Here is a 60,948-nt window from a genome sequence, read left to right as displayed (position 1 = left end):
AAATCTTATTAATTGAAGTGTCTCTGAATAGGAGGATGTTACATTTATGGGTAACCTCCTTTCCAAGATAAAAATTACCAAGATAAACACAAAAGATAAAAGGATTACCAGAATAAACACATATGGACTCAATGGTGAGTATCCATATAGCCCCACGGATTTTATAACAAAAACCCTACGGACCGTAGGGTATGGAATTATTTTTTTAGGGCCAGTTGGGCTTGGTGAGGCCCGCCCAAGAAATCAAACAGTGTTGTAAAACCCTGTCAACACATTTCTGAGCTGAAGTCTAAAACCCTACATTATTTGATTTCAATGACGGCTATGATGATGCTTAGAAATCCTAAAACCCATGTTGCTCTCCTCCGCATGTTCTCCTCATCCTCACAATACCCCAACTCTCTAAAACCCTCATCCGAAACGAAACTGATCCTGACAAAATCGCTCAAGTGTTCCTCAAAACATCAGACAACCCACGTTTCTACCGAGACCGATCCGCATTTCATATCTCAGTCCGTAAACTAGCCAAACTACAACGTTTCGATCTTGTTGAGAAAATTCTAGAACAACAAATCGAAACCCCTCTGTTGAAAACTGAAGGTTTCTGGATTAGAATCATGATGCTTTATTCCCATGCTAAAATGCTTGATCAAGTTATAGCCACCTTTGATCGCATTGCAGAGCTTGATTGTAATCAAACTGATAAATCAATGTGTGCCCTTCTGTCTGCTTGTTTGCAGAACCGTCGCTTCGACCTCGTTCACCAGTATTTTGAATCGGTCCCTGCAAAGACTGCTATTAAACCTGGGGTTGTCGCGTATAATCTTCTTATGAGAGCTTACATTGATGAGAAGAAGATTGACTCTGCTCGTTCGTTGCTTGATAAGATGGAGAGTGAGAAAGGTATAAAACCTGATGTTGCCTCTTATAATGTAGTTTTAACTGCTTATTTAAGAAATGGGGAGGAGGAGAAATTTGACAAGCTATTTGATGAACTCTTGAACAAGGGTTTAGAACCAAATTTAGTTACTTATAATCTTAGGATTAAGTGGTTTTGTAAGAAGAAAGACTGTGATAGGGCTAAGGAAATTCTCCAAGAGATGCTTGCCAAGGGGGTTAAACCGAATGTCAACAGTTATAATGCTGTTATTGATGGGTTTTGTAAGATAGCTGATTTTGAATCAGCTAAGAAGGTTTTCGACGCTATGAATGCTGGTGATGAATCCGTGAAACCAAATTCTGATTCGTACATTACTTTAATACAACAATTGGTTCAAGAGAAAGAGTTTATTCAAGCTTTGGATATGTGCAAGGAGAGTCTTCAAAAGAAATGGGTTCCTCCTTTTACTTCCATGGAAGGGTTGGTTAAGGGTTTAGTGGAGATTTCAAAAGCGGATGAGGCAAAGGAGATTGTTGAGACTATGAAGAAGAGGCTTAGAGGGAGTGCTCCCGAATCATGGTCAAAAGTGGAAGGCCTTCTTCCTTTGCAACATATTACTGCTTGACCAGTTTTGGCTCTTATAGGCAGCAGTATCGTTTTATTGGTATGTCATCACGTTGTCAATTGCTATCTGCTAAATTTTGTGCACATTGTTAATTTTATCATCTGCGTGGGTTTTGTATTATGTTCTGTAATATGCTTTCAAGAATATGACAATTATAATTGTTTGAAATGTATAGTTTCAACTTACAACTTAGAAACTTTAATCTCCAACCCTAAGTAATGAGCTCCTAACCCCAAAATTTATAGCCTTGAGAACAATTTGGGGAGCACTTCAAATTTGTTTATGTATATGTATATGTTTATGTTTATGTTTATTTTTTGTTTTGCGTGAGATAGATGTCCAGGCATTTTCACTTTGTGTCTTTGATAAAAAAGTAGAAACCAAAGTGCTTTCCTTATTGGAGTGTGGATTTGTGTAACTTTTGATTGCCATATAGGACCCTTGTACTATAAATTTGCCTTGATTGGATAGTGAGCATGAATTATAAATGAATCATTGTACTTGTTAGGGTGCTGCTAATACGACTAAAGAAAAAGGATTATAAAAATTTATGATTAAACTGCTCTAAGAAAATATGTAGTACGTGAAAGTAGCACCTTGTTGTCTAATATATTTATAACAGTACAAGATAGATGACAGTGAGTTCGTGAAGCAAAACAACTGATCTTACATCAGTTGCCTTCTATTATATAATAAGAGTGTTATGCCCTTATAAGACAAATGCACCATCACAATAAGAAGAATATGGCTCACTTCCAATCAATTTTTGCTCCCTGCTTGAAGCCTACATAATAGATTGGTGTCTGAAAGTCCCTTGCGTATTAAAATTTTGCCCTAATATGATGAGTCTGGCCCTTTTGGAAAAACTTGTATGGAGTTATCAGCTCGGCCTTTTCTGTGTCAACGGAAGATGAATTTTCCTGTTGACAACAACTTTTTCCACCCTTTGGTATGTCTGGTGGGGAAACATTTAGAGTAGATATTGGAGACCAAAGTAAATTATCTCGAAATGTCTGATGGAGTATATACACACAACTATTCTCACATCCAAACACAGATAGCAAATTCTGGAAATCACTCAACTTGGGCCTTGCGCTGTGTAGATGGTTGAAATTTAATTGTGAGGGTTGAAGGGAGATGGGAAAGCAGATTCAGATAGTTCTTTTATGATGAATTGTGGTTTTCATTACAGCTGCAGGTTCAACTGGCTAGGACTCTTACAAATGCAAAACAAAGATACGAGCGGTTAGAGAGGCCATTAGCTGGGAAAAGGCTCCAGAGGTACAAGTGTACAACCTATCAAATTAAATGCAATGCAACCACATTAACTGACGTTTGAACCTCGGTCAAGTTCATTACACTTCCATGGCCATTGTTAAAGCTGGTTACAGTAGTTATAGATAGGTTTATTGGTCTTAGAGTTATCTCCTGTAAAAACTCTTAATGACATGCTCACACAGTGCATTGTGGTGAATACGATAAGTCTTTTGTTTGGGTTAATAGCTGCTGCTGCTGCTGCTTGGTGAGGTCTTTAGCAGACTCAAGGGTTGTGTTGGCTGTATTTTGAACTATGTAATGATATTATCCTTTTCCTACAACTGAAAAAAGCAGTCTAGATGTATGCTTCACTGCCTTCACGCATTGATTTATTTTGGTTTAATCTGGATCATCATTTTGTTTGTCTAGATGCTTATCAGTACTAATCGATTGTCACAACTAATCATAGCCAAACAAGATCACATTCTTGATCATGATTGTATGCCATAGTTTCTCAACTCAACCTGCCGTAAGACATTCAAGATCACATTCTTAAATCATTATTGTATGTCTTTTGTGTGTGTGTGCGTGAGTGTCCATGTGAAAAGATAGCAAATGAGGTGAAGGGAAGATGATGCCTGGTTGTGTGCATAGTTAGATTGGAAGTTATCTACGTGTGTGTGTGTGTGGCCGTGTGGGTTTGCTTTCTTGAAAAAGACATTTTTAACTAGCTTCATAAATTGTCAGAGCTCTTTATGTCATTGCCAGTGCAAAACACTTCGATCTTATTTGTAAAGTAACAAACTCAACTGCATTTACTAATTAAGGAAGTACTTCAATGGTTAGCTTTTGCCCATTTTTGCAGTGGTCTTCTACTCCACATATGTACCAAAGCTGGCCAACCTCTGCCACTGTTATGGAGTCGTTGCCACTTTGTAGCACCCCCAGGTTTGGTTCCATTATACAGTCTTCATATGAGGTTCCATTCACTTGAACCACATTATGCAGTTCTTGTGCATAGCTGAATACTGTTAACAATAGGTAGTCAGAGTTAGCAATTCAGGTTTTTGGTATCTAGTGCCAAGGCAGATGTTTCATTGGGAAAAATGAAACTAAATTCTACGCTGAAGTAAAGTGAAAAAATAGAGTTGACTGGGTGGAGTGGCTTACCAAGAGTGTCTCCAACGTGGAAGCTTTTCCCTTTGGCCCAGTAAGTGAAGTTGGGAAACTGAGTCCATCCTTCATCGTCTCCAACTAAGTGAGTCTCTCCTCTTGTAGTGGACAGAGAAAGGGAAGCTGTAAAAACAATGAAGAAAAAGTAGTAGTAGTTAACCTTAAGCATGCTGAAGTAAGAATTTGGTCTTAATGATGGTTATCAAATGTCATCAAAGGATGGAAGAAGGGATAAAGACAATGAGCTCCTGATAGCATTGTTGCTATGTGTATGGATAGTTGGTTAGGTGGTAGGAGGATCACGTAAATGGGATTGGGAAAATGGGCACAAAAATAATGCCTGTTGCCTTTGGTGCTAATGCCGTACGCCCGTACTATGGAAATTCAAATCAAATACTCTCCTACTTCCTTCATCATAGTACAAAATATCAGGATATAGGTATTTATCAATATTCAATTTATGGATATGTATCGTGGATATATCCCTCTCTTTGGAGATATTTGACATTGTTTCACATGTAAATATCGTGGATATATTCAAAATATCGACAAATATCATAGATAGTATGGATATTTCTTGATATATCATGATACATTATTTATATTAATTTGAAATATAATGATAAATATTAAATAAAATTGTTATATCTTTCCAAATATTATCGAAATATCGCCAATATTTACAGTTGTATATATCTCTGAACATATCATGATATTTATATATCTTTTTTTGAAATCTGGATAGATATTTCCAAATATCGCGATATTTTGTACTATGACGTATTCATTGCACTGGTGATAGTTTCTCTAATAAATTTATAGCGTGTTGGTCAAATCCTATGTGGCATCTAACTCACAATTTAGTCTTGGTTGGTCAAACCAAGGCCCAAAATATTGAATTTGGTGAATATTTCGATATATCCAAAAACCGATATATATATTGGATATATCGGAAATATCGGAGATATCTCTTTTTTTTGTTGACCAGTCAAAATTTTATTATGTATGTTGATATATCAGAAATATCGTCGATTATATCGGTCAAACTCAACAATTTATATCGGATATATCGGTTGATATATATATCATTATATCAGAAATTCCGATATATATCGGAAAAAAGATTCAATATTCGGTGGATATATATCGAATATATCCATATCGGTATACCAAAAAAATGATATATATCGGATATATCGGCGATATTTTGTGCCTTGGGTGAAACCGTCAAACTATTTAAATAAATAAAATAGAGACCGGCTTGGAAACAGGTTTGGAGATCGGGAAGAGGCTCGGGAGAAACAAAAGCTACAGGTACGGGATTTTTGACCGTTATAAATTTTCTCATTTTCAAAACTAGCGGGAAAACAAAAAACTACTTATTTTCTCACTCTACAGACTACAGGTGATTGGTTGATTGAGTTAGTTAGTTAATTAGAGCTTGATTCATTATTTTGGGAGAAATGGGGAGCAGGCAAGTTCCTGCTGGTCGTCAGCAGTACAATAATCTTATCAGGTCTGTCAATAGTTCAACATATATGAGTACTAGTACTACTAGATCTTAACAACCACACTATCCTCGATGCCGCCGCCCATAGACTGGCCGGAGGAGGAGATATTGATGGCTCGCTTAGTGATGTAGACCGTGATGTCATTCCTCCACAAGATGACATGGATGATGATGAAGACGAACAGCCCCACCGTCACCACCACCACTCAAGTACTACTACTACTGCTGCTGCTGCTGCTGTGAGTTTTGTTCAATCACATTATATATTTGTTTATATCATGTCATTTAAGTTGTATTTAACTATTAAGGCAAAAGAAATGCAAGTTAATTACTTGGTTTAAATCCTCACCCCTATTCTGTTATTTAAGCTTTTGTCGTCTTCAAATGACAGCATGTTTTGATTAGATTTGATAGAGGTTCTCTTGCCTACTTAGTGCCTGAAACTACATCTATTTTCGACTAGCAAACATAGTTACTGTTGTTGATAAGGTCTTCAGTCATGGAGGAAAACGTATGAGTATAAGCAAGTTTGTGGGAAAGAAAGTGAGGGCCGGAAATGAAAAAGGACAGGGATGAGAAAGAAACTCTGCATAAAGAGATGTGTCTAGCTCAAATTCGCTATTTGTAGTTATTAGAGGTATAGGACACGAGACACATAGTATTGATAAGTATTGCGATATATACACGAGCAAGTTTGTTGAATTTAGATTTAACTATTAAGCCTCGTGAACTTATCATGGTAGTGTTTGTTTTACGTCAATTGCATTTACTTTATCAGGATTGCCTGCATGACTCCTATAGGAATTTGTTACCGCTTCATGGTGTCGGAGTGGAAGATGACCGCTCTGGTCTTGAAATTAATTGTACTCCAAGTGCCAACTATGATATTCTCAACGTAGATGGTATTTTCCAATCTTCCTGATCTCTTCTCTTTTCGATTTTTTATGCTTTTAACTGTACTGCTACGCCTGTCAGAGAAAAATGGATGTATTGGAACTTTGATCATCTTGTATGAACTCATGTAACTCAAGTAACCTAACCAAAATTTGAAACAGATATCCTTCCAATTGAGACCGCAAGAGACAGATTCTTGCAAATTGTTGTGGATCATTTCATTGATGAGCGCATGATTGAAGTGGCTGATTACGAGGTAGGCTATAGTGGCGAATCTAGCCAAGAGAAATTACACAAGAGAAATTCAAGAGATGTTCAATATGAAGGTGATCCAAGATTTGTGTTACCCTTGATGTATGTGGCTAATTTGTATGAGACACTAGTGAACGACGTTAATGTTAGACTTGCCCCCTTGGATGGGATACGTGAAAAGACCATTGGAGTTGCTCTTGAAGCAGCTGGTGGTTTGTACAGAAGACTGGCAAAAAAGTTTCCAAAGAAAGGTATTGCTAACTTGTCTACCTATGACCTTGTAAATGTAATTTTTGACACCCACCTATTCTCTTTTTCCCCTTTCCAGTATATCCTAATATATGTGATTGTCAGGACCTTGTTCATTTAGAAGAAGGGAACTAGCAACTTCTCTTGAAACAAGGACACGATTTCCAGAACTTGTTGTACAGGACCAGAAACGTGTTCGTTTTGTAGTTGTCAATGGCTTGGTAATCAATGAAAAACCTAATGGCATGCCTCTTGAGGATGCAGATTGGTAAGATTTTGTTTGGATCATTTGTTACTATGGTTTGGTAACAAATGTCTCTTATGAAGTATATATTAGTTAAATGAGCCATATTAATTGTATAATGTATATTGATAAGTTTACTATGAATAGCCCTAGATTATTATGAAGACATAATATACTTTGAGCATACAAAACTCCATATGCAAAGGAGTTTCACAGATCATTGTTGTTTCGAGTAATCAGTGTCAAATAACAACTTGAGGAATTTCAAAGTAGAACAATCTAGACTTAATGTGACGTGGTGCTTGTGCTATTGTTTTTTGACTTCTTGTGTTCATTTATCATATTATTGCCTTCGATAGGTCACTAGTCCCTACTATGAATATTGGAACATATTTCTTGCATTCTTCTTATAATTTGTTGCAAAACTGAATGGAATATCTTGGATCCCTTTTTGTCTATGATTTGTAACTTTTTATTATATTGGTTGCTTTTGGTTGTCTACTCATATACTCATGAACTCCAGGTTCAAACGGCTGACTGGCCGGCATGAAATGGCAGTTTCACCAAGGGACTACAAGTTCTATTCACCTAGGCATAAATTTAGGCGTGTGCCATCACAGTCCATGCCTAACATCCCTGGCTTGTTGGTAAGTATGTTCCTCCCAACATTATTTTTTTTCTTTCATTCTCTTATTCTGTTTTTTTCAATTCTCTTTCACATATTTAATGAAATATGAAGGTAATCATTTTACTCATGTCACTTCTTGTCGTATGAAACATTTTGGTATTTGCTAATTCTCACCATACATCCCAATAGTTTCTTTATTTAACTGCAGCAACAAAATCAACAACAGTCGGCATCCAAGCATCACATGCAACCTATCCAGCATCAGCCTCAGTTTCACTCCCTTCGTCAATCCCCCCAGCAACACATGCATCAGGGTCTACATGCATCCCACTTTTCTCAGACACATCAGTTTGTGCCTTCTGCACACTTGCCTGAGATTTCTCATGCTCTTCAGTCGCCAACTATGTCCCAGCATGTAACTTGCTTGCAACCCCTCACAGGAGCCCAAGTGGGGGGACGTTTGCATATAATGGTGAGCCTTTTCTTTATCTAGAAATTCTACTTTTTTTCTGATAATTGTTAGTTAGACACATTCTTTAGAGTTTGTGATGAACCCCGTGATAGTATTGAGCTCGGAAAATTATATAATTATCAGTTGACTATTTTGTTTCAATTTTGCCACGAGTTCTATCTAATGCAATTTCTCCCAGACGAGCCACAAACTAAAATTAATCAGCTTGATCTGCTATATGAACGAATTATCTTGGTGGAAAAGTACACACAAGAAGGACTAATCTTGGTGGATCAGTTTTTTTGTTTTTTTGTTTGTTTGTTTATTTGTTTTATTTATTTGTTTGTTTTTTGTTGTTGTTGTTGCTGCTGCTGCCGCTGCTTTTTGTATCTAGGAGAAACTGATCAATTTTGTTACAAGATGGTTGAATAATCAACATATCCCAGAGTCACGTAGTTAGAAAGCTTCTGATAATTGCTCATAGCATTTGACTCGTTGGTTGTCACTGAAAGTCTGGAATGGCTTTACGCTACTGGGAATATACTGCTTCCCCACAATATATAATCACTTAATATCCTTTTTCCTGTCTTACTATTGCAGTAAGATGCCCATCGTGCGGGGAACATTAGAATCTCTATTGTGTTATTTCAATTAGCTTCTTTGACCTCTATCATCTTTTATGTTTCAGCCGACAAGTCCTGCAAAATTTTGCGATGGATGTGGAGCTCCTTATTTGAGAGAGACCTCGAAGTTTTGTTCAGAATGTGGTGTGAAGAGATTAGGGACGTAAGATGTTGATCCCTTCTATGTTCTCTTCATTGTAATTTTGAATCATTCACTGTATTGTAATCTTCAATAATTTATATATGAAATGTGTGCTTCATAGTTCTGTAATTTCCTCAATTCTCAAGTTAAATGTCATCAAAGCATGATATTTCTGCTTAGTGTTCTGCATTAGAGAATGTGTCTGAGAAACTCTGGGGATCAATGAAATCACCGAGACTGGTGATATAAAATTCAAGTCAGTTAGTTTAGATCTATATAAACAGCGGAGAAGCCCTTTTGTACGGCTTCTTGCAGTTTACATGAACTTATACACAATGGCAAAAGAATGTTACAACCAAGAACATTACAATATGTTGAGCTTAAGAAAAAATTGGGTTAAACAGATGAATTTGTGAAGACTGGTGCTAAACACGCAGGCCCTTCTGAAACATGCTACCGATGTTATGGGGTCCTAGTGACTAGTTATACATTTACGCTGAGATGCATATACGGAGATGTCTTTAAACTGGACTGACTTTGGCAATCAATGTATTCGGAGACCGACTGGAGTGCTTTTTCGGTTTTTACTCTTTTTGTGTTTTGACGGACTATGCAAACTGGGTTGTGTGTCTGCTGCACTGGAGGAACTGAGGTTCTTCAGCAGACCAGGCTGCTGAAGGGTACTTGTTTTGATTTTTCTCGAATGGTTAGATTCCGAGTCGTCGTATATGGTCTTAGATGCAACACATAACCGATGGCTTTTGGTTGCAGTCGAGCAACTGCCATGGACATTCAACATCAGCATCACCACCTTGTCTTTAGTGTCTTCACGCCAGCAGTTCTGTGAGATTCCATCTATAAACTCTTCTCGAGTGTGAAAGTCCCCTTGATCCACCAAAACTTCAGCAACATTTCCAGGCTCGATTACACCAGTTGCCGGAGTGACCTGGGACAAAAGATTTCATTATACAGTTGCAGTCTTATATTGGAGTTGGCTCCATTTAAGGAGAATCAGAAAGGCAAAAATCAAGTTAGCTCAAAGAAGTAAGAAACATTTTTTTTTGGTAGATAAAGACAGAAGAAGAAAGAAACATGACAGAATGGGAAATATAGAATACTCATCCATTCTATGATGGATGAGTATGAAGAGGTTGACTGCTCCTGAAACGTTGGCTCAAGTTCTTATCAATTTTCACAAGGCAATAGGAAGATGATATGTTTTGCATAATATTTGCACACCGAAGAAGCTAAACAGATTTTATAGGTACCACATTGTCAACATTTGTTATGTGACTCTTCTTGTTCAAATCTTTTATTGTGATTAGAAACTCAAGTGACATTAACGTAGAACACATCATAAGAAAACTGTGATAATAGGGTTGAGGCCAAAGAGGACAAATACAGACATTCTGGAAAGAGGAACTTGCTTCTATTATTTTCCTAGTTTCATGTTTGAGCTCTCTCGGCTTATGTTGGTCATTCTTGATTGTCAGAAATTAGCAGAAGAGACCAAATTGCAAATTTCAAATTATAATCTCTTCATAGCATAGGGAAGATTGTCTCCACCAAACAGAACAAGACAACATGTAGCAGATGTTAGTAGCTCTGGTCAAAATTTCCTATGCTCAGCAGCCACATATGTTTAGCAGATGTCATGAATTGCAATTAAAATGCATCTGTTTCCGAGTCCATTTCATGGTGCCATGTTTAGTATAGCGAGACACAATGTGATAACAGAGCATCTTTATAGGTTATGTTTGTCACAATTGAACTAGAAGGTATGCAATAGGTATCATAAGTCATGACATAGATTTATAAATAGGAGAAGCATGCTGAAATAACGCTAAGGAGAATAATAACGCCCTACAATGCTGAAATGAAGCAGCATTACCTCAAGCCAGCGGGGAAAACCAAAGGAACCTCTCAAATGCTGCTCACTTGCTTCACCATCCTCCTGGATGGTGGACTGGCCGCCACAAATGATTTCAAAAATAGCTTTATCTTTCTCACCTTCATTGCTGATTTGTAAAAGGGACTGGTCCTTATTTTGAACAATTATGTTGTTTGTACTAACAACAGTTTCTGGAACATCATATAAATTTCCATGCAGCTTGATTTTCTCATTTGACCCAATAATCCGACCAAATTCCTGTCTCTTTATGGATTCATCTATACTAGCAATATCTACACTGAATACGCACCGTACAGGCTTGTGGTCACTGTCTGTCACATCCATGCAAGCCTCGTACCTGCAAAAAGGAGACCCATGTTTCACAAAAGAAAAGCAAATAATTCAGTAGAAACAACCCCATGAAGAAGCTTACATCAAAATTGAAGAAACCACAGGGCACTCTAAATTGCACTCAGTCGCTGAAGAAGAACGATTATCACGATATAGTATTCTATCACACCATGCAGGAATCCGCTTTTTCTCGCTGGAATCATATCCTGGAAAAGAAAATCACAGATGTTAAAATTCAAATGGCATTTGGAAATATATCCCAGCGACCACATTTGCTCTTGCATAGCATACCTCCTAAACCTGCTTGGTTCCTTTGAAATTTGTATGTAGGAGGAAATGCAATAAGTCCTTCCCGCATCCCCTGGAAGACTTTGGTGGCTCTCATTTCTGCTCTAAGCTGATCCCTTTCTCTTAACCAATCAAAGCATCTTTGGGAAATCAAGTCCTTTGCTTCTTCATAGGAAGTACTGTGAAGCCGATAATTCAGATCGCCAAGAAATATGACCAAGTCTGCTTCTGATAGCTCAGGCTTCCGACCTTCTGAGGGGATACCAACAGCCTGAATATATAAGAAATTTGTTTCTTAGTTGCAGCACTACTCAGAAAACAAAACACTACCCAAATGTAATGAACATGAAAATATATACTCTCTTTATTAAACGACTAATGAAGCACATACATTTGTAGGTTGAAGCATTTGAGTGGAAGACGAGTTGGCAGCTGCAGGGAAAAGGATGGAAAGCCAGTAATTAAGCACAACCATCCCAGATGAATGTAGACTAGACAAGGAACCGAGATTAACAAAAACAAAAAAAGAAAAGAAAACAACCATACCAGCTGAAGCATTGAGTAGGTTAGGGCGGTTGAAGGTCATAGTTCGATAAATATGATCAAAGTCAGCATTCCGGCGGTTGACTGCTTCTAAATGTGCAGCAAAGTGACAGTTCACAAAGCACATTATACGGTCATAGACTCTTAATCTTAAACCTACAGCTCCCTGCTTGGACAGTAATTACCCATGTTTTCATATGCATCAAAAGAATTAATACCAATAGAGCAAATTATAGTGTAAAGCACAAGGAAAAAGTCTTGTGCTATGTAAAGCTTATGAAGCAAAAAAAGGTGACCAGTACGTGGATTATGAACAATGCAGCCAAACAAATTCAAGTCATCATCTGTACTAAATGTCAATTCCCAAGTTGGTTAGTATAGTGCTTATGTGCATCACGATTACATTAAGTGATGCAAACATAAATTTCCAGACCTTTTACTCACTAACAATTGAAAAACAAGAAGAAGCACAGAATGCTGAAGGCAGTCATGTTATACAGTCATGCTGAATGCATCCAAGTATGAACAAGGAAAGATACTAAATTCATGAATGCCCACAAACATTAATTTGTTTAAGAGACACACCTTATTACCAATTGCATGCCCAAGACCACATGGTACTGCTGCAGCATCAACATCCCCAATATGTGGTATGAGATTCTTCCTTACCCTGGAAGATAACAATATATTCACTAACATCAGATCTAGGGTATTTAGTGGTATAGAAATTTTAAACGGGAACAATGAAACTAACAAGTACACGAGTTTTGAAAGATATATGGAGTTAAAATACTTCAGATATTTAACAAAATAATAAGGGTTCATAACAAGGATTACTGTTTACTCCGACCAGACTATTTTAAGCAGTACACAATTTTTCTCTAGACACATTGCCTGATAAGTCAGTCCCATAGCGATTATGCACATCACCACTACAGTATCTCCCCTATAACAACTTCAGTCAGCATTCACCAGACGATGAAAGGTGTTATCTACTCAAGATGGATTACTACGATTTATTATGTCATCTACTATAGTAGTACAGCACAAAGCTCCAAAGTGTTTAGCCCAAGAAAAGAGAAAATTATCACATACCATAAAGCTATTAGCAGACCAGCAAGCTGCCTAGAGCCCATACGTTCGAAGGTTGCTCCTTCATCCAAATGTTTGCCAATTGTTTCCAGCCACCACTGGCCTGAAGAAGTCCCCTCTATTCCTACCTGCAAACAGGAAAGAAACCGGCCACAAATTAAAGAAAAGACAAGAACTTATGAACAACCAGCATGCGCATCAACAATATCATTTTAGTATGTAAGAGGTTCAATACACCTAGAATATTAATCCCTTTTTTTTTATCGATTGTTCCCATGATACTCCTATATATCTTCCAAAATAAGAATGCAAGTGATAATTTTGTGACTGCTGCTGCACGGTTTGCTCTCTAGTAGCAGGCCACTCTATACAGGCAATTTAAGTACAGTTATTCTTGATTAGCTATATAGAATCTTAGATACTCAATTTATAGTATATCAAGTTTTGACTCTTGATAGAGTGATATGTTGTTCTAGTGATGTGGAGGCGATGCGTGGATTTGACAACCCAAGTTTCGCTTGAGCCACTAATCACACCTTGTTTGTTACCCAAGTGCTAACAGCCTCTATACATAAAGAGGTCTAACAAAAAAAAGAATCCTTGACATTTTTCTTAATTTCTTAACTTTGCTAACACCACACTGCCTGAATCTCATCCTTGAAATCGCCATTTAGTTTCTTTTGTAATCAGTTCCTTCCCGAAAATAGATTTTCATCACACGAGACCAATATTAATTATGTTTGAGCTTAATAAAACAGAGATATCTTACAGTTTCTCTTGCTGCTGACATAGCGAGAAAACCCGCACCCATTTCCACTTCTTGTAACCCAACAACGACAATGCCAGCATCTGACACAGCAGAACCCAGCCACAAGATAAGTGATTCATGAGAGGCTCTTCCTTGTCCAACATTCCAAGTGCCCGTAAATAACTTAATTTTTTCTAGCTTTGTGTAGATTGCTTCTTTGCAGGACACTTCAGACCGCAGTATGTTATCAAGGGGGCTTGGCGATGTAATCATCCATCCACGAATACCACCATGATTTGCAAGTGTAAAAACGTAGCCAGAGCCAACAGCCATTTTTATGACCTGACTATTATGAGCAACCCATTCCCCAAGCAAATTGCCATCAAGGTTCAGCACCTGAATGACGCCAGTCACATACCCAACCCATATCCTCTCCCCAAAAGTGCATAAACATTGAACAACGAATGGATGATAGTTGAAGTCACGTAACCTGTTCCCATTGCCATCCCACTGCACAAGTAAGCCATTTGTACATCCAGTCCAAATCATTCCATCTCCTGCTAACCCCACTGCTTCTGTTCGGAGATTATCATCTCCAAAAGCTCCTTTTACAGCAACTCGTCTAACGGCATCTGCAGCCCCCATCAAAGCATTCCGTGAGCGTTGCAGGAAGCTTAAGGAGCTCCTAGATTTATCCTTCTTCGATGCAAGAAGAGATTTAGTCTTCACCTCATCTTCTACACATGGATCAGGCACAGGTGGTGGAGTGTCAACACGGGTCTCAATCTGTCCATCGATGTTAAATACTTTTAGGAGTTCCCTAGTACGAGCATCCCTGTGGAATAATAGTTAGAGCAAATTACCTTGGCATGATTCAGAAGTAAGTAGTCAAGAAAACAAAAAGGGAGACCAAATGGATGAGTCCACAGAGAATAATGATATCAAGTATTGGAATAGTAGTTCTTTATCAAAAGCTCAGACATGTTTTACTGTTTCCAACAGTTGTACAAAAACAATAGAAGCTCTGATATAATTCTATTATCTCACATTAGAAATTAGATATATTTTAAACAAAGTTGTCATTTACTTGCATATACAACATGGAAATTATAACTTGACGCAGACATTCCTTGGGAAAAGGCCGGTTGCCAAAACGAAGAGTTGTCTCTGTGCTATACTAAGCTAGCAAAACATTGGGGAAAGAGAGGATAGTTGTGTAGTTAGAACAGTACCATAGTGCGAACGATAGGTACCCAGCACTCCAGACCTTTGCTCTAGAATTATCTGATAGCAGATACTTTATATCTGAATGAGGTAAGGGGCAGGCACCATTAATGGTGACTTGAGTCCGAAGATCAATATACGACCTCTCCACTAAAAAAGAAGCCATGTGTTTTTCATCATGCTTTAGAGAAAAAGCTTTTTCTATGGTTTCCCAAGGCCATACTTTAATCATTCCGCCCTCACAACCTGACCATAAGTCGCCTGAAAAATAGGAACACAAAATCAGAAACAGAGGTGATAAGAATCAAATTATAAACATATTATCATTTCCTTTCAGATAATACAGTATACTATATGATTTGGAGTTCTAAACAGATCAAGTAAGTGCAACGTAGCCCATATCCAGTTCCAGCATAATTTGGCATTTTCAATCTCTATACAGTCTTGCCAAAGAGCTTAGATACACTTTTAAAACTTCACCAAAATTGTTTACAACCACAAAACTATTGAATTAATAAGCAAATAAACATTTATGATAGAAGTCCATAATATTGGAATTTGATAGAAAAGAGTGAGTGAATACCATAAGAAGTCATGGTAATGGAAAGAACAGGGCCGCGGTGTGCTCGCCACATCAGACCTTCCTTAAAAGGAGTCCCATCCAAAGACTGGTCCATCTTCCACAACCTGATTTTCCCATCTTTATGTCCACTCCAAACAATCCTACTACTTATATCCATTACCATACACATGACTGACGACGTAGTAACAGACTCGTGAAAAGGTGCTGCATTTTCATCTCCACTAGGCCTCACGGTCTTTCCTGATCCCATGTTGAGATACATATCAGAGAAATTCCAAAAGCGCAGTCCCGACTCGGAACCAGCCCATATTTGAGTATCAGAACAGGTAATGAGTCTGAAGAAGGTTCCTAACTGTGTGTCTCTAAGAGGTCGAGGGCGTAACTCAAGGCTTGGCGGACGGCCAGGAGGAATTGCAGCCCGAATAGGGGGGCTAAAAATGCTCCCATCTTCGTCCCCTCCATCAGAAGCAACAAACTCTGGAAGGGGTCGTTGCGATTGGGAACGTTGAATTGCATTGCTTTTGGTTGGTGAATTATCTGATTCAAGGAATCGAGTGGTAACCTCGTGTCGGTGATTGGAAGAGCTACCTGCACGGGTGAGGATGATGTTATTGTTAGTGATCATGAAATCGTGGTTGTGGTCTAAACTGTTGTGTTTCTTGATGTTGTTGTTGGTGGTGGTGCTGTTGCTGTTGGCGCTGCATGAATGAAGATTTGTACGTGAAGAAGGGGCACTGATGCTGCGCATAGCTGCTATTGCCGCGTTGTTTCTATCAGCGTCTCTATCCCGATCATCCACCATCTCTGTCTCAGTGATTTTGTGGCGTTGCATGGAGGAGGACAAGTACGTTAGTTGAGGAAAGAGAGAAAGTGGAGGTGTGTGTGGGTTCGGGAGAGTAATAAGGCGAAGCTTGTGGACAAACTAATGGACAGAAATAAGGTCTCTTTCTCTCCCAGTCTCCCCTTCAAATTTGGAGGGAAAAATATATATATCTCCTATCAAGGGTTGAAAATTTCTAAAATCTAGTGGATGTTGGGATAAGATCCCATGACATGGCGAGACAAAATTTCAAAACCTCAAGCCATGCAGTGTCATAGGCTACAAGATTCTGACTACTAACTAACCTCAAACCTCATGCATCTTCTAAGTGCTATGATCACCTCTGGTAGTAACATTAAGATCCATCCATCTTCCATACTTGTTTTCCCGAATTCATTTGTCAAGTTTATATTTATTCTTTCAAGTTTGCAGCTAGCCAGCTACACAGGAGGCACTCGAAAATGCATGACGAGGTGCCATCCCATGTTGTGCAAGTGTTAGACGCCACTTTGACACTTGGCTTTGGACTCAACAGACCACATTCCTGGTGTAACTATTTGGAGTTTGTTTATTTATACGCTATCTCATCCAGGTACCAGTTTGGTCTATCCAATTTTCACAAACGAAAGCACACCTGCAATCACTGTTCTAAAAATTGGTATAGGCGGTCTCTTATATTAGAAATTTCGATATATATCGGCGGATGCCAACCGACTCAATGATATAGGCCCGTCGTTTAAAAATTTTTTCAAACGTGAACCAACTAAAATCGGTCTAGGCGGACCGATTAACCGGTCTATAGGCGCCTTTAGGTCCAAAGTTTTTTTTTTTGAATGATTAAATGTCGAAAAATAAAGGCCCGTGTAGGCTTAAGATTTAAATGAGTTTAAAATACTTAAGTCTAATGTAAATTATGTCACTGTAACAAAGAGTATGTTTTTATATAAAGTCAATATTCTTCAACTATTACACATTTTTGTAATAAGTATTTTTGTTTGTGTTTATTTTTTGAATTATGGTAAATGATTTTCTTTATTTCTTGTAGTATATGTGTATATTACTATATATATTAGGAAAAAAAACAAATTTTAAATTGCCTAGATCCGTCTTTTAGAAAAGCTTTAGGCACTGGCAATCTCCCACCGCCCGACTACCGCCTAGTGTTTTTTAGAACACTGCCTACAATCATGAACACCAACAAATGACATGCAATGGGCTTTATGGCCAACACCAATAGCCCAATAAATACCCACGGTCCACAAAGAACTAACTAACGGCCTCAACTAATTCTGTTACAAAATTCCCAATTCCCAACGAAATAAAAAAATAAACGGTTCAGATGCAATTGAAAAGAAACACACACCGTCAGATCTCTCTGTTCGAAAACAAGCGCGCGAAAACCCTTTCGTCAGTTAAACCGTTTCAACTAACTCACTTTCTTCTTCTTCTTCTTCACTTGTTCACTTTGAAGATCGAAAAAGAAGATGGCAGCACAATTGAAGAAGAGAAAGCGAAACCCTAATAGTAAAATGTATGGATTCAAAACATTTGCTGATCCGGGGTGTCCAGTTTTTCTATCTGGGGGAACTTTTAAAGAAAATGTACAAACTTTACTTCGAGAATGCGGCACAATTGAAGAGTTTACTGTGCATGGAATGCCTACTTGGTCTACTTCATTGGTTCATCACAATAATTCCCATAATGTGCTTGTTCCTCTTTACACCATTGAAGAATCTGTTGATCAACACTCTTCAAATCCCTTCTGCGATCACTGTCGTTGCATTGGTAATTTCTTTAAAAGTTGTTTTTTTTTTTTTTTTTTTGAGTGAATTTGATTGATTGATTGATTGATTAATTGATTGTTGTGTTATTTTTAGGTTGGAGTCATCATTTGGTGTCGAAGAGGAGATATCATTTTATTATTCCGGCAGACGATGAGTGGAATAAGACTTTGGATGAGAGTGTTTTGGATGATAATGAAGAGAATCAGGCCACGCATCTTTTGCATGGATTGATTCATTGTAATGGGTATGGCCATCTTCTCTCTATTAATGGTCTTGAAGGAGGGTCCAAGATTTTGTTTGGCAGAGAGATTATGGATCTTTGGGACCGTATTTGCACCGCTCTTCGAGCCTGGTAATTTAACAGAATGAATTTTCTTCATTTTTTTTTTTTTGCCTTTGTGTCATTGCGGTGATGGAATTGGAATTATTATGTCTAGATTGGTATTTCAGTTTTTGAGTGACATTCAGAGAGAATTATTATGTCTAGATTGGTATTTCAGTTGTAGAGTTGATGTTTTTTCCCCCTTTCTGGTGTCAGTTATTGTATCATTTTGATGGCAGATTAGCATCCTTTAGTTGACATTAAAATGCCTGTTTTTAATGTGTTTGCTAAGAATTCTGTCAATTGGAATCCAAGTCTGTTCTAGATATATAGGTTTCTATACAATTTAGTTGTGGAACAAGATTCATTCTGAGGAGGGGACTTGTCTTCTTAACACCATTTTTCTTGCTCTAATTTCTATGTATATACTATTATGAGTGTGAACATACAGATTTTACTTGTTATTATTCATCTTCCAAACAATATAATAGAGCCCATGGATATATTTTGAGGTTAATTACCTGTTGCTGCATACCCTGCTTGGGGATTATGTTATTTGTCCAGCTTGCATGATTTCTTGTGTTATAAACTTATAATTAATCTGCTTTGAAACGTTGCAGGAAAATTACAGTGGAGGATACCTCGATGAAGAGATCTATGAACCTTCGGCTACTACACGGCGTTGCATATGGCCACTCATGGTTTGGGAGATGGGGTTATAAGTTCTGCCATGGGAGCTTTGGAGTGAATGTGCAGAACTACGGAGCAGCGATTGGGGTCCTTAGCTCGCTCAATATTGATGAGGTTATCAATGATTTCGTTCAAGCTAGGAAAAGCGATAGACATATGAAACAGATTGTAGAAGTTTATAGACAAGCAAGCGATACACACTTGATTACACTCAGAGATCTCATCCGATTCATGCTCTCACTCAAAACCAATGCTCCTGCTCAGATCAAAACAATCATGCCAGCTGCTGTGTCGCCTCCTAAACCACCAATTACTAAGCCCAAGAAACGCAAATCCCCTGCAATGGAGGAGGAACCAAAGTATAAGAAATTTTCAACTTTTGCGACTGAAATGGCAAGCAGGTGGCCTGCTAGGAGGCTAGAGTATGCTGCAGAAGTAATTGTTGATGCACTGAAGGAAAAGGGAGGTGGGATGTCTAGACAAGAAGTTCGCGACGCAGGAAGGCTTCACATTGGTGACACTGGTTTGCTAGACTTTGTGATAAAGTCCATCAACAACTATGTTGTCGGAGATTATGTTGTTCTACGCGCGGCTAACCAGTCAACCAAAATTTTACAGTTCACAGTACGTCAGGTTAGTGGGAATACAGCTACTGTGCATGATAGAGAAGCATTTACTGAGCCTGCCGTAGACATCTCTCCAGCAGCAGTAGTAGGTGATCCACCTGGGTTGGATATCTACCGCGACATCAAGTATCTGTATAAGCATGTACTGGAACACTATCCTATGTCAGGGTTGCCCGAGCTTGCAACAAGGGTGATATTGGACAGTAAACACTATGTGAAAGAGTGGCCTTTTAAAGATGAAGATGACGAGCTCTTGAGGTTTATTTGTCGAATTCTGGAAACTTCAGAAGAGTTAGAAACTAGGTTTACACGGATGTCGGAGCCTGGGGAGCTTGTGGCGCTACCACCATATGCGACAATTGGCGAGCTCAAAAGTGCAATAGAGGATGTTTATAGGGATACTTATTGTATGATGGAAAGGTTCGTAGTGGGGGAGGTGGAAGGGCTGAACTTCATGGACGATGATGAGGTCGTATTTGGAAACATGGAGTCAGGTGCACATGTTTTGGTGCGAGGTAGTGGCATTGACTTGGAGAACGAGTTGAAGCACGAAGGCGGGGCTGATAATTGGACAGTTGATTGCAGTTGTGGTGCCAAGGATGACGATGGGGAGAGGATGGTGGCATGTGATATCTGCGAGGTGTGGCAACACACAAGGTGTATTGGCATTGGAGAGAAGGAAACGGTGCCCCAATTGTTCATATGCTCCAGGTGCAGCGCTTCCCTTATGGCTCCTTCAACTGAGTATGCCATGGACATGCAGTATATGTGAATACGAGTGAGCTTTATGAGGTACATTGTGTCAGAGTATCCATTTTCCTTTTTGAGTTTTCTGTCCCTCCTGTGGCGTTGTATATTCAAGAGTAGCAATTTTCGGAGGTACATGATTGTTGTATACACCATACGGTAACAAGGTGAAACCAAAGAATCACGATTTTTCTTTTGTTCTGTTTTCCTTTTTGGATTTTTCTCTGGGAAAGATATTCATTATATTTGTTCATTCATGTTTGACATTCTATAATAAGGTCAAAAGGAAATACAGATCATTTCAGCCTTCCCTCTTTGGACAGAAACGATGTTTTGAGTTGTTGATGCTTAGCATGCTTCGTTGGAGGATATAATAGCATTTATAATTTTACTGTTGAGAAGAAATTATGTAGAGACTTCATTGTTGCAACTGTACAATGCATTTTCTAAAACGTATGAAGCGCCAGAGAAATTGATTGAACATATTCAACTAATACTATATAAATCAGGCGAGTCTGTGAAATCTCTCAAATGGTTGAGAACAATCATTCCAAGTGCAATGACCTGGTAGTTCCAACTTCCAACTGCAAAGATATCCTATCAATCCATCAGATGAGATATGCAGAATGTCCTTCCTGGATAACTAATGATTGTGTGTGATCAGACAGTTCAAAACAATATGAAGAATGTAAAGTTCAGTTACAAAACGTTGAAAGCCCTTGTTGAAGTTGTAGAACGACAGTAGATATGTGCTTCAGACTTTCAGAGATAGCTATAATTAGAACAATAGATGCGCATACATGACCCTCTGAGAGTCTGCTGGGCTGGCTAATTCCATGGGTAATAATGGTCTTTTGGCAGATGTAGGAGTAGAACTGATCCCACAGAATCACACTTGGCATCCCCACCCCGGAATATTCCAATACAAACAATGGATTATACCAGCAGGACTTCAAAGTATCCCATGGAATAAGAGAATATCCATTCACTCATTGATTAATTCATCCCCAGTGTGAGCTAAGTAGTTCACCCATGAGCCTCATTGGCTGGGTTTGCATTTTGTTTGTTGGTGTTTTTTGTCTGCCTGTCCCTATAATTCCTCAACATTATATGCAAGGTGTAAAATCATATTGCTGTAATTAACACAACACTAATCTCAAAGCTCATCGACGCTTATAATCTTAGATTTAACGTACTCCTCTGAAGTAAATATAGTAACTGTTTATCTCATTTCTCAACGAACTTTGATCACATATAATAAGGACCTTGGGTCTCTTTTTAGTGCGACTAATTTTAAAACGTCAAACTATCTATAAAACCTGGGATTACGTTGAAGCACCTCACTCATTGCTTGTAACATATCCATTTTCTTTTTGTTGTTGTTTGCTATCTCTCTCTCTCTCTCTCCTTTGGCTGCCTCACCTGGGTGAGAGAGAGACTGAATTGCTTTTCCTCCTTGCAGAGTTCATTGTGATTGGTTTCTACAACAGAAAATCCAAATCATCCATGGCTTTGTCTCATTGTCTCTTCAGCATTTGCTTCTTTGTCTCATGTTTCGCGTCTTTTACCGTTGCTGAGTTCCAAAAGCTTCACCACCCATCCTCAAAGAACGATAGATCAATTAGTTTTTTGGTTGTCGGCGACTGGGGGAGGCAAGGCAGTCACAACCAATCTGAAGTTGCGTTTCAGGTACAATTCTTGTGTGTGGCAGTATCAAAATCATCATTGCACAATGTACGCTAATTATATCACGTCGGTTTTGCCGATGAAAGAATGTTCATATTAATGTTTATTTGTGTCAGATGGGAAGGATTGGAGATAAGCTTGACATAGATTTTGTAGTTTCAACCGGTGATAATTTCTACGATAATGGATTGACGGGCATAAATGATCCTGCATTTGAGGAGTCATTCACCAAAATCTACACTTCTAACAGCTTACAGAAACAGTGGTACAGTGGTAAGTTACAATCTCTAAAGACAGGAATAACCTAAGAATTCTATCCAGAGCCAAATCTTATATCTGTACAAAAATGGACTTGTTGCAGTTTTAGGCAACCATGACTATAGAGGTGATGTGGAAGCACAATTGGATCCTATGCTCAGGAAGGCTGATAGAAGATGGCTTTGCATGAGATCCTTTATAGTTAATGCTGGTTCGTTTTCCTAATTTCAAAGATTTTGCTTTTGGTTTATCTTGCACAATTGGAACCAAAAACAGTTTTAATGAAGATGATCAATGGGTGTGGTTTGTTTTCAGAAATGGTGGAGTTTTTCTTTGTCGACACAACTCCATTTGTTGATCAGTACTTTGCTAGCCCGAACATACATACTTACGATTGGAGAGGTGTAGTTCCTCGAAAAAGATACATTGCCAATGTATTAAAGGTGAGCCAATTGTCATCCTGCTTTTCATATTTTGTCAAGGTTGAAGACTTGACTTAACATTGTAGACAGTAATTTTTTTGATCCGATGAACGCAGGACTTGGAATCAGCATTAAAGGAATCGAAAGCAAAGTGGAAGATTGTAGTTGGTCACCATGCTATCAGAAGCGTCGGGCATCATGGTGACACTAACGAGCTCAAACAGAAGCTTCTACCAATTCTTGAGGTAATTGAGTTATGCAATTGAAGAGTAGAACTTACTCAAAAACTAAACCTGAAATCCTGCTCCCCAGGTGAATGTGGGATTTGATCCCAAGACCTTGAGGCCCAATTAAATCAGTCAAAAGGATATATATTTGAAGAGAGAAAGTTAAGCTATGCTCAACTTGAAATAGAAAGTTATAGTTCTCATGATTTATTCAACTGACCGCACTATATGCAGGCCAATGACGTCGATTTTTACATCAATGGGCATGATCACTGTCTCGAACACATTAGTAGCAATGACAGGTAAAGTTCATCTCAATTGAACTTAAAAAGTTAGAGAAAATTTGATCAATGTTACTAAAGGAATTAGGTTCTACTGCAGTCCACTGCAATTTCTAACAAGTGGAGGAGGGTCTAAGGCCTGGAGGGGTGATGCTCAAGGAGGGAATGGAGATGGAGTGCACCTGTTCTATGATGGACCAGGCTTCATGTCAGTGCAATTAAATCAAAATCAAGTCAACCTCAAATTCTACAATGTGTTTGGTAGAGTTTTGCACAAATGGCATGTATCGAAGCCACTTCACTCAGCCATGTAAAAACTAGAAAATATAGGAAAAATACACGATTGCATGGTGGAAATAAAATTCCACGACTAGATTGCCTGCTGTAGAAGAAGCAGAAGCAGATAGAGTAATTCTTGTATCTTAAGCCGTGAGAAGGTTTTCACATGTATAAAGAGCCACTTTAAAATTTCTAGTTTCTACAGGCTTCTATTTTTTGTTTAACTTATATTCTGTCAGTGTTAGCTAAAGGGATATCTGAGTCCAGGACTACACCTTGTGTGGTCATTTTCACAGTACACATCCAGAGACAAGTGTGGGATATCCTACAAGGGAACCTGATACTTGGTGATGCTGCGTGTTGTGAACGCAAGTAGAACGTTTGGTTTGGGAATCTGATGACCCTGCCTGTGTGACGAAGAACTACAAGATTGTGGGTTTTGAATCAGAACAGGGAGATTCCAGAGGGGAAGTCGCGTAGATGTACGAATGGAGGCCAGTGGGTAATGCCCATTGGTACTGCTTAGAGAGATAACTGAAAAACACAAAAATAAACATCTAATAGAACACAAGTTTTTATTTGCTTGGAACTCAAGTTAGTGAACAAAGTTGCTATAGTTTGGCCTGATATGCATTCCCTCAAGTAAAACATACACTAAGTTGGAAACAGACCTCAAAATGATCTGGAGAAGGTTGATCTGATCAAACCACTGATTCATTTGGTACTTTCTGGTCTCTATAAATATGCCACTTCTCGTATCTCTGATGCCTGGAAAGAATAGGTCTAAGCCGAGGAGCACATGTGCAGTCTAAACAGCAACATCCACATACCTCCATCAAGCAGGTTGAACAACATCTGAAAGATATAGGCAAAAAGTCAAATACTTGAGTAATTCCTAAAACTCTTGCATTATCGCTTATTACTTCTTGAAATTCCAAATTTGTCAAAGGAAAAATAAAGACAAGAAAGAAAGAAGAATAAGAAGGGTTGAATCAATTGCATCCAGGAGTACACCATGTGCCTAATAACATGTCGATGAGATAAAAATATTATTTACAAATTTAACGACTATAGAGCTTACTGACAGGTTATGTATAGTTTGACCAGTGTGATGGTGTGTGGGCACATACGAAAACAACTTCTCGCTGAGAAGGAAAAAAGAAGTCACAGATGCAACGGATGAACAACCCTATAAGGCTTAATGCTCATCACTTGCACTAATTGAGATGAAGTTTTACGACAGGTTTTTCCAGTCACCATTTGCATGAGCAAGAAATGCACTAGTTATTTGATCATCCAGATGGACATGGTATGAATAATCACTAAGGAGATACCCCATTTCAGAGTAGAAAGATTACTCATCCTTGCACTTCTAGAGCTTCATAAGTATGTGTCCTTAAAGCTAAGAGTAAGTGGCAACTGGAAGTGACTTACAGGAAAAGCCGATTGCAATCAATATTTGCACAATTTCGGTGTCTCAACTCGCTAAGGTGTGACTGACATATATAGCATCTTGCAAAGTTGCTATCATCACACACTAAATGAGGCTTGTCTCTATTGCTCACAGCCTCTGGCTTGTAAGTAGAAGGTGGAAGAGAAAGACGTGAGTCAAAAACAAACAAATTCCCAATCCACTTAACAGGGCCTTCCTTCTCAAGATAATGAGATACACCTCCCTTCAATGTGAACAAGTTCTGAAAGCCCCTCTCTCTGCCATAAAACTAAGATGAAATTAGGAGAATCAAGAAAGACGTTAGCTGAGAAATAATGGACATTTTGTAGGAGTTCCTTATCCCTTGTGAGCAGCAAATCCATATTGCAGATGTAAATATGTAATGTGATCCAAGCTCAATGGTTCACGTGGACCACCTATAAGATGGTCCCTCATGACAAACCTAATACTTCAACCATAAACCACCTTTTTCGAGCAATTCTATTTTCTTAACATATGGTTGCGATCATCAAATCCGTATAACTGGTCTTTGTGAGTCACAGACTCAGTCTGAACTCAGAACTGAATAAATCAAAGCCATATCAAAGAAACCTATTTCTATATCAGCAAAATTGGTACTGGTTCATAGATTAACCAGATTGATTATAATAAAATTAAAATTTTAAAAATAAATAATAACGATTAACCAGGTTAGTCCACCCAGCTGAATCTTGCAGCTTAACCTGCTAACTTCTCCCTATTGTGGGCATGTACCTGAGAATAGAAGAATATATGTCACAGCGGATGCCTCCCGTACAGTACATTAGTATATCTGTTTTCTCTTTATCGACATTAGCTAGTGGATCCGAATCGATAAGCTGTAAAATAACATATGTGTAGTGAGTTTAAAACAACTGTAAAAAGAGATGTCAGGCTTGAGTCCATATAATAAGCTGTAAAAGTTGGTATAGATTAGCAAGCCTCCAGCATGCTTCTTCGAGGGTATAAGTCACTCATGATTTTGGAGGTTAGATCCCAAAATACAACTATTTTGAGGTAGATTGGGATTCCAAAAAAGACTAAATATCTTGACAAATATAAATATTACTCGAAAACTGGAATGCACTAATGCATATTCAGTAATTAACGCAATTATTATTGCACTAGTACACAGGTGCAGTTTTTCATTTTATTTGTTGAATTATAAAGTTTATACAACAGTGGATGACAGGCACGTTACAAATTGCACTGCTAGTCCATTTTTAATATTTACTGGGCATCTGGGCGCTGCTAGTCTTCTTCTTCTTCTTCCTTTTTGTTTATTATTAAGTTCCTACAAACTAGTGCTACGAGGATTAAGCATTTAAGTTATGGGTTAAGGTAGACCCCGACCTGTAACATCTAACATCAAAACATTAAGCATACGGAGGTGCAGTTGTTTCAATTAACAACAAAAAGTAAAAACAGAAAATTGTCCATATCATGATTAACAGACTACGCCACTCCAACCTCTAGATCCTAAATAGATTCCACCATGTTTTTTTCATTATTTATTCATAATTATAGTGATTTGATTGCAAACTAGAAATTTCATCGAATCAACGTTATGGTTCCTAGACCTACAAGATATTTTGGCTATTGAACGGTTCTTAGATCCCTAAAAACTTTAATACTGTTTTAATGTGGCAAAGTTTAGGTATGGAAAAAACAATGTCGGGTAGCTGGAGTGGATTCAGCAATGCCTAGATTCTTTTGCTGGACTACATTTCAGCAATGCCTATATTGTTTTGTTTAATTAAAAGTAACAGTTATATGAAGATATGATATTAAACAAAACCCATTTTGCACATATAAGTAAATTCTAGGTACAGATGATAAATTACATACCTCTGACTCAGATAGGCCAAAGGAGGTGCTCCTAAAGCAGTCCACATCTGGTCGTTGAGCTCCATGGAAATGACCAATATCCCATTCATAACCTGCTAATAGCAAAAATGGAAGATGTTAACAACCACAGTTTGAGCACATAAGTCATTTCCCATGCATCAATCAACTGTATAAACATAGTAATCGACACTACTACTTTGTACCCTCTATAATGAAAGCCGTGGATTCAACAGAGTGAGAATTACATAACATTAACCAAATAAAAACGATATAATTGCAAAGAAAATGTAAGAACTTCGAAAAACAAAATGTGTCAGAAAAAAAAAAAACTCTTTTGGTAAAGCAATCCTATTAAGAAAGCCTTTCCTAACAAAAGGTCAAAGTAGAACTCTTCATTACCATTTCTAACATCTAATACAATGGCTTTATTATTAAGATTCAGACTTGATGCTGCCTGCAATCTGTTCCTCCACTCGGATGGTGCTAATGGGGTAGCTCGCATAGAAGGATCAAGCAAAGGAAGATGTGATATACCTCCTTCCAACTGGAAAAGACAAAAACATAAATAAATAATAATAATAATTAATTAATTAATTAATTATCTTTGTTAAGAATCCATCCAGTGAAAAATGAAAAGTCAAGAAATAATTACTACTAAGTAAAAGACAACACTGGAGAGTGTTTGCAGGTAGAATTGGTGATAGAATTGAAAGCTACACAAGTGATATTAACAACCTCTGTATCTGACATCAAAGAAGCTGATGCAGATGTAAAACCACTAACCACCATTAGTTTCTCAGAAACGTTCAGCACTTAACGGCATCCTATAGCAGCACTTAAATACTTAATTATACTGCAATTGTTTCCATCTATTTTGTAACTAATTTGGTTTTCAATTTCCTAGTTTTCTTTTGCCAAACTCAACGGTACCACACCTACTTATCAGAATCGATGTGTTTGCTCTTTTACTTAATCAAAATTGATGTCTCTGGCAGCCGAGTCAACATGGTAATCCTAGCCACGGTAGATGTGCTTAATGGAAAACTATTCTAAGTTAAAAGGTGAAAGCATACTATGCAGTATGCACAGTAAAAGCCAGCCAGTTCCCACCCATGGGACTTTTAGCTGTAGAGAATGCAAATTTTCAAGGACTAACCAGTTGGGTCCAAGCTCCAACTGTGTTGGGTGTCATGTGAACCCAAAAGAAATCCTAGTCAGAGAGCCACATGTACAAAATATTATATAGTTCTTGAACTTTAGTTTTGTTATTAAGAAATGATGTGGCTAACAGCTGTACAAATTAACAGTTACCAAGTAACTCAGAGTTCCCAAGGACTGGGAACAGTCAGGTCGTCACACCTGTGGTAGCCATCCTAGTTTTGTAGGGATTACTCAATTACAGGGTAGAAACTGTAAACAGATGCAAATCAGAAACATATAGGAAAGGAAATAATTTAGCAGATGTATAGCTTGCCTGTACTAGAGAAGGTTTATACCGCAGTTTTAATCGTGGAAAAGAATGCCCATTTACAGACGGAGAAATCTGTACCAAAATGTCAGAAAATCTGCTGTCTTCTTTTATCCACTCAAGGTACATTAAAGCATCCACAGATGGACCACTGAACTGCAAATGTAGCATATTATTAGATCAGGAAATGGACATGGAGATTAATGCAAGGATCGTAGTGTCCAGGTAAGATAGTTAAAATTTTATTTGGATAACTACTAAACTTATTTGTAAGGTATTTTGTGTAGGAGTCCACTAAAACTTCTTACGAAATTTGGTGATAATTAAAATTTTATTTGATAACTACTAAAATTATTTGTATCTGATGGTATTTTTGTTTTGTAGGAGTCCACTAAAACTTGTTTAGTTGTGTTTGTGTTAATCTAAATCTATTATTGCACATAGTTTTGATTAAGAGAAAAGTTTCAATAAGATCATTTAAATTGTATAAGAAAAGCTAGTAAACAGTTAAATGGTCCATTGTAAGTGTATAAGCAATGTTATAAATTTGAACAAAGTGAATCCTATAGAGGAGAAATCTCCAATAGGTGTCCATGAGAAGAAATGTTGAATTGGCCATAACCATAAAAGTTTATTGCAACAACTAACAACTGAAACAATGATGAAGGTATAAGTAAGTAATGGGATACAACCTGTGCATTAATGCCTTGCTCATTGAGGTAAATTCGACCGCGAATGTCAAGACCCTGCACAAACAATGGTTAGTTCATATACAGTATTAAAAGTAAAGAGAATAAAATGGAAATGGAGTACCTTTAAGAAGGAGAGATGGGTGGAGACTAGGTCGTGTGGGTCTTGAATGAATACGAAACGATAAAAGTTGACGACAATGAATGATGATGATGATGATGTGTCATCAGAGTAAGCTCTTTTGGTGCTGGAAGGAGGAAATGAGTAGCAGACACTAGTTTTGAACAAGCAGGTGGGAAAGATTTTGCTTCCCCTTGTATGGATTCTAAAGATTGGCCGCCATTTTTCAATAACATTATTACTTGGAGTATTAAGGACAGAGAATAAACTGCTGCTGCTGCTGCTGCTGCTCAGTAGCATACTCATTCTTCACTGTTCAATCACTTTCTCGTCTCAGTAGAAGATAACGCCCGGTTTTCAGGTTCACTCTATCCAGCCCAAGCCCTTTTCTTAAAACCGGCCCAGTTCGCCAGTTGTGGATTTCTGCCTTTTTAACACATTTTTGTAACCATTTTCCCGGAGTAAAAAATATATATTTACTAGTATATTGGTAAGCAGTGGGGGGGAGAGAGATGAATAGGAGAAGATGAGGAGGGAAATAGTTTTGGAGTAAAAAAATCGTTATATTTACTAATATATATTTACTAGTATATTGCATTGCAGTGGGGGCATGAGCAGAGCATAGCATTTCGATGATACATATTGGGCAAGTACGTGCCCCGTGCCGTCTTTTGCATTTGGATGATACCTATTGGGCAACTGGCAAGAGCCAATTCAATGGACATTACTAACGTTCTACTGTAACACAACCTCAATCATAAAGATTCATGGAAAGGAAAAATTCAAACAAGAAATAAAGTTATAGTTTGACGAAGAGAACTTTGGGAATGCCCACGCAATTGGTTTTGGAAAAGTGTAACTTGAAGTTTTTGAGATTCGCAGTTCATGTAGCTGAAGAGATATGAAGATGATACAAGGACAAAGTAGGCATTTAGAACAATTATTAGTCTTGTTGATTGCGTTTTTGGAGCTATAGTTCAAATGGGCAATGCCACATTTTTACTGCTCTTTGGTGATTATGTTAGTTAGATCTTTAAACACAAACTTATTTATGTTAAAATCAACCTCATATAAGTTAACGATTGTATTCTTTAAACATGACAAACATTTCTTTTATTTGTTCTACTAATAGTTGCAAAATCAACCTCATATAAGTTCGGTTAACGACTTGTATTCCAGTGTTCTCTAAAGATGACTTTCAACATTTCTTTTTCTTTGTTCTACAAATAGTACGTAGGCTTCTAAGATTCTTTCAAACAAAGAAACTACCATTGAAATTTGATTTCGAGCAATTTGGATCACGTAGACAGCCATTGAAGGAACCCTGAATGCAATTATCAAAGATAGGTTTTTGCAATGGGGTCCGAATGCCCGATGAATCCATGACATTAAATTTATATCACTCTTGTAGACTTTTGTATGTGTGATATAGATTTGCTGAATGTGAGCTCTCTGGAGTCATAGTCCTCAGTCCACAGTATCAATAAAACCATGATCTGTGTAACTACAATAGCTCGCCTGTGGAGAATAGAGACAAGATAATGTCGATCACTCTCTAACCAGATTGGACGAATGTAATTTTCGTAAAACCATATAAGTTTTGGCTATGTTCCAAAACCCAGTTCGGATTGAAGGTTTTGACTTCCCAAAAAAATATTTTACGTCGGTGTTTTTGGGATAAGTGCTACATTCAGTGAGATGTGGTGGTGAGTGAAATCGGGTACCTAGTGAAGTATTCAAGGATCAACAGGTCAAGTGTGCAACTAAACAACAAAACAATAGAAAAGAAATCTTTGTAATCACTCCTGGTGAAGACCTCAAAGGGAGTGCCTTAAAAGTCTTATCCTACATTCCTTACCAACCATTTGAACCGGTGAATTGACTTTCTTCACAGATAAAAGTCGTGGCTCTTGCTATTGCCAAGGAGTCATGCCATAGTCTTTGAGCTAACTTTAGCAGGACAATGAATCATCAGTAATTATTCCAGCAATTTTGTATAAAAAGAGAGAAATCAGAAAAAGAATTTATATATATCTAGTAGAAAAATAGACCGGGTTTAAATATAAGGTATCAATGTGTTTCCAATTCAGCCACAAAATGTAATTCAGCGCATTTTATCAGCAACTAGTAGGATAATGTCAGCAATTTTTTGCACTGAACTGCTATCAATGGCCGGATTAAGAAGAAAATGACATTATCACGGCCGAATCAAAAATCTACTCTTAAATATACATGTGAAGGAAATTTGACACATATGAACACTTCTAGAAGTCTACAAAGTTGGCAGAGTCAATACTCAACAATAGCATGCGGCACAGTATGTCAAGAACAAAAATCAGTTCTCCACAAATTTTTTCCAAGATCACTACTTTTCTGAAAAGTCTCTCGGTAGAAAAGAGTCATCACTCATTTGTCAACACAGTGGTAGTAGTGGTACCGTAGCTCTTGGACTGAAAAAATATATGCTTAATTATTCATTCAGCTAATTAACCTTTTTTTGTTCAAAACATGGACCAAAATATCATCGGTATTTTGGTACACCGATATTAATATTTTTGACATATATCTACCGAATATAAAATCTTTTTTTTTCCCCGATATATATCGGAATTTTTTATATAAAATTTTATATCACCGATATAATCGATATATCCAATATTTACGATATATATCGGTTGATTTTTTGACTATTTTTTAATATAAATCCGATATTGTCAATATATTTTCGATATTTTAAATAGTTTGGACTTATCACTAAAAAAATAGATATATCCGATATATTCGATATATATCAGTTTTTGAATACACAGATATATTTATCGATATCGATATTTTGGGCCTTGGTTCAAAATACCCTTATTTGGCAATGAAAGAACATGAGATCGGATTACTTCCTTATTTCTAGTGATTTGATTTGATTTTTCTAATTTTGTTTTATCCAACTCTATTATTACTTGCATTAATTTGGGGGTGGGTTAAATGAGTAGACAGGTGTCAAAATATTTGTGTAAGGCGTAAAAACTTAACTTTTCCACCCGGGTGGAGAAGATCTCTATCTCGGAATTGTCAGGTACTTTTTGATAAAAAAAAAGAAAAATAACATGTGACTTGGATAAACTATAATACTCGTATTGATTAGCTTCCATAGTTTAAGTCACTTGGGAATCCCGCTATAAAAGGGCCATTAGTCTCCTTGGCGTCTCTGCAACTTATTATTATTATCATCATTTTGATTGAAAGAAGAGAGTTTTTTGATTCAGAAAACATGTCTTTACTCACTGATCTCATCAACTTGAACCTCTCCGAAGTCACTGAAAAGATCATTGCTGAGTACATATGGTGTGCTGCTACTCTTCTTCTTCTTCTTGTTACTGTGTGTTTAGCTTGCCTTCTATGATTGCTTTGATATTCTTCAGTGTATGCTTGTTTTTCTGATTGAATGCTATTTCCTTGTGAACAGGATCGGTGGATCTGGCATGGACATTCGAAGTAAAGCAAGGGTAACTTTCCTCTTGCACCCTCACTTATTCAGATTTTTTTAAGAAACAAAAAAAAGACATCTTTTTTTTTTTTACCCATGCTACTTTTATATGTACACTCTGCTTTTTGTGGCATGAAATGATATTTGACATAGTGTCTGATTGGTTTGGTGTTTAGACTCTCCCGGGGCCGGTCACCGATCCCCATAAACTTCCCAAGTGGAACTTTGATGGTTCTAGCACTGGTCAAGCTCCAGGGGACGACAGTGAAGTTATTTTATAGTAAGATTCCGATCTTTCTCTTAATTTGTCTGTCCATAGTTGAATAGTTTCTGGTTTCCGATCTTGCCTACTATGCATGCTTTGTTCTAATTTTTTCGTTGCACCCAAACAGCCCTCAGGCAATTTTCAAGGATCCATTTAGGAGAGGCAACAACATCCTTGTAAGCACTGGCTTATTTTCCCTTGCCTAATAATATGTTGTTAGATTTTGTTGGGTTTTCCAATTGACTAACTCTATTCTTTTTCTTCTTCTTCTTTTCTAGGTCATGTGTGATGCTTACACTCCTGCAGGAGTGCCGATTCCAACAAACAAGAGATTTGCTGCTGAAAAGGTTTTCAGCCATCCTGATGTTGTTGCTGAAGTACCATGGTATCTGAACTTATTTTTAACTGCAGTCTGCTCTGGTTTTTTCATCTAACATGAGTTTTATACTATTTATTTACTACTTGATTTTGAATTAAAACAGGTATGGCATAGAGCAGGAGTATACTCTATTGAAAAAGGATGTCAAGTGGCCTCTTGGGTGGCCTGTTGGAGGTTATCCTGGTCCACAGGTAATTGCTATATTTTTCTTTCCACTGGCCATTTAATGTCTTGTACAGTTGTACTTGTATGATAAGGCTATTCATTTGATGACATTGCTGAGTTTATCAAAGTGGTTTCTAATACAACAATCTGTTTTTCAGCTCCCACAGTTTTGAGTCGTTGTCATTTTTCTAGTTTTAACTAAGCCTTCATGTTTTACCACATAACAGGGGCCGTATTATTGTGGTGCTGGTGCTGACAAAGCCTTTGGGCGTGATATCGTTGATTCGCATTACAAAGCCTGCCTCTATGCAGGTATCAACATCAGTGGAATCAATGGAGAAGTGATGCCAGGACAGGTATTATTATTGATATTTTGTCCTCTATTTCCTTGGCTACTTTCTCCGTACCTTGTATATATATATATATGGCTCAACCGTGATTTTTTTTTTTCAGTGGGAATTCCAAGTTGGTCCTGCTGTTGGTATTTCTGCTGGCGATGAATTATGGGTTGCTCGCTACATTCTGGAGGTATTTCCAAAACAGCCATTTGGATCTTAGGTTTTCACTATTGGGATGAATCAAAACATTTTAGTAGTACATGAAAACAATGTAAAGGTGTTTGCTTAGATTTGTTCTTATTTCTTAACTATATGTTATCAATTCTATTTGGACAGAGGATTACAGAAATTGCTGGTGTTGTTCTTACCTTTGACCCAAAGCCTATTGAGGTAACCGTTGGTTCTTGACTTACTTTTTCTCATGCACATTGACCTATGTAAATATCTTCGTCGTTCCCGCACTTTTTTCTTCTTGCTGTGTATGTTTCATATGTATTAGCATTTAGTGATTTTTGTTGTATACAGGGAGACTGGAATGGAGCTGGTGCACACGCAAACTACAGGTATAACTATTATGGAGATCTAGGTAGTTGTAAATTTTAAAATTATTGCTCATCCTTATCATACAGCTTGTGTGATGTGTTTCCATGGTATTAGTTAACTTTTAGCTACTGATGTGCAAAGGATTTGGTATTTCTTCTGTAAACCTGTCATCTGATGAAGTCTTCTGTTTTTGCTGCAGCACCAAGTCCATGAGAAATGATGGAGGGTATGAAGTCATCAAGAAAGCAATTGAGAAACTTGGTCTACGCCACAAGGAACACATTGCTGCTTATGGGGAAGGCAATGAACGGCGTCTCACTGGGAAACATGAAACAGCTGACATCAACACTTTCTTATGGGTATATTTCATTTTCAACTTTCTGAATTGAATGTATTATGTATTATCTCGAGGGCAGTCGTCTGAATATTTTCCTTCACATCGTGTACAGGGAGTTGCAAACCGTGGAGCTTCCGTTCGAGTTGGCAGAGACACAGAGAAAGAGGGCAAGGGTTATTTTGAAGACAGGAGACCTGCTTCTAACATGGACCCTTACGTTGTCACTGCCATGATTGCTGAGACCACCATTCTTTGGAAGCCAACTTAAGTGCACGCTATGAGCTGTTGGCCTAGTTGTTTTCTTTCCATGGGATTGAAGTGTCATTGCTAGTCTTCTGTCTTTCATTCAGTAGTACCCAGTCCGTCTGTATTAGTGCCATTTAAATGTTAAAGCTAGTTTAGTTTAGTATAATTTGCCCTTCCAGATTGGGGTGGATGCATGACATAATTTAATGTTTCCTGCTTTTATCGACCCTCTTTTGTTCAATAACTCAACAAGGATGTAACATTAAATAACGTGTGTGCTGATTCCTCTTGTTTGTAACTGAATTATATAATGGTTCGGAAGTTACATCTTCAGTATCTTTAAATTTATATTTTTGTGTCGGTGGAATGGAATGATTTGATAATTTTTCCTCCGGGTTCGATAAACATAGATATACAAATGCCTGAGCACGTCTCTTCTTCCTTTGGAAGCTGTTGTCCATATTAATCTCCCACAAATGCAGCAACCGGGTCTAGCATGTAGCTATTAGCTTTTCAACTCCATTTTCCCGAAATATGGATTGTCGAATGTGAAGCGTTGAGCCTTTTCTTACAAATCAGTTTCTTATGGTTTGGATTTGGAGGCATTTACTAGTACATTGATCAAAGGTGCCCAAGATAATACACAAGGGTTGTGTGAAATACTGCATGTATATATTAAAATGAAAAATGGCGAGAGCAGTCGACTAGATCAAACAGTGCGTTATCCGTCTTCTGTCTAGTGGAGCAGAGTGCAATAAATAGAGCAAACTAGAATGGCATTCCATAAGTATGATGTCATGCTATGTGGTCTCAAGTCTGTCTCAAGTCTCAACATGTGCTAACAGTTGTTGAAGTCGATGATTAGATTATAACACTTGCCTTTTCGAGATTAAAAACAACGTTGGAAGTTGGAACAACCTCGGTAACATGTATCTATCGTGAGCTCACAATTGGCAAATATCACACGCAAAAAGGACAGAAAAAATATCCAATTCCTCGTGCTTTACACTCAGTGGTGATTGTGTAAAGCAAAAGAAAAGCAGATCTCTACACTATATTTCTATATATGATAGCCGGGTTTGATAGCCGGGTTTGTAGGAAACACATTTCTCAATTAAACCGTGTATTTTTAAAACGACTAAAAAAAGTATCAAACTTTATATTTTTTTGACAGTTTTGGAACCAAATTTATTTTCCTCACCAAACTATTTGATTTTTGCAATATAGAAACTTCTCTCAAATTTCTCTAATACCGTTTATAATTTGTATTAATTTTCATTTATAAATTAATAATATAAATAAAAATTAATTTGTAATATTGAAAAAAAAATTAATATAAATTAATATGTAATGCAGAAAAAAATTAATATAATTTTTTTAATTTGCAATGTTGAAAATAATAAAAAATAAATAAAAATAAAAATTAGAAACGGTGTTAGAGAAATTTGACGGAAGTTTCTACGTTGCAAAAATCAAACAGTTGGAGGAGAAAAACAAGTTTGATCTTCATATTGTCAAAAGGTGTAAAGTTTGATACCCTTTTTAGTCGTTTTTTCTTTTTAATATCTCTATTTTAATATTTTATAACTACTTCTCTTAATTATTCTAATTAGCTCTCTTTTTTTTTTGAAATAATTTATAAAAAAAAACTCTTTCATTTTATTGAAATTAGAATTAGCTTTATATTATATAAAATAATTTAAAAACCTCTTTCACGCCAATTGAAATTATATTAAATTTCTTCTAATGTTTTTATATTATTTTTTTTTTAGATTATAACTATAATTCAAAAAATCATACTATCCGAGGCGAAAGAGTTTAAACTTTAAAGACTTGAAAAACACTAATGTGTAGCATTTTTCGCATATTTGTAATAGACTACCAAAATGGATCCATTAATAATAAGAAGTTGGGTTGGGTCTAATGTCATTGAATATTTTGATAGGTTTGTTTCCACTGTAAATCCAGATCCTAGTATGGATAGAAATATACAAGAGCATCTTTGTGCACGTACTTTGACATTTGAGTTGAATCTTGATACAGATCTAAAACGACTGTGTTTTATTGGTTAATTGGGTCATACGACACAGCATATGTGGAAGTCATTGCTTACATTTACATAAAACAATGAAACAGATGGGATGCCGTTTTAGATATCCATTTGATGTACTTGATAAGTCGAAGATTGTTAAAGAACCGCCTAACAATAATATGTTCCAGGTTTATAGAAGGGTCCGAAATGATGAGTTAGTCTCGCTCCCATAATACAAAAAAATTCTACGCATGACGGCGTGCAAACATTGATTGGTCGCCCGTCCTTTCGGTATAGTCTGTAGTAAATTACATTGCTAAGTATGCTTCAAAATCTGAGCTTGCATCAAAGAGTTTCACATAAACTTTACAAGAAATTGTTGAAGATCTTCGTCGTCCATGTCAGAATGCAAAATCTGCTTTTGAAGCGATTACTTATGAAAAGTGTATCTGAAAGAGATATTTCTGCCCAAGAAGTATGTCATTTGTTAATGTGGAACCCATTAGTACGATCATCAAGGAAGTTTGTCCTTTTAAATGTAAGTGAACAGAGCATGTTAGCATCAACTTTATGTCGTAGAAGAGGGGACGAAGATGAAGAGATTGTTGGAACAGACCCAAGCTTTATAAGAAGATATATACAGCGACCTCCTTGCTATGAAAATACATCCCTCCTCGATATGGCGAAAAGACACTACTTTAATCGAAAAAGTTGGCACACTTCTCGAGTTAGTGCAATTGTGCAGTGTGAAGAGGCCTTGAAAGTATTTACACTAATGAACCAGAGGAAGAGATATCTTCTACATTCTCTACCACCATGGAAACTTCTACAAGTTAAATCTCTATATAACTACATTTGACTTGATTCTAGATCGTTCGATGAAAGAAATAGATATGTAGACAGCTGCACATAAGAAGTACAGTCAATACTATAAATCAAACCATTTTGGTAAGGTAAAGGATAAACGAATTTTACACATTTACACATGGTGCTTTGATTCACATGATAATAAATAATTCCCATAAGAAACCACCATATAATTACTAAAATGTTCTTTAAACATGAGCAAGCAAGAGACTCCAATATCTTTTACTATAATCATCTATTTTTGTACAGGCCGATTTCACCATGTTGTGGCAAGTTTTGCATTTGAAGATTGAAATCTAGAACACTGGGACTAGCGCACAACAAACCCTTGCTGCCTAAAAATGCAAAGAATGCAGCAATACAAATATCATGGTTCCAAAAATCTTCTCTTGAATGGAGAACACGTGGGATTTTATTATTTCATCACAGAAAGATAATATTAGTGTAATAGTAGACAATTCAAAAACTAAACAAACATGACTATTGAACCAAAGACAATCCCCACTTTGAGCAGTAACAATAAATATAATGTAGCAAGTACTTCAAATAGTTTCAGACTTCTTCACAAAGCAATTGTCCAACAGTTATCATGTGGAACGACTCCACAAGAGATAGCTTCAAACTTTCTAGTTTACGAGAAACACAGTCCATTGTGGGTCGAGATTGAGGACTAACATTTATGCATAAAAACGCCAGTTTTGCGCTTACCAATACTTCCTTGACGAGCTCCGTAGTGGGAGGTTGAAGACGTTTGTCCAATATATCCATCAACAAAGCATTTGGTCCACTTGTAGAAAATGATGTAGCAAGAGATGATAAAAATTCACCAGGATGATTTCCCATTACCACTTCAAGTGCTAACACTCCAAAGCTATACACATCACATTTTGCAGTCAACCTCATTGTGAAAGCCAACTCTACATGAAAAACAATTATTTAAACGTGGTCAGATATTTTAAAAGAAACTAAATCGCATGTTAGAAAACCATAAATTCACCTACGAATCGAATGTAAATAGTGAACAAGAGAGAAAGAAAGATTTACCTGGGGCCAAATAACCATACGTTCCGGCTGGTGCCGTCCAATTGGAAGAATTGGGAATTAAATCTCGAGCAATACCAAAATCAGCAACACAAGCATCATATTCTGAATTCAACAAAATATTTTTGCTCGAAATGTCTCGATGAATCAATGGTGGTGTGCAACCATGCATGTAAGACAAGGCATTAGCTACACTTTTGATGATGTCTATCCTCTTCTTCCAATCCAAACCAATTGCTTCCTCTGCATTGCTCAAAAGTTGGGCTAAGTTCCCCCTTTCCAGATACTCATATACCAAAAAAGAGTGTCGAACGTGTGAACAAAATCCATAAAGTTTCACAATGCTTCGATGTCTCGGTTACTGTTAATGCATGTACCTCATTTTGAAATGATCTTAAATTGACCACTTCATCATCCCGTGTCGGGTGAATTTTCTTTACAGCCACTACTTGTCCAGTTGACAAAACCGCTTTGTAGACGCTTCCATATCCTCCCACCCCAATGCAGTACTTCTCGTTAAACCCCTCTGTTGCTTCAATAACGTCTTCATATACTATTCTCCCATTGTAATTCCAAATACTAAATAAATTGTTACATGTTGCTCTTGTCACTTCCTCTTCAACACTTTTTTTCTTATAAAACATGGAACAAGTTCCAACAATTACAGTAAAAAGAGAGAACGATCCCACAAGACAAAGAATGATGATCTTGATAAGTTTAACTCTTCCTTTTGCACCTTTGCTTATTTCAGAAGATCTACAAGGTGACAAAGCTTTTGCGTGACCGCACAAGCCTTTGTTGTTAACAAATTCTTTGGCTGAAGCCTCGCGGAAAGCTTTGCAATCAGGAACCGGACCTTCTAATGCATTGTAAGATATATCAACAGAAGTCAAGCTTAGCATTTCTGCCAATGAACTTGGAATTGAACCAGAGAACATATTGTGTGACAAATTCAAGTTCTCCAAGTTACGCATTTGAGCAAAGGAAGGTGGAATAGAACCAGAAAACGTATTATGGCTCAGGTCGAGCAACTCTTGAATGTGAACCAGATTGCCTAATTCAAATGGTATGCTTCCATTAAATTTATTTTTATGCAAGTTCAAATGATGCAATCTGGAGCAATCACCAATTTGTTTTGGTATTGGCCCACTCAAATTGTTGGTGGACAAATCTAGTGTCTCTAGATGACTTAAGCTTCCAATCTTGGTAGGCAAATTGCCATAAAGATGGTTATCACTCAAGTTAAGATTCACTAACGAAGCCAAGTTCCCCATTTCTTTTGGAATCTCTCCTGTGAATTGGTTTGATGAGAGATCAAACATTCCTAGATGAGTCAAGCTTCCAAACTCACGAGGTATGGTACCAATGAGTTTGTTGTTAGTGATTTTAAAACTCGTTAGATTTTTGCATTCACTCCAATTACTTGAAAGATTGCCGTACAAGTTGTTGTTACTCAAATCAATGAAATCAAGACTTGGATGTATGCCAAATGAATTTGATATGTCTCCCATGAGTTGGTTTCCATCTAGTCGAAGTCGAAACAGTCTCAGACAATTTTTCAAGTTGGGGATGGGACCAATTAGATTATTGGAATATGCACTGAAATTTTGAAGTTGTCCACCTTCACATAGTTGTTGTGGCAAATAACCAGAAAGTTCATTCTTATAGAGATACAATACAGTTAAGTTTTGTAAACTACCGAATGAAGAAGGGATTGAACCGCTGAGATGATTTGTATTAAGTGTTAGTTTCACAAGAGATTTCAAGTTTCCAATTTCTGAAGGAATGGAACCAAAAAGTTCATTCTCAGAGAGGTACAATATGGTTAAGTTTTGTAAACTACCGAATGAAGAAGGGATTAAACCGCTGAGATGATTTGTAAAAAGACTTAGTTTCGTAAGAGATTTCAAGTTTCCAATTTCTGAAGGAATGGAACCAGAAAGTTCATTCTTATAGAGATACAATTCGGTTAAGTTTTGTAAACTACCGAATGAAGAAGGGATTGAACCGCTGAGATGATTTGTATAAAGACTTAGTTCCGTAAGAGATTTCAAGTTTCCAATTTCTGAAGGAATGGAACCAGAAAGTTCATTGTCAAAGAGGGACAATATGGTTAAGTTTTGTAAACTACCGAATGAAGAAGGGATTGAACCGCTGAGATGATTTGTACTAAGTTCTAGTTTCACAAGAGATTTCAAGTTTCCAATTTCTGAAGGAATGGAACCAGAAAGTTCATTGTCAAAGAGGAACAATATGGTTAAGTTTTGTAAACTACCGAATGAAGAAGGGATTGAACCCCTGAGATGATTTGTACTAAGTTCTAGTTTCACAAGAGATTTCAAGTTTCCAATTTCTGAAGGAATGGAACCAGAAAGTTCATTCTCATAGAGGTACAGTAGGTTTAAGTTTTGTAAACTACCGAATGAAGAAGGGATTGAACCCATTTGAGATGATTTGTATAAAGACTTAGTTCAAGTAAGAGATTTCAAGTTTCCAATTTCTGAAGGAATGGAACCAGAAAGTTCATTCTCATAGAGGTACAGTATGGTTAAGTTTTGTAAACTACCGAATGAATAAGGGATTGAACCGCTGAGATGATTTGTATAAAGACTTAGTTCCGTAAGAGATTTCAAGTTTCCAATTTCTGAAGGAATGGAACCAGAAAGTTCATTCTCATAGAGGTACAGTAGGGTTAAGTTTTGTAAACTACCGAATGAAGAAGGGATTGAACCGCTGAGATGATTTGTATATAGACTTAGCTCCGTAAGAGATTTCAAGTTTCCAATTTCTGAAGGAATAGAACCAGAAAGTTTATTGTCATAGAGGGACAATAGGGTTAAGTTTTGTAAAGTACCGAATGAAGAAGGGATTAAACCGCTGAGATGATTTGTACAAAGACTTAGTTCCACAAGAGATTTCAAGTTTCCAATTTCTGAAGGAATGGAACCAGAAAGTTGATTTTGATAAAAGTACAAATATTTTAGATTGGTCAAATTACCTAAAGAACGTGGAATTGGACCAGTGAGATTGTTTTGATAAAGATATAGTTCCGCAAGAGACCTCAACTTTCCTATTTCTTGTGGAATTGAACCTGAGAAATTATTGGCGTAAAAGTCGATGTAATTGAGTTTGGAAAGTTCAGTAATTTGGACTGGAATAGCTCCATACAGTGAATTGAAACTGAGGTTCAAACCATTAAGATTTGGAAGGTTTGAGAAGGGGAAGCTTTGAAGCGTACCTGCCAAACTTGTGTTTGATAGGTTAATGTCCACAACCTTTCCCGCCTTGCAAGAAATGCCGAACCAGTCGCGGCAGTGATGAGAAGAATTGACATGACTAGGAGGGAGTACCCATGAAGATAGTGCAGAAGTGGCCTGACCATGAAGGCTATCTTTCCAATTGAGAAGTGCATGGGCTTCTTCACTGGGACTAGTAGAAGAAGAGTTAACATTGAAAGAAGAAAACAACAGTAAAACTAATAAGACAAGAAAAGAGACCAGCAGTTTCATGTGATGCGAAGCCATGAACTTGTGATGATGGGGTTGTGATAGACGTGAAGTTCATGCTTTATATATAGTGCTCATATCAGTGTGTGGGTCAGGTACATCAAAGAACTTTGTTGCTGATCGTAAGACTTGTAGCTCAGTTTGTGTGGAAGAAATAAACCACCACTAGCTAGACTATGCTTTTTGTGCGGTAGTAGCGAAAGTCCATTTCTGTTGAAAACTAACCAATTCAAGACTTGCAATTATCGCAACTTGCACTCTTGTAGGTCTGTGGAAGAAATAAACCGCCACTAGCTAGACCATTTATTTTGATTGGGGCAGGTGACTAACCAAGTCTGGTCCTTCGCAGCGTCCGTCAAAACACTTCAAGACTTGCAATTAACGCAAGATGATATCCAAAACACTTCAAGAAATATGAGTTATAGAGCTACAGAATCAGCTAAACCATATCCATAAGTTTTAATAAAAGTATATGAGAAAATACGTACATTTACAGATGACAACAACAACAGAGGAACCTAAGAAATCTAAGAAAAACCAACGAGTGAATAGAAACGATAAGAAATGAAGGAGATGTCAGATCCCTTACACTACTGATCGCTATAAGAACATTACTCACGCAGTGTCCAATCTCAGTGCGTGGAACCACAAAAGCGGACACAGACTGTAGGGGGGACATGATTTATATAGAGATAATTGTACTCATTACCCATTTTGCTTCACAAGTCTAAGGATGTCAGACTCTCTGCGTAAACCATGACTTCACAACCAGCATGGCAGTTTTATTCATCAATAACGCATCTCTCAAGTCTCAAGTCCGGGAGCAGAGATACTAACAGTTTTGATATTCCACCATTTACAAATTTTTAAAACTAACTCTTCAGGGCTTAGGAAACAATGGAAACGTTGGGAAACATTTTGAACCTTTACGAGCCGTAGATGGATAATTCTGAAGCAGCACTTGCTTTTCTCGGGCTTCTGCGAATATTTTTGATGAATGAGTAGTCATCCTCTCCAATGCCATAGCGTTCTTCAGCATACAATTTATAAGAAATAACTCAATCTTGTTGGCACCAAATTTTCCAAATGTAACTGATTCAAGGGCGTGGCATGTCCCTGCCTCCGTAGATGTGGATTTTCAGAAATATGTCCTACAAGAGAATCGAGGAAATGACGTAAGTACTGTTTTATGAACAAAATAACAATCATTTCAACCACTTCTGAAATTTACACCGCCAAATGTTCCTCCGAATCCATAGCTCGTTTGCTCTCGGGTAGCTTTTTTTTCCTGCCACCACAAAAACAAAAAGTGTAAGTTAGATGCATGACCTAGTGACCTTCAGGTATGGGGTAAGTGACCAGTACCTTGAAAGAGTATTTTTTATCTAAAAGTTTTGCTTAATCTTTTATCTAAAAATTTTGAATTTTTTTTCAAAGTCTTTATAAAATAATTTATAATTAACAAAAGGCTAAATCTATGGTGCGCAGGTCGTATCGTATGTTGTGAAATCTGGGCCACTCATACCAGGGGGTGCGTGTGTATTGCATGGCAGAAGTACTGATCCAAAGGCCCACATTACCTGCGCACCATACATCTCGCGCACTAAAGACATGTTCTTAACAAAATACTATGCTCCGCTAACACCCCACTGCAACACAGTATACTAGTAATAAGATGGGTTGGGTCTAAAAATGAGGTGATCCAAAATATAAACATCAATCTGTGTTGGGCCTTAAATTCAACACTCGATCTCCCTCTTAAATGGCACGAACATGAACCTCAAAATATCATCATCATGTCTTCATTTTCCCTTCTTCTCGCTGCCTCTTTCTCAAACTCACTATACTTTCATTTCCCGCAAAAAATAAAAATCTCAACTTGTCATCAATCTCTCAAAAAGGTACGTACTCAATTCACATTTCTGCTTTTCTTGTTTCGTGTTTGTTTGTTTATTCATGTCTTTGTTTTATTGTTTCTCTCTTCGCAGTTATTAGCTCGAAACTGCACTAGTTGTGCAGTTTTTTCTTGTGATTATAATGAGTTATCTGATGATGGTAGAAATGTGATGGTGGACGACGTTTCTGATGTTCGAGCTGATAGTAACACTTATATTTGGTTATTGAAAGCTTGTTTCGAACATGGGTCAGTTAGAGATGCTAAGACTCTTCAAGCCAAGGTTTTGAGGTCTGGGTTACATGTAGATTCTACTTATTTATCTGCTCAGCTTATTGATGTTTATTTGAGGCATGGGGATATAAATTATGCGGTCAACATTTTTGATAACCTGTCTGAGGCAAGTGTTTATTCTTGGAATGCTATATTATCTGTGTTTCTAGCAAAGAAATTGTATACTCGGGTCTTGGGTTTGTTTTCCAGTGTTTTAGCACAAGGTGGTACATGTCCTAATAATGCTACTTTTGCTACTGTCCTTCGGGCATGTAGTGGCGGGAATTTGAGTCTTCACTATGTTGATCAAATTCATTCTAAGATTATACAATATCATTTTGACACTGATCCGATAGTATGCAACCCTTTGATTGATTTGTATTCCAAAAGTGGATGCATAAGTTGGTGAGATCAATCTTTGACAAGTTGTCTTCACGCAACAGCATTTCTTGTAGCTATTGTTGTAAACGAATAAATAAAACAATAAGGGACAAGGACATAATAACAGGTAATAACCAAGGCGGATTAAAAAGTCATCCTTAAGGAAAGATTTAGCCCTTTCCAATGAATGCGAAAAAGCGGCGATGGCGTCTTTCTCACAGGATTCAATGGCTAACAGTAGTTTGACTTTGCACTAGAACAAACTACTCTCTAGAACGGCAGTATAACTTTCTCTGGCGGCTGACAAGAAGAAGAGAACAAAAATAGGATGGGGTCGAGTTCTGTTTCTCTGAAGGTGTGAGTTGCTGTTTTTCAGGGGATCCTCTATCTGGACGCAAGGTCCTGTATTTATAGAGGTAAGGTGGTCGGTTCCAGATAGGATAAGGACTCACACTTCCACTCTAAGTTGATTTCAAACTCTAAGAGATAAAGACTCATCCTCAAACTCTAAAGAGATAAAGACTCATCCTCATCCTTAAACTCTAAGTCGGTTTTACCAACAGATAAGAAGAAACCAACTAGACACTGAAACTAGTATTTAGAAATACTCCTAGAGATTCCAACAATCTACCACTATTTCAAAATACTAATAGTCTCTCACTATTTTGGAATAGGATATTACAAAATAAATGGGTTAACGAAGTGCCAGAGAAAATCGAAAAAACAATGCATAAGATATTGGTGTTTTATGGGCTTGAACCAGTCATATGATAACATGTCTTATAATACGTGAAAGTGGTGGATTAAAAAAAAAATCTTTGAACCAACATTCCCTTGTAGTAAAATAGATCACATACACCCACACTGCTCTTTCATTATATGCCAGTTCTACGGTGTTGCGCTTTTTGGCCCTGCGCTGTTTGTGTTCCATGAATGCTCTAGAGTACTTGCCCGAATACTCATAAGAACCGACCCAGTTCTACATTCACGTAGGTGGATATCCATCAAGTGTACATTGCGGTTAAAATACACTATCTCATTATAAAATGGACTATGGATTCCAATAAGAGTAAAATAACTCATCCTTTCTCATTTGCAATTCAAGTTATACAAAGTATACAAAAAATGCTATCTCACATAGGGTGGGGCGTCTCAAAGAAAGACAATAGCATACTAGGTTACGAGGTGACTTGTTTTTCCCTTTGAACCTACTTCATGGGATCTCCAATCACATAGGTGGGGTTCCGTCGATTGTCGCCCTCTATCTAAGGCAAAGTCTCATCCCCTCGACATATCGAACCACTTGCCTCTTGCTAAGTGGTTTTGTCGAAGGATCGACCAAATTTAACTCGACCTCACATAATCTAGAGCCACCACAACTCCAAATTCCAGCCGGTTGCTTTATAGATTGTAGTCTCTGGGCGAAATATGCCTTTTTCCCATTATACAATTTGCTCTTTTGCCTTTGCTATCGGCGACGGCAAATCCGCATGCATAAAATACAATTTGGAGGCGGTTTTATACCAATAGGAAGATCTCGCCAAGAGGTTTCTAAGTCACTCCGGCCCTCGGCGACTTGCTTTATCTAAAACAATAAGCTCGGACTCCATGGTTGAGCGAGCTATCAAGGTCTGCTTAGAAGATTTCCAAGCGATCGCACCTCCACTTTAGGGTGAAAATATAACCACTAGTGGACTTGATATCATGAGAATCGGATATCCGGTTTGCATCACAATAACCCTCTATCACGCGGTGGAGTTTGTCTAAACCGTATGCCATAATTCATTGTTCCTCTCAAGTACTTGGCTAGTCTCTCTAACGCACTCCAATGTTCCCGGCTGGGACATAATGAGTGTATCCGCTTTAACACGCTAACTAATAAACAATGTCGGTCTAGTGCAATTCATAAAGTACATGAGACTACCAATAATTTGGGCATATTTAGACTGAAGGACACTATGTTGAGCATTTTTCTGAAGTTCACTAGTTGCCTCATAAGGTGTCTACACATGCTTACTATCATAAAAGTTAAACTTCTTCAAAAATTTCTCAACATAATGCTCTTGTGAGAGCGTATAGCCATCACTGTTTCTGATGATTTTGATTCCAAGAATCACATCACCTTCTCCCAAATCCTTCATTTCAAATTGGGAGGATAAGAACATCTTGGTGTTTCTCACAACATCAAGGCTAGGACTCATGATTAACATATCATCCACATATAGACAGATAATCACATATGTATTCACTTCAAAAGTTTTAAAGTAAATACATTTATCAGCATCATTTATTTGATATCCATTGGACATCATGACACTGTCAAACTTTTCATGCCATTGTTTTGGTGCTTGTTTTAACCCATATAAAGACTTAACTAACTTGCATACCTTTTGCTCATTCCCTGGTACTATAGTACCCTCCGGCTGCATCATATATATTTCTTCATCAAGATCACCATTCAAAAATGCGGTTTTACATCCATTTGATGAATAAATAAATTATGAATAGCAAATTAGAGCCATTAGAACTCTTATAGATGAAATCCTAGTTCACGGGGAGCATAAGTATCAAAATATTCAATGCCTTTTTTCTGGGAGAATCCCTTGACTACTAATCTAGCCTTGTATTTCTCAATGGAACCATCTAGCTTCAGTTTCTTTTTGAAGATCCACTTGTAACGTATAGGTTTCACCCCAGGAGGTAGATCAACTATCTCCCATGTGTGATTAGCTATAATCGAATCTAGTTCTGAGTTTATAGCATCCTTCCATAAAGGTGCATCTCGAACCTGATTGCCTCATTATCGTCCACACAGATCATCATCAAGAAGAAACGTGTAAAAGTCATCACCAAAATTGGTGGATTTTCTGTCTCTTTTACTCTTCCGAATTTCTTGTTCAGAAATTTCAGGATCTGTTGATTGTTGTTCACTAGGAGCAACCAACCTCTCAATACCAATTTTCAAAGGAAACAAATTCTCAAAGAAATCAGCATTTTTACTCTCTATAATAATGTTAGCATCGACAAGGTTATTATCAGATTTTACTACTAAAAATCTATATGCAGCACTATTATAAGCATAACTAATGAACATACAATCAACAGTTCTAGGTCCCAATTTTCTCTTTTTAGGTTCGTTCACTAGAACCTTTGCAAGACACCCCCACATTTTAAAGTATTTCAGGTTTGGTACATGACCTTTCCATAATTCATATGGTGTCTTATTCCCTGTTTTCTTGTTGGGTATCCTATTCTGTATATGGCAAGCAGATAGGATTGCTTTCCCCCACAAGTTCGAGGAAGCCTTAACTTACAAGCATAGCATTCATCATCTCTTTTAGTGTTACGTTTTTTCCGTTTGGCTACTCCATTAGACTCGGGAGAGTATCTTTGAAGTAGTCTCATGAATAATGCCATTCTTGTCACAAAAGTCCCGGAAGGGGTTAGACTCATATTCTCCACCCTATCGGACCGAAGTCTTTTAATCTTACAATTAAGTTGGTTTTCAACTTCAAATTTTGTACTTGAAAACATCTCACCTGCTTCATGCTTGTTTCTAAGTAAATACATCATGGTGTACCTAGAGAAGTCATCTATGAATGTAATATAATAAAACTTCCCCTAGACATGGTATTTCTAAATTCACCTAAATCCAGGTATGAATAAGAGTTAGCAATCCAGTTTATATCTCTAAAAAGCAAATAAAGGTTTCTTTGTGGCTTTAGTCTCGGCATATCTCACATTTATCATTAGAAAAATCGAAATATTAGACAATAAACCACATGCTTTCATTCTTTTCATATCTTGAACATTCACATGTCCTAGTCTACCATGCCATATATTAAAAGAGTCAAGCAAGTAAAGCGAAAGATTCATTCTTATTAATAATAATGTTTTCAAGTACATTCAACATGAAAAGACCAATCATTATTACAATAACCTTTCCCAACAAAACCCTCATTTTTCGTCCAAAACGAACTTGTCACTCTCAAAAGTCACCTTGGCCTTGACTTTCCCCGAAGGACCGCGAAATCAGATTCGGCGAATCTCGGGAACATGAATAACATTACTAAGTGAAAGGGTTTTCCGAAGTTAACTTCGAAGAATCTTACTGTTCCCTCAGCAGAAATGGACTTGAGTCACCCATATAGACCTTTTCATCTTTCACTAGTATGTAGTCTGAGAAGGCTTCAACATCACCACAAACGTGGTTGGTGGCACCAGAATCTAGTACCCAGTTCTTCTTCCCAGTGGCCATGAACACTTGTGACACCACAAAGACAATAATATCATCTCCTCAACTATATTAGCATTGGGAGGATCATCGGTGTCTTTCTTGTTCCGCGACCGAAAAGCCCTATGTCGAGGTTTACCACAAACATAACAATTTCCATTGCCAGTACCACTCCTTTTAAAAGAAGTGCCTTTGACCTTGAAATACTTATTTTTGTTGTACTTCTGCTTTTTAGAGTTTTTGTTGGATTTAATGGGATTACCTTCAATGATATTGGCTTTGGAATGGAATTCCTTAGACAACACGTCATCCCGAGTCTTGTTCTTTTCCTCTATGTGAATGTGAATGATCACATCCTCAAGAGTCATCAGTTTACGCTTATGCTTCATACTGTTTTTATAGTGTTTCCAAGACTCGGGGAGTTTCTCAATCAAACATCCAGCAACAAAAGTTTCGGGTAAATCAATACCTCAGTTTTCAAATCATTAATCAGCACATGAAAATCATGGATTTGAGACGTTACATCTCTATCCTCTCTCATCTGGAACTTTAGAAAGTCCCAATAGCATATTTCTGAGTACCAGCATCCTCTATTACGTATTTTTTGTTCAAACTCTCCCATATGTTATGTGCATTTTTATTTGAACAATAAATATCAAATATTTCATTGGACAAGGTACTCAAAATAGCATGATGACATACCTTATTCCCATTGAGCCAAGCAGCGTGATTTCTTTCGAAATCATTAGAACCCTCCACGAGTGCTGTATCAGTAAGATACTTTGCATAGTTGAGTACATCTAGAGCTGTGAACACCCTTTCTCTCTATCGCTTGAAGTGTGAACCGTTGAAGGATTCAATCTTTGACACATTGGGTAAGTTGCGAGCATTCAGTAGAGGTGCAACATCTCTCATAGTCGAAGTAACTTCCATGACTCCAGAATTGGTTTCTTTGATCGGCGTGGTGTCAACTGGTGTAGACATCTTGATCTTTCCTTAATATTGTTGTAAACGAATAAAGAAAACAATAAGAGACAAGGACAGAATAACATGTAATAACTAAGGCGCGGATTAGGCTGTCCTTAAGGAAAGATTTCGCCCCTTCCAATGGTGCAGAAAGGCAGCAGTGGCGTCTTCCTCACAGGATTCAATGGCTAACAGTAGTTTGACTTTGCACTAGAACAAACTACTCTCTAGAACGGTAGTATAACTTTCTCTGGCGGCTGACAGGAAGAAGAGAACAAGAATAGGATGGGGTCGAGTTCTGTTTCTCTGAAGGTGTGAGTTGCTGTTTTTCAGGGGATCCTCTATCTGGATGCAAGGTCCTGTATTTATAGAGGTAAGGTGGTCGGTTCCAGAAAGGATAAGGACTCACACTTTCACTCTAAGTCGGTTTCAAACTCTAAGAGATAAAGACTCATCCTCAAACTCTAAAGAGATAAAGACTCATCCTCATCTTCAAACTCTAAAGAGATAAAGACTCATCCTCATCCTCATCCTCAAACTCTAAAGAGATAAGGACTCATCCTCAAGCTCTAAGTCGGTTTCACCAACATATAAGAAGAAACCAACTAGACACCGAAACTAGTATTTAGAAATACTCCTAGAGATTCCAACAGCTATGATCTCTGCTCTTTCTCAAAATGGTCGGGAAAAAGAAGCTCTCAATCTCTTTTGTAGAATGCGAAAATCAGGTACTATCCCTACCCCTTACGTATTTTCTAGTGCAATAAGTGCTTCTACGAAAATTGGAATGTACAAGCATGGCGAGCAGCTGCATGGACAAGCCCTTAAGTGGGGGTTTTCTTCTGAAACCTTTGTGTGCAATGCTCTCGTTAGCCTTTATTCTCACAAAGGTAATTTGATATCTGCGCAACACATTTTCAGTGAAATGACCAGTCGTGATAAAGTCACATATAATTCACTAATCTCTGCACTTGCTCAGCGTGGATTTAGCAACAAAGCTCTTGAACTGTATGAAGATATGCAACTTTCTGGATTGAAATCTGATTGTGTAACTGTTGCGAGCTTCTTGAGCGCATGTGCGTCTATCGAGGCGTTGCACAAGGGAAGGCAGCTCCACTGTTATGCAATTAAAGCAGGAATTTCTTCTGATGCCATCATTGAAGGTTCTTTGTTGGACCTGTATGTTAAATGTTCGGATGTTGCAACTGCCCGTGAATTGTTCAATACTACAAACAAAGAAAATGTGGTTCTGTGGAATGTGATGCTTGTGGCTTATGGGCAATTGGGTAATCTGATAGATTCCTTTGACGTGTTTTCTCAAATGCAAATAGCAGGGGTCGAAGCTAACGAATACACATACCCAGGTATACTGAGAACTTGTACGTTTTTGGGAGCTCTGGATCTTGGAGAGCAGATCCATACCCTAGTCGTAAAGACTGGCTTTGATCAAAATGTCTATGTTTGTAGTGTGCTTATAGATATGTATGCTAAACATGGAAGACTGGAACTTGCTCGAAAAATTCTTGGGAAACTCACAGAGGAAGATGTAGTCTCATGGACCGCCATGATTTCTGGGTATGTGCAGCATGAGATGTCTTTAGAAGCTCTTGAACTTTTTGTAGAGATGCTGATCCGAGGAATTCAATCAGACAATATAGGGTTATCTAGCGCACTGAGTGCATGTGCCGACATACAAGCCCTCAACCAAGGGCGGCAAATCCATGCTCAAGCATGTGTTTTTGGTTATTCATTGGATCTTTCAATAGGGAATGCACTCATCAACCTTTATGCTAGATGTGGCAGGGTGGATGAAGCTTATTTAGCATTTGGGATAATTCACACGAAAGATCAGATATCATGGAATGGTTTGATATCTGGATTCGCACAAAGTGGGCAGTGTGAAGAGGCCTTGAAAGTATTTACACTAATGAACCAGAGGAAGAGAAATCTTCTACATTCTCTACCACCATGGAAACTTCTACAAGTTAAATCTCTATATAACTACATTTGACTTGATTCTAGGTCGTTCGATGAAAGAAATAGATATGTAGACAGCTGCACATAAGAAGTACAGTCAATACTATAAATCAAACCATTTTGGTAAGGTAAAGGATAAACGAATTTTACACATTTACACATGGTGTTTTGATTCACATGATAATAAATAATTCCCATAGGAAACCACCATATAATTACTAAAATGTTCTTTAAACATGAGCAAGCAAGAGACTCTAATATCTTTTACTATAATCATCTATTTTCGTAGAGACCGATTTCACCATGTTGTGGCAAGTTTTGCATTTTAAGATTGAAATCTAGAACACTGGGACTAGCGCACAACAAACCCTTGTTGCCTAAAAATACAAAGAATGCAGCAATACGAATATCATGGTTCCAAAAATCTTCTCTTGAACGGAGAACACGTGGGATTTTATTATTTCCATCACAGAAAGATAATATTAGTGTAATAGTAGACAATTCAAAAACTAAACAAACATGACTATTGAACCAAAGACAATCCCCACTTTGAGCAGTAACAAGAGATATAATTGTAGCAAGTACTTCAAATAGTTTCAGACTTCTTCACAAAACAATTGTCCAACAGTTATCATGTGGAACGACTCCACAAGAGATAGCTTCAAACTTTTTAGTCTCTTACGAAAACACATCATTGTGGGTCGAGATTCAGGGACTAATATTTACGCATAAAAACGCCAGTTTTGCGCTTACCAATACTTCCTTGACGAGCTCCGTAGTGGGAGGTTGAAGACGTTTGTCCAATATATCCATCAACAAAGCATTTGATCCACTTGTAGAAAATGATGTAGCAAGAGATGATAAAATTCACGGGATGATTTCCCATTACCACTTCAAGTGCTAACACTCCAAAGCTATACACATCACATTTTGCAGTCAACCTCATTGTGAAAGCCAACTCTACATGAAAAAAAATTATTTAAACGTGGTCAGATATTTTAAAAGAAACTAAATCGCATGTTAGAAAACCATAAATTCACCTACGAATCTAATGTAAATAGTGAACAAGAGAGAAAGAAAGATTTACCTGGGGCCAAATAACCATAATGTTAAAACCGGGTGCCGTCAATTGGAAGAATTGGGAATTAAATCTCGAGCAATACCAAAATCAGCAACACAAGCATCATATTCTGAATTCAACAAAATATTTTTGCTCGAAATGTCTCGATGAATCAATGGTGGTGTGCAACCATGTATGTAAGACAAGGCATTAGCTACACTTTTGATGATGTCTATCCTCTTCTTCCAATCCAAACCAATTGCTTCCTCTGCATTGCTCAAAAGTTGGGCTAAGTTCCCCTTTCCGGATACTCATATACCAAAAAGAGTGTCGAACGTGTGAACAAAATCCGTAAAGTTTCACAATGCTTCGATGTCTCGGTTACGTTAATGCATGTACCTCATTTTGAAATGATCTTAAATTGACCACTTCATCATCCCGTGGGGTGAATTTTCTTTACGACCACTACTTGTCCAAATGACAAAACCGCTTTGTAGGCGCTTCCATATCCTCCCACCCCAATGCAAGACTTCTCGTTAAAACCCTCTCATTTCAAATAACGTCTTCATATACTATTCTCCCATTGTAATTCCAAATGGTAAATAAATTGTTACATGCTGCTCTTGTCACTTCCTCTTCAACACTTTTTTTCTTATAAAACATGGAACAAGTTCCAACAATTACAGTAAAAAGAGATAATGATCCCACAAGACAAAAAAGAATGATGATCTTGATAGGTTTAACTCTTCCTTTTGCACCTTTGCTTATTTCAGAAGATCTACAAGGTGACAAAGCTTTTGCGTGACCGCACAAGCCTTTGTTGTTAACAAATGTTTTGGCTGAAGCCTCGTGGAAAGCTTTGCAATCAGGAACCGGACCTTCTAATGCATTGTAAGATATATCAACAGAAGTCAAGCTTAGCATTTCTGCCAATGAATTTGGAAATGAACCAGAGAACATATTGTGTGACAAATTCAAGTTCTCCAAGTTACGCATTTGAGCAAAGGAAGGTGGAATAGAACCAGAAAAAGTATTCTGGCTCAGGTCGAGCAACTCTTGAATGTGAACCAGATTGCCTAATTCAAATGGTATGCTTCCATTAAATTTATTTTTATGCAAGTTCAGATGATGCAATCTGGAGCAATCACCAATTTGTTTTGGTATTGGCCCACTCAAATTGTTGGTGGACAAATCTAGTGTCTCTAGATGACTTAAGCTTCCAATCTCGGTAGGCAAATTGCCATAAAGATAGTTATCACTCAAGTTAAGATTCACTAACGAAGCCAAGTTCCCCATTTCTTTTGGAATCTCTCCTGTGAATTGGTTTGATGAGAGATCAAACATTCCTAGATGAGTCAAGCTTCCAAACTCACGAGGTATGGTACCAATGAGTTTGTTGTTAGTGATTTTAAAACTCGTTAGATTTTTGCATTCACTCCAATTACTTGAAAGATTGCCGTACAAGTTGTTGTTACTCAAATCAATGAAATTAAGACTTGGATGTATGCCAAATGAATTTGATATGTCTCCCATGAGTTGGTTTCCATCTAGTCGAAGTCGAAACAGTCTCAGACAATTTTTCAAGTTGGGGATGGGACCAATTAGATTATTGGAATCTGCACTGAAATTTTGAAGTTGTCCACCTTCACATAGTTGTTGTGGCAAATAACCAGAAAGTTCATTCTTATAGAGATACAATTCGGTTAAGTTTTGTAAACTACCGAATGAAGAAGGGATTGAACCGCTGAGATGATTTGTATTAAGTGCTAGTTGCACAAGAGATTTCAAGTTTCCAATTTCTGAAGGAATGGAACCAGAAAGTTCATTCTCAGAGAGGTACAATAGGGTTAAGTTTTGTAAACTACCAAATGAAGAAGGTATTGAACCGCTGAGATGATTTGTACTAAGAGCTAACTTCACAAGAGATTTCAAGTTTCCAATTTCTGAAGGAATGGAACCAGAAAGTTCATTCTCATAGAGGTACAATAGGGTTAAGTTTTGTAAACTACCGAATGAAGAAGGGATTGAACCGCTTAGATGATTTGTACTAAGGTCTAGTTTCACAAGAGATTTCAAGTTTCCAATTTCTGAAGGAATGGAACCAGAAAGTTCATTCTCATAGAGGTCCAATATGGTTAAGTTTTGTAAACTACCGAATGAAGAAGGGATTGAACCGCTGAGATGATTTGTACAAAATTCTAAGTCCACAAGAGATTTCAAGTTTCCAATTTCTGAAGGAATGGAACCAGAAAGTTCATTCTCATAGAGGTACAATAGGGTTAAGTTTTGTAAACTACCGAATGAAGAAGGGATTGAACCGCTGAGATGATTTGTATTAAGTGCTAGTTTCACAAGAGATTTCAAGTTTCCAATTTCTGAAGGAATGGAACCAGAAAGTTCATTCTCATAGAGGTACAGTAGGGTTAAGTTTTGTAAACTACCGAATGAAGAAGGGATTGAACCGTTGAGATGATTTGTACTAAGTGCTAGTTTCACAAGAGATTTCAAGTTTCCAATTTCTGAAGGAATGGAACCAGAAAGTTCATTCTCATAGAGATACAATAGGATTAAGTTTTGTAAACTACCGAATGAAGAAGGGATTGAACCGCTGAGATGATTTGTCCAAAATTCTAAGTCCACAAGAGATTTCAAGTTTCCAATTTCTGAAGGAATGGAACCAGAAAGTTGATTTTGATAAAAGTACAAATATTTTAGATTGGTCAAATTACCTAAAGAACGTGGAATTGGACCAGTGAGATTGTTTTGATAAAGAGCTAGTGACACAAGAGACCTCAAGTTTCCTATTTCTAGCGGAATTGATCCTGAAAATTGATTTGAAAAGAGGGATAGACGGTTTAGATTTCTCAAATCACACAAACTAGAAGGAATGGAACCAGAAAGATGGTTTTGCCCGAATCCAAGCACTTGGAGACTTGTTAATTGGCCCATTTCCGATGGTATTTCTCCAGAGAAATTATTGGCGTAAAAGTCGATGTAATTGAGTTTGGAAAGTTCAGTAATTTGGACTGGAATAGCTCCATACAGTGAATTGAAACTGAGGTTCAAACCATTAAGATTTGGAAGGTTTGAGAAGGGGAAGCTTTGAAGCGTACCTGCCAAACTTGTGTTTGATAGGTTAATGTCCACAACCTTTCCTGCCTTGCAAGAAATGCCGAACCAGTCGCGGCAGTGATGAGAAGAATTGACATGACTAGGAGGGAGTACCCATGAAGATAGTGCAGAAGTGGCCTGACCATGAAGGCTATCTTTCCAATTGAGAAGTGCATGGGCTTCTTCACTGGGACTAGTAGAAGAAGAGTTAACATTGAAAGAAGAAAACAACAGTAAAACTAATAAGACAAGAAAAGAGACCAGCAGTTTCATGTGATGCGAAGCCATGGACTTGTGATGATGGGGTTGTGATAGACGTGAAGTTCATGCTTTATATATATAGTGCTGGAATATCAGTGTGTGGGTCAGGTACATCAAAGAACTTTGTCGCTGATCGTAAGACTTGTAGCTCAGTTTTGTGCGGTAGTAGCGAAAGTCCATTTCTGTTGAAAACTAACCAATTCAAGTAGACACTTCAAGACTTGCAATTATCGCAACTTGCACTCTTGTAGGTCAGTCTGTGTGGAAGAAATAAACCGCCACTAGCTAGACCATTTATTTTGATTGGGGCAGGTGACTAACCAAGTCTGGTCCTTCGCAGCGTCCGTCAAAACACTTCAAGACTTGCAATTAACGCAAGATGATATCCAAAACACTTCAAGAAATATGAGTTATAGAGCTACAGAATCAGCTAAACCATATCCATAAGTTTTAATAAAAGTATATGAGAAAATACGTACATTTACAGATGACAACAACAACAGAGGAACCTAAAAAATCTAAGAAAAACCAACGAGTGAATAGAAACGATAAGAAATGAAGGAGATGTCAGATCCCTTACACTACTGATCGCTATAAGAACATTACTCACGCAGTGTCCAATCTCAGTGCGTGGAACCACAAAAGCGGACACAGACTGTAGGGGGGACATGATTTATATAGAGATAATTGTACTCATTACCCATTGGACCCGGGCATACGCCCGGAATCTATTAAATATTTTGTGTACTGAAAAAGCTTTACAAAATGTCTCACACAAATTTTCGAATCAAAATATATTTTTATTAAAAATAAATCAAAATACGTTAATGAAACAAATTATGGTGCGTAAGTCTTTAAACCGGAGGGATCAAATTGAGATAAAGATATTCACTTTGTGGTTTAGGATATTAATCCGTAATTTTTAAATAAATTATCTTAAACTCGATCTAAATGTATAATAGTTTTCTTAGATTTATAGTGATTTAGCGGCAAAATTTTCGAATCGAGAATATATTTTTATTGAAAATAAACCCTAAATATGTTAATGGCGTGATTATGGTGTATAAGTACTTAAACTACGGGATTAAATTGAGATAACCTTTTTCACTTTATGGTTTAGAATATTAATCTATAATTTTCAAATAGAACTATCTTAAACTTAATCTAGCTTGTATAATAGTTTTATTAGATTTATGGTGATTTAGCTGTAAATCATCACCATTCAGCTTATGTAGTACAAATCACTAAAACAAATTGATTATTTCCATATCATCAAAAAATACACTACTCTCATTTGAAAAGATTTATCACATGAACGTGTCCTATGAACGGGTGTCATTATATTAAATTATTCTAAAAAATATTAGCAACTATGCATAACTATGAAAAAATGAAAATTATATTAATTACTCATTTAAATTTCTTGCACCATTCTCTATAAAAATGAAGCACCAAACCTTGATAAAACTCATCGATTTATTTTTATTGTTAGGTTTAATAATATAAGTTTGATTAAAGTTTTGTGAGAATGTCTAATGTGGCCAAAATAATATTGAAGCTGCTTGAATAGCAAGACATTCCCAATCACAATAAAAAAAATTATAATAAATACTATTTAAAATACAAAACTATATTTGTCAAGACATTTATTCTCTCTACATATAATACAAATATGTTTTAGGGTTATTAGTTCAATGCATTTGCATCAAGTTTTTGATTTTCCATTAATTATATATTCTTTGAGATTAGTTTAATGTAGTACGTTGCATCCAATTTCTAATTTTTCATTAATTATTCTTTAAAGGCTAGTTCAATGCAAATTCGCATCAAGTTTCCAATTTTATGTTAATTATTATTTGAGGTTAGTTCAATTACAATTGTATCCACTTTATGATTTCAGGTTAGTTATTCATTAAAAGGTTAATTCAAGATGCAGTTGCATCCACTTTTCGATGTTTAGTTAATTAGTCTTTGAGATTAGTTCATTGTATTTTGCATCCATGTTCCAATCTCCCAATTAATTACTCTTTGAGGTTAGTTTAATACATCCAGATCCAGTTTCTCGATTTCCTATTAATTGTTTTTCTAGGTTAGTTCGATAGTTTACAATTTCTATACAGTTTACATATATGTAAGGGTCTGTTTTTATAAATTCACTTTCGTTTTGGGTTTCTAATTACTCGTAATTATTCATGTGAGAAGACTAAAAAAGTGGACATTTATGCTTTGAGGTCAGTGCGATGCAGTTACATCCGACTTCCGATTTCTAGTTAACTATTTTTTTAGGTTATTTCAATGCATTTGCATCCAATTTTTGATTTTCCGTTAGTTAATTTCTGATTTTAGTTTAATGCAATTGCATCCAGTTTTTGGTTTTCCGTTAATTATTCTTTGAGGTTAGTTCAATGCAGTTGCATCCGATTTCCAATTTTATGTTAATTGTTTTTTTAGATTAGTTCAATGCATTTGCATCAAGTTTCCGATTTTCCGTTAATTATTTTTTTAGGTTAGTTCAATCCAGTTACATCAAATTTATAATTTCCCGTTAATTATTCATTTAGGTTAGTTCAGTGCGGTTTCATCCATTTTTCAATGTTTCGTTAATTAGTCTTTGAGATTATTTCATTGCATTTTGATCCAGTTTCCAATTTCCCGTTAATAACTCTTTAAGGTTAGTTCAATGATCTCAAATCTAGTTTCTGATTATTTATGCTTTGAGGTTAGTTCGATACAATTATATCCAGTTTCTGATTTCCCGTTAAATATTCTTTGAGGTTATTTCAATGCATTTGCATTTAGTTTCCAATTTCTCACCAATTATTCTATGAGGTTAGTTCAATGCAGTTGCATTCAGTTTTTTATTTTTTGTTTATTATTTTTTGAGTTGAGTTCAATGCATTTGCATCAAGTTTTTGGTTTCCCATTAATTATTATTTGAGGTTTGTTTGATGTATTTGCATACCATTTCGATTTTTTTCGTTAAATATTTTTCAAAGATTTGCATCCAATTTCTAATTTCACCATTAATTATTCTCCTGTCGTTAGTTTAATGCAATTTGTATAAAGTTTCTAATTTCCCACTAATTACTCTTTGAGCTCGCCATGTATTTGAATCCAGTTTTCGATTTCCTTATAATTATCTAATGTGGTGTGTAATACCAAGTTCTACTGATCCATCTGTAGTGTCATTGCAAACATAACATTAAAAAAAAAAAAAATTATGCTTAATTTACTATGTGGGATCATTGAAGATTATTCAGTTTTCGATTTCCAGTTAATTATTTTTTAAATTATGCATGACTCACTATGTAGAATCGATCTTCAAAGATTATCTACGAACGGGTGTTGTTATATTAATTATTTTGAAAAATATTTGCAAATATGTAGAACTATTATATATTAATATTATATTGATCACTAAACCAAATTTCTTATAACGTAAAAACCTCACTCTCCATTAAAAAAAAAACTTACATTTGATAAAATCCTTCAACTTCATTTTGTTGTTTAATAATAGAAGTTTGATTGATGTTTTGTGAGATTGACTAATAAGGCGAAGTTCATATATATTGAAGCTACTTGAATACGAAAAGAGATAAGATAAACATCATTTTAATTAAATACAAAACTATATTTATCGAAACATTCCCACAACATATAACCCAACTATGTTTTGAGGTTAGTTCAATGCATTTGCATCCAGTTTCTGATTTTCCGTTATTTATATTTTGAGGTTAGTTTAATGCAATTGCATCCAATTTCAATTCTCGTTATTTATTTTTTTGAGATCAATTCAATCTTTGTTGCATCCAAATTTATGATTTATCGTTAATTATTTTTTTTGGTTAGTTTAATACATTTGCATCCAATTTCTAATTTCCTGTTAATTGTTCTTCAAGGTCAGTTCGATACATTTGCATCCACTTTTTGATTTTCCGTTAATTATTCTGTGAGATTAATTTAATGTATTTGCATCCAGTTTCTGATTTCTCGTTTATTATTTGATAAAGTTGTATTTGCATATAGTTTCTAATTTCCCGTTAATTATTTTTTAAGATTAGTTCCACGCATTTGCATTGTGTTTCTAATTTATAATTAATTTTTCTTTGAGGTTAGTTCAATGCAGTTGTATTCAGTTTCGATTTTCTGTTAATTTAATCTTTGAGGGTTAGCTCAATGTATTTGCATCCAGTTTCCGATTTTA

At 36.9% G+C, this 60,948-nt stretch overlaps 8 protein-coding genes and 3 pseudogenes across 21 annotated transcripts; 6 read left to right on the top strand and 5 right to left on the bottom strand.

Annotated features, from left to right (window-relative positions):
- The first annotated feature begins 257 nt into the window (after positions 1 to 257).
- Positions 258 to 3,190, top strand: LOC147473658 (small ribosomal subunit protein mL103 (rPPR7)-like). The gene is made up of 2 exons (XM_086587192.1): positions 258 to 1,544; positions 2,698 to 3,190. The coding sequence occupies exon 1, from the start codon at positions 618 to 620 to the stop codon at positions 1,503 to 1,505; it is 888 nt and encodes a 295-aa protein (XP_086443318.1). The 5' UTR covers positions 258 to 617; the 3' UTR covers positions 1,506 to 1,544; positions 2,698 to 3,190.
- An 89-nt stretch (positions 3,191 to 3,279) lies between these two features.
- LOC147473657 (Cupredoxin superfamily protein) lies at positions 3,280 to 4,313 on the bottom strand. The gene is made up of 2 exons (XM_086587193.1): positions 3,933 to 4,313; positions 3,280 to 3,790 (listed from the first exon to the last, which is right to left on the bottom strand). The coding sequence occupies exons 1-2, from the start codon at positions 4,102 to 4,104 to the stop codon at positions 3,585 to 3,587; spliced, it is 378 nt and encodes a 125-aa protein (XP_086443319.1). The 5' UTR covers positions 4,105 to 4,313; the 3' UTR covers positions 3,280 to 3,584.
- Positions 4,314 to 5,157: 844 nt separating this feature from the next.
- On the top strand, positions 5,158 to 9,057 carry LOC147473656 (uncharacterized protein At2g02148-like). 7 transcript variants are annotated; one of them, XM_086587195.1, is made up of 9 exons: positions 5,158 to 5,249; positions 5,334 to 5,451; positions 5,534 to 5,684; positions 6,224 to 6,347; positions 6,501 to 6,842; positions 6,946 to 7,108; positions 7,608 to 7,731; positions 7,921 to 8,184; positions 8,852 to 9,057. In XM_086587195.1, the coding sequence occupies exons 2-9, from the start codon at positions 5,399 to 5,401 to the stop codon at positions 8,951 to 8,953; spliced, it is 1,323 nt and encodes a 440-aa protein (XP_086443321.1). In that variant the 5' UTR covers positions 5,158 to 5,249; positions 5,334 to 5,398; the 3' UTR covers positions 8,954 to 9,057. The 7 variants fall into 7 exon arrangements, 6 of the variants coding, with proteins under 6 accessions (XP_086443321.1, XP_086443326.1, XP_086443325.1 ...); XM_086587197.1 differs by having other exon boundaries at positions 5,232 to 5,249; positions 5,341 to 5,451; XM_086587200.1 differs by having other exon boundaries at positions 5,166 to 5,249; positions 5,397 to 5,684.
- Positions 9,058 to 9,147: 90 nt separating this feature from the next.
- On the bottom strand, positions 9,148 to 16,583 carry LOC147473655 (type I inositol polyphosphate 5-phosphatase 13-like). Of its 2 annotated transcripts, XM_086587127.1 has the most exons (11): positions 15,649 to 16,583; positions 15,074 to 15,326; positions 13,863 to 14,676; positions 13,097 to 13,221; positions 12,587 to 12,671; positions 12,005 to 12,167; positions 11,850 to 11,890; positions 11,462 to 11,729; positions 11,253 to 11,376; positions 10,820 to 11,177; positions 9,148 to 9,874 (listed from the first exon to the last, which is right to left on the bottom strand). In XM_086587127.1, the coding sequence occupies exons 1-11, from the start codon at positions 16,478 to 16,480 to the stop codon at positions 9,473 to 9,475; spliced, it is 3,465 nt and encodes a 1,154-aa protein (XP_086443253.1). In that variant the 5' UTR covers positions 16,481 to 16,583; the 3' UTR covers positions 9,148 to 9,472. The 2 variants fall into 2 exon arrangements, with proteins under 2 accessions (XP_086443253.1, XP_086443252.1); XM_086587126.1 differs by having other exon boundaries at positions 9,278 to 9,874; positions 11,850 to 12,167.
- Positions 16,584 to 17,952: 1,369 nt separating this feature from the next.
- Positions 17,953 to 20,692, top strand: LOC147473654 (PHD finger protein MALE MEIOCYTE DEATH 1 pseudogene; annotated as a pseudogene).
- Positions 20,693 to 21,928: 1,236 nt separating this feature from the next.
- On the top strand, positions 21,929 to 23,985 carry LOC147473653 (purple acid phosphatase 3-like). The gene is made up of 7 exons (XM_086587133.1): positions 21,929 to 22,326; positions 22,440 to 22,596; positions 22,685 to 22,792; positions 22,897 to 23,024; positions 23,120 to 23,248; positions 23,465 to 23,532; positions 23,612 to 23,985. Exons 1-7 carry the CDS (start codon positions 22,144 to 22,146, stop codon positions 23,823 to 23,825), a joined length of 987 nt encoding a protein of 328 aa, XP_086443259.1. The 5' UTR covers positions 21,929 to 22,143; the 3' UTR covers positions 23,826 to 23,985.
- Positions 23,863 to 29,855, bottom strand: LOC147473652 (rhodanese-like domain-containing protein 8, chloroplastic). 5 transcript variants are annotated; one of them, XM_086587130.1, is made up of 9 exons: positions 29,391 to 29,855; positions 29,270 to 29,323; positions 28,584 to 28,733; positions 27,509 to 27,653; positions 27,110 to 27,201; positions 25,997 to 26,100; positions 25,225 to 25,500; positions 24,462 to 24,645; positions 23,863 to 24,324 (listed from the first exon to the last, which is right to left on the bottom strand). In XM_086587130.1, exons 1-8 carry the CDS (start codon positions 29,691 to 29,693, stop codon positions 24,492 to 24,494), a joined length of 1,278 nt encoding a protein of 425 aa, XP_086443256.1. In that variant the 5' UTR covers positions 29,694 to 29,855; the 3' UTR covers positions 23,863 to 24,324; positions 24,462 to 24,491. The 5 variants fall into 5 exon arrangements, 4 of the variants coding, with proteins under 4 accessions (XP_086443256.1, XP_086443255.1, XP_086443258.1 ...); XR_015210326.1 differs by lacking the exon at positions 23,863 to 24,324 and having other exon boundaries at positions 24,349 to 24,645; positions 25,225 to 25,511; XM_086587129.1 differs by lacking the exon at positions 23,863 to 24,324 and having other exon boundaries at positions 24,349 to 24,645.
- Positions 29,856 to 32,470: 2,615 nt separating this feature from the next.
- LOC147473651 (glutamine synthetase cytosolic isozyme 2) lies at positions 32,471 to 35,489 on the top strand. The gene is made up of 12 exons (XM_086587124.1): positions 32,471 to 32,726; positions 32,848 to 32,887; positions 33,045 to 33,148; positions 33,261 to 33,309; positions 33,412 to 33,518; positions 33,616 to 33,703; positions 33,905 to 34,033; positions 34,131 to 34,205; positions 34,352 to 34,405; positions 34,541 to 34,578; positions 34,758 to 34,917; positions 35,008 to 35,489. The coding sequence occupies exons 1-12, from the start codon at positions 32,653 to 32,655 to the stop codon at positions 35,161 to 35,163; spliced, it is 1,074 nt and encodes a 357-aa protein (XP_086443250.1). The 5' UTR covers positions 32,471 to 32,652; the 3' UTR covers positions 35,164 to 35,489.
- Positions 35,490 to 38,410: 2,921 nt separating this feature from the next.
- Positions 38,411 to 42,639, bottom strand: LOC147473650 (uncharacterized). Its single transcript, XM_086587173.1, is given in 3 exon segments — positions 38,411 to 38,957; positions 39,085 to 39,436; positions 39,438 to 42,639. Coding segments are annotated over 3 exon segments (3,885 nt in total). The 5' UTR covers positions 42,606 to 42,639; the 3' UTR covers positions 38,411 to 38,592.
- Positions 42,640 to 43,881: 1,242 nt separating this feature from the next.
- On the top strand, positions 43,882 to 45,297 carry LOC147473649 (pentatricopeptide repeat-containing protein At4g13650-like; annotated as a pseudogene). The gene is made up of 2 exons (XR_015210325.1): positions 43,882 to 44,488; positions 44,576 to 45,297. The product of XR_015210325.1 is annotated as a pentatricopeptide repeat-containing protein At4g13650-like (transcript).
- Positions 45,298 to 52,270: 6,973 nt separating this feature from the next.
- LOC147473648 (uncharacterized) lies at positions 52,271 to 56,591 on the bottom strand (annotated as a pseudogene). Its single transcript, XR_015210321.1, has 3 exons — positions 53,400 to 56,591; positions 53,066 to 53,272; positions 52,271 to 52,390 (listed from the first exon to the last, which is right to left on the bottom strand). The product of XR_015210321.1 is annotated as an uncharacterized LOC147473648 (transcript).
- Positions 56,592 to 60,948: the final 4,357 nt, after the last annotated feature.

The sequence above is a fragment of the Coptis chinensis genome, unplaced genomic scaffold, assembly GCF_015680905.1.
Source record: "Coptis chinensis isolate HL-2020 unplaced genomic scaffold, ASM1568090v1 utg1955_pilon_pilon, whole genome shotgun sequence".
NCBI classification, from domain to species: domain Eukaryota; kingdom Viridiplantae; phylum Streptophyta; class Magnoliopsida; order Ranunculales; family Ranunculaceae; genus Coptis; species Coptis chinensis.
Note: the sequence above shows the minus strand (reverse complement) of the source record. Positions and strands in the feature narration are given on the sequence as shown.

Bases quoted from the DNA above. Each gene is read 5' to 3' on its own strand.
- LOC147473658 (XM_086587192.1), top strand. From the start codon at position 618: ATGATGCTTTATTCCCATGCTAAAATGCTTGATCAAGTTATAGCCACC.
- LOC147473657 (XM_086587193.1), bottom strand. From the start codon at position 4,104: ATGCTTAAGGTTAACTACTACTACTTTTTCTTCATTGTTTTTACAGCT. The intron at 3,791-3,932 runs GTAAGCCACTCC...TATTGTTAACAG, and splicing joins CCACGTTGGAGACACTCTTG to TATTCAGCTATGCACAAGAA.
- LOC147473656 (XM_086587195.1), top strand. From the start codon at position 5,399: ATGGGGAGCAGGCAAGTTCCTGCTGGTCGTCAGCAGTACAATAATCTT. The intron at 6,843-6,945 runs GTATTGCTAACT...TGTGATTGTCAG, and splicing joins AAAAAAGTTTCCAAAGAAAG to GACCTTGTTCATTTAGAAGA. The intron at 7,732-7,920 runs GTAAGTATGTTC...ATTTAACTGCAG, and splicing joins CTAACATCCCTGGCTTGTTG to CAACAAAATCAACAACAGTC.
- LOC147473655 (XM_086587126.1), bottom strand. From the start codon at position 16,480: ATGCAACGCCACAAAATCACTGAGACAGAGATGGTGGATGATCGGGAT. The intron at 13,222-13,862 runs GTAAGATATCTC...TCCTGTTTGCAG, and splicing joins TGTCAGCAGCAAGAGAAACT to GTAGGAATAGAGGGGACTTC. The intron at 11,377-11,461 runs GTATGCTATGCA...TTTCTTTTCCAG, and splicing joins GAACCAAGCAGGTTTAGGAG to GATATGATTCCAGCGAGAAA.
- LOC147473653 (XM_086587133.1), top strand. From the start codon at position 22,144: ATGGCTTTGTCTCATTGTCTCTTCAGCATTTGCTTCTTTGTCTCATGT. The intron at 22,327-22,439 runs GTACAATTCTTG...TATTTGTGTCAG, and splicing joins AATCTGAAGTTGCGTTTCAG to ATGGGAAGGATTGGAGATAA. The intron at 22,597-22,684 runs GTAAGTTACAAT...GACTTGTTGCAG, and splicing joins ACAGAAACAGTGGTACAGTG to TTTTAGGCAACCATGACTAT.
- LOC147473652 (XM_086587130.1), bottom strand. From the start codon at position 29,693: ATGAGTATGCTACTGAGCAGCAGCAGCAGCAGCAGCAGTTTATTCTCT. The intron at 27,654-28,583 runs GCAAGCTATACA...TGTCTTTTCCAG, and splicing joins ATAAACCTTCTCTAGTACAG to TTGGAAGGAGGTATATCACA. The intron at 27,202-27,508 runs GTAATGAAGAGT...TGCTATTAGCAG, and splicing joins TGTATTAGATGTTAGAAATG to GTTATGAATGGGATATTGGT.
- LOC147473651 (XM_086587124.1), top strand. From the start codon at position 32,653: ATGTCTTTACTCACTGATCTCATCAACTTGAACCTCTCCGAAGTCACT. The intron at 33,149-33,260 runs GTAAGATTCCGA...GCACCCAAACAG, and splicing joins GACAGTGAAGTTATTTTATA to CCCTCAGGCAATTTTCAAGG. The intron at 34,034-34,130 runs GTATTATTATTG...TTTTTTTTTCAG, and splicing joins GAGAAGTGATGCCAGGACAG to TGGGAATTCCAAGTTGGTCC.